At 44.6% G+C, this 72,089-nt stretch overlaps 1 protein-coding gene and 1 long non-coding RNA gene across 5 annotated transcripts; both read right to left on the bottom strand.

The window, feature by feature from the left end:
* Positions 1-14,650: 14,650 nt before the first annotated feature.
* LOC139078666 (uncharacterized) lies at positions 14,651-24,763 on the bottom strand. Its single transcript, XR_011531687.1, has 2 exons — positions 24,673-24,763; positions 14,651-19,053 (listed from the first exon to the last, which is right to left on the bottom strand). It is a non-coding gene; the product is annotated as an uncharacterized lncRNA (long non-coding RNA).
* Positions 24,764-31,549: 6,786 nt separating this feature from the next.
* DIRAS2 (DIRAS family GTPase 2) lies at positions 31,550-62,898 on the bottom strand. 4 transcript variants are annotated; one of them, XM_070590376.1, is made up of 3 exons: positions 62,228-62,390; positions 59,591-59,737; positions 31,550-35,529 (listed from the first exon to the last, which is right to left on the bottom strand). In XM_070590376.1, exon 3 carries the CDS (start codon positions 35,491-35,493, stop codon positions 34,894-34,896), a length of 600 nt encoding a protein of 199 aa, XP_070446477.1. In that variant the 5' UTR covers positions 35,494-35,529; positions 59,591-59,737; positions 62,228-62,390; the 3' UTR covers positions 31,550-34,893. The 4 variants fall into 4 exon arrangements, with proteins under 4 accessions (XP_070446477.1, XP_070446478.1, XP_008506100.1 ...); XM_070590377.1 differs by lacking the exons at positions 59,591-59,737; positions 62,228-62,390 and adding an exon at positions 62,792-62,898; XM_008507878.2 differs by lacking the exons at positions 59,591-59,737; positions 62,228-62,390 and adding an exon at positions 62,435-62,605.
* Positions 62,899-72,089: the final 9,191 nt, after the last annotated feature.

The following is a 72,089-nucleotide window of genomic DNA, read 5'->3' as shown; positions in this document are numbered from 1 at the left end:
AGATGGCAGAGTAACTGAGTTCCTTCCTTCCGGATCCACTCAATGCTCCAAGTTTCTCACTCTAAGGTTTTAGCCAACTTTGTTTAGTGTAGCTAAAACTCCTATTTCTTCCCGACTAATTTCAGATTGAGGAACAGCCTAATCAGCCTCCAAGAGACAGATCGGGGCAACGAAGATGAAACTTCAGGCTCTCAACCACTTTGGTGGTGTTCAGGGAAAACTAGAGAAGATGAGCGTTAGGGACTGAGAGTTTGGGTCCCTTCAAATTTGTGTGTTGAAGTCCTACTCCCTGATGTGATGGGATTTAGAGGTGCGGCCTTTGGGAGGTTATTAGGTCATGAGGGTGGAGCCCCCAAGATGGGATTCTTACCATCAGGAGAAGAGGCCAGAGAGCTCCCTTGCCCCTTCCACCACCTGCGGATACAGCAAGAAGGTGGCCATCTACGTGCCAGGAGCAGTGAGGAGGGTGGCTGCCAGGGAGGGATCAGGGAAGGATACCTGCCCGAACAAGACCGGCCGGGGCCAGGAATATCAGCTCATTGCGTGGGAAACATCAGCCGGGGGAGTCTCCCATCCGGGGTCTCAGGTTAGCCATGTTCTCAGCCATCTCAGGACCAGATGCCAGTGGTGGTGTTGGCAGCACAGGGATCTCCCACAACCTGTCCTGGAGCCCTCTCAGCTCCTCCAGCCTCTCCAGTTCAGTGCTGGGCCACCAGGGACTCTCCTGGTGCACATCGAGAAGGAAAGGAGCATGTCGTCAGAGCCCCCCAGGGGAAGGATGGTTGGAACTGTCTATTGGGCCATGCCCAGAGGATCTCCTTCCTGCATCTGTTTCCTATCGCAACTATGACAAATTACCACAAACTTCATGATTAAAACCACACGCATTTATTATCTGATGGTTTGTAGGTGAGAAGCCCAATAGGGTCTGAAACCAAAGTGTCAACAGGCCTGTGCCCCCTCAGGGGCTCTAGGCGAGAATCCCTTGCCCTGGGCTTTCCCACCGCTGGAGGTCATCGCATGCCCTGGCTTACGGGCCTTCCTACGTCTTCAAAGCCAGCAAGGGTGCAACTCCCTGATCATTTTTCTGCAGTCACATCTCCCTGGGACCACAACCAGGAAGCAAATGTGCTCTTCTGAGGTTCCTCGTGATCAAGCTTAGGGCCCACTCAGGTGATCCAGGATGGTCCCCTTCTCAAGGCCCTTAACTTCATCAGGTCCGCAAATCCCTGTGGCCGTAGAAGGCAACACACTCACAGGTGCCAGGGACTAGGATGTGGACACCTTTGGGCGCCGTCTGTCGCCTACCACACTCCCCAAATGAATAAGACTTCCCATCGTCAGGACTGTCATTTCAATGAGAAGCTAAAGGAGGATGCATCCAAAGTCTCCTCCTGCAAAGGGACAGTGGGAGAGACTCAGCGTGTCCTCAGAAAGGAGACAGGGCTGCCTGCGCCCAGACCTCGACCCTGCAGGGGACGGTCAGGGCTTCCTCTCTGTGTCCTTCACAGTGTTGACCTTCTTGCTCATTGAGAAGAGATGACATGTGCACTTGGACAGCAGGCACATTTTCCACTGGGAAAGAGAAAAAAGAGGCTGCAAGTTGTCACAGAGAGCTCTGTCTTGGCAAGAGAAACGTCCTCCCCTTTCCTCTGGTTGCCCAGACTCCTTGGTGTTGGTGGCGGAAAATACCAGCAACTAGGAACACAGTCTCAGAGGTCATGAGTTCTCACACCCATTTCCCTCCATTCTGAAGCCAAATGCAGGCTTTAGGAAAACATTTTATATAATGTGATCTGTTTCACCTGAATGTCAGGTTTCCTTTTCGACAGCTGGCATTTGTGGCAACAATGATTTATTGATTTCCTCATACTCTCCAGCCGGAATGCCAGGGATTTTATGGGTTTATTTAGGTTTTCGTGTAGCATTTTCTACAGGTTTGGCAAACATTTCATTGGGTCCTTTCGACCTGTTGAGAGAGAGCTAACAAGTGCAAATATCAGCTCTATTTTACAGATGAGGCATCAGAAGCTAGTAGAAGTTAAGTGTCACTTGAGGAAATGAAGTAATAAGTGAAGCCAGTCACCAAACTCTATCTTGTCATGTTGAATCCCAAACGTCCCCCATGGTGGCAGAATACTGGGCCCCAAATGTGTCCTAATCTGTGGGACCTGTGAATCTGTTGGTTTACATGGTAAAAGGGACTTTGTAGACGTGATTAAGCTAAGATCTTGAGAGGGGGAGATGGTCCTGCACCATCAGGTAGACCCAACGTAATCACGAAGGTCCTTGTAAGAGAGAGGCAGGAGGGTCAGAGTCGTTGGAGAAGGAGATGCGCCAATGGAAGTGAAGATCCCAGTGATGTGGGGCCAAGGGCCGGGGAAGGTGGGTGCCCTCTAGAAGCTGGAAAAGGGACGGAACTAGATTCTCCCTGAGGGCCTCCAGAATGAGCGCTAACTTGCTAACATGTTGATTTTAGCCCAGTGACACCCATTTTAGACTTCCGATCTCTGGAACTGTAAGAGAATAAATGTATATTGTCTTAAGTCACTACATTTGTGCTAATTTGTTACAGCAGCAATAGGAAATAATACACCCACTGTCCCTTTAGTAATCCCAAATCCTTAATGTGCCTCTAGGTCAGACCTTGCCTCTAAGGCCAGGTCCACAGAACAAACTGCCATGTCCATTTTGGCTGACCTCAAGAATATCATACTCGACATATCTCTAAGTTCTTCTAACTTTTCCCTGCCCCCAAGAAATCTGCTACATTTCCTATGACCCCCATTTCCATGAAGGCTACATCTGTTCATCAAGCAAGACAAACGAGCGCATCCCAGATTCTCTCCTTTCACTCACCCTCACATGTTTGTATGAGTGTGTGTGTGTATATATATACTACTTCTTTAACATCCTCTCAGTTTTGTTCTCATATCCTAAAGTCAGGGCCTTACAACTTCCCCATTCATACAAGTCCTTGTTGCTGTATTGTCTTCAGGTTTAGGATGCTACAGCCAGCTGGACATCCTCGGTGGTGTTTGCAAAATGATATTCAGGTGCATTACTTTCAAATAAAGATCTAAAAGGCTCCTTTGTTCAACACATGGATGCAGTATATTAAGGTCCTGTCGATGGCTTCCCTAACTCTCTCTGGAACTGCTCTTGGGTTTGCCACGTCTAGTTAAAGCATTCCTAGCCGAAGCTCATTCTTACTCAGACTGGATTTGCCAGATGAGCCGTTCTTCGTCTAACAAATATCTCCGCAAATATCTCCTTTCCACAAGGAAACTTCACATGTAGACATGCCAGTCAATGGTCCCAACACACATCAGAGTGAAGAGGCTTTTTACTGGCCCCAGCCCCCAGACATTTTGGCCACCACCAGCTGTTAGAGTGAGCCCGGGAAATCTCAGAGCAGAGACAAACCGCACCCACTATGCCCTGTGTGAGTTCCTGACCCACAGGTGCACACACATAACAAAATGGTTGCTGTGCTACATTACTGAAGATTTGGGGTGGTTTATGATGCAACTAGTCTAAATGCATGGATTTTCCCCTCTCAAATCCGTTCTCTACATTGCTGTCAGAGTGGAGTTTTTGAAATGCAAATCTGGCCAAGGTCAGCTTCTGCTCCAAACTCTGCAATGGATTCAAGAATTCTTCACATAAACCGTAACCCTTAGCATGAGCTCCAAGACCTGGCCTAGAGGGCTGCCCTTCCCCACTTCTCAGTCTCGCTTCATATAATTTATCATTTTCTTCTCTGTTACTGTTACATACTGCAGTAGTTTGCTGGGGCTGCCACAACAAAATATCACAGACTGGCTGGCTTAAACAGCAGAAATCTATTTTCTCACGGTTCTGGAGGCTGAGTCCCAGATCAAAGTGTAGGCAGGTTTGGTTTCTTCTGAGGCCCAAGATTCTTAACCCATTCCAGCGTCCAGTCTAAGTCCCAAATCTCATAAAATATCATCTAAATCAAGTGTGGGTGAGACTCAAGGTATGATTCATCCTGAGACAAAACTCCTCTCCAGCTTTGAACCTGCGAATCCAGACAAGTTGTCTGCTTCCAAAGTACAACGGTGAGACAGGCATAGCAAGGACATTCCCATTCCAAAAGAGAGAAATTGGAAAGAAGAGAGGGGTCCTATGTCCCAAGCACGTCAAATTCTATTTGATTTTAAGGCTCAAGAATAATTCTTTGGCTTAATGCAATGTTCTCCTGGCACACTGGGGTGTTGGCGCCACCTTCCAGGCCCACTGAGGCAGCAACATAGCCCTTGCAGTCCTGGGCAGCAGCCCCACCCCCGGGGACCTACAGGACCCTGTCTTCAGTCCCTTACCAGATGCCTTGGTGCTGGAGGTGGTCATGCCTCCCCCAGACCCCTTGGGATTAACTGCATAAACAGCAATGGGAGTTCATAGACTGTAAAATGGTACTGTCACCATCAGAAAAATAACGGAATTCACTGGAATGTTGCTGCTTTCCATTCCTCTGCTAGGATGTCCTTCACAAAGGGCGGGACCCAAGGGTCAACACACTTGGCCAAACCTCAGGCATCATCTTTCACATTTATTATGAACTGTTGAAACATTGCCTAAGAGTTGTCCCCTTTAGGTACAGAACTCTGGGAATCTATTGCCTCACAGATACCCCAAATATAAATAAATATAAATCAAAATCACATTCATCTGTATAATTACTGTGGAAAACATGGCCTTGCCAAGACATTAATTATCCCCTTTGGACTTATAGCATTACTGGCAGTAAGCAGGGCACAGATTTCACTTCTCAAGATAGACTATGCTGGGCCCTTGGAGAAGGGCATTCAATAGCACTCTCTCGTCTCATGTAGCACACAGATAGGTGGTTTAATTGAGAGACATAATGGTCTCCTCAGACCACTGAAACTCTTATTCAAATTCCCCTCCAGAAAATGGATCCCAATTGCTCACTCATTGGACCCAAAGACCTCACCAGCTTGCTCATCACCAACCAAACCACCAGCTGAGACAAAAGTTCATAGTAAATGACCAAATTAGAGGGCCTGCCTCCAGGCTATGGTAGATCCCCAACCTCAGTCTTATAACACCATAAAACCATGAAAACAAGACCATGCCAACCCAAGTCAACACCCGAGTGGGAAGCATACCCTAGTCCCACATCCCAAATGGCATCACCTCAGCCCAAGACATCTGCCAGAGACAGCTTCACCCCAACACTAAGCCTCTGCCCCAGAAACATGCATGGACAACCTCTGATAAGCATGAACTGGACACAGCACATTTATTGGTTTTCTTCTTTTGACATTAGGGATTCTTCTGTTTTGTTTCCTGAGCTCAGTCTGCTTAGCCCATAATCCTGGTAAGTTACTTACTCTCAGCAAAAGTACAGCCCTATGCTCCCGTGCCTATGGAAAATCGGGTAGAGGTGAATCCCCTGGGGAGAGGACCACCCACTCCCCAGCACCTTCTCCTACCCGCTCCTCCAGCTTTCCACCGTGACCTCTCGCCCTGCCTCTCCCACCATGACCACAACTCACCACAGCCACTCCCTCCCTTTGGTTACCCTCATCTTTACATGTGCCTTACTAATTCATCTGTTCACATCTGCCAACAATGTAACTGCTGCACCTGTCACCTTGACCTGAGAAATACACCAAGATATATATAATATTTTTAACACACAACTCCACCAAGATATTGTTAGAGACACTGGAAATTTCAGATGTGTTTTCCTGGTTGATGCCACATAAATGGAAAACTTAGTTATGGTCTGTCCTACAAAGGACTCCTCATATTGTTTGCGTTCCTTCTTTCCACTCTCATAATAAAATATTTTCTATGTGATTTAAGGCAACTTATGTCTTATTCACTAAAAGTCCCCACTTTCATCAATGCAAAGTTCCCTTAATACGACGTCAAACCATCACAGGCCAGTTGTACGAGGCATGTCTTTTTATTTTGATGCACTGACATCTTGGGAATTTGCTGACGCTGGAATGGACTGCTCCTTCAAGGACTAGCTAACTACTGGCGAGAGCAAACATCTCAGCTGGGAGGGTCCCTTTCACATGAGAACCAACCCATCTGGAGCCCAGTCCCTCCTCTCTCAGGCTCCCTCAGGGCTCTCACACTCACGCCACTCTGCCCCTGGCCCAGCCACCCCAGGGCCAGGTACCAGACAAGGAAGGACGGCCCCCATGCCCCAGCGATCACTGAAATTATTCCAACCGGCCAATCCTAAACCTACTTACCCTGACTTGCCTGCAAAAAAAAAAAAACACAATAAAGGCTCTTGCCCACGTTTTCTCCTCAGCCTCCTGAGCCACTCTGATGCTTCCCTGTGTGCCCCTGCTTGGTGTGCCCTGTCTCCTGTTTCTAGGGATTCCCGAGGGTAAAAACTTCTTCCTGTGTGACAGTCTTTTCTGTGTCTGTGTGTCTTACCCTATCTGACTAAAACAAATCCCAGACACACCTTAAAACCCTGCAATAAAAGGTCTTATAGAGTAAATCTACTCCTGCCCATTTAGTTTTCACAGGAGAGAGATGAGCAGAAACAGCCATTTCCTGAAGGGGCCATGCTGAGTGAAGGCCGAGGACCAGGGCTTCAGAGAGATTCCTCCTGCTCCTCAGATCTTTCCCATATAAAATCACCATAGGCTGAGTAATGCCCCTCCCCCAAAGATTTCTACATTATAATTTCTGGATCAAGTGAATGGAACCTTAGATGGAAGAAGGGACTTTGCAGATGCGATTAAGTTAAGGAGCTTGAGATTCTCCTTCTTTTTTTCTTCAACATCTTTGGAGAGTTTCTCAACATCTTCCAGGTCATTGATTCCATCTTTGTCTGTTTCCTTTTAATCATTCAGCTCTTTCACTAACATTTTCAGTCCAGCGATATTTTAATTTCCCAAAATACTATTTTCCTATTGTTCCCTTTTCATGGCAGCCTTTTCTTAGTTTATTTTAGTAATAATACCAGACACCTTAGATCTCTCTGACGATGTTCAAATTAGTTAAATGTTCTTTCTTTTTTTCTTGGATTATTTATTTCCTCCAGCAAAAGTTCATTTTGTTTTGTTTTTGGTTTGCTTTTTAAATTCACCATGGTCTTTTTCTTTCCTTAAATTTTTGGTGACTCTTGGTTCATGCTTATGAATGTGAAGCGACTTTGATTGTTACAGATCTCTTTTCCATTTCTGAGCCTCTTTTTCTAATATGAACATTTTTGTAATATTTCCTGTTATAAACCTAAAAAATGAAACAGTATCTATTGAACGTCACTCCTGGTTATCTTTTATAGTACATGCCCACCATTCTTGATTTCTCTATTAGCATCATTTTTTGTTGGCCAGCAGAGTACTAACTAGAGAAGATTAGCGAGTGATGTAATTAATGGAACTTACATGATTTAGGTGTCGTCTCACACTCATTGTTTTCTCATCCTATTTCTGTATAATCTGTTTTATTTTCTTGTACAGTACTTTTATAGACTAAAAGTCCAAAACAAACTTGATTTTTGTTTCTTTACAGAAATCTTTTTCTTAAGTATTTTTTCTCTATTCTTGAAAAAAATTCACAAATCCCTACCTGGTGGTACGTTCTTTCCTTAATTGTCATCAAAATCATGCAAGGTCTATCCTCTACTCTCCAGAGAGTTCCTTGTCAGAGGGTCGCTGCCTCTGTTTCCTGCTGGGCCTCTGCTGCCTGACCCAGAGGAAGAGCTCAGAAACGTGATGGAAGGAGCAGGGGTGCGCCCTGGCGGCATTTCTTCCTCTGGTTTGGATTCATTCTTCTCTTCCTTGTTTGTATCCTCATTGGAGTCAATCAACCTCTGACTAGTTGACTCTGTGGCTCGCTGCCATCTTTGAAAATATGCAACCTTACTCTTCTCCAAAATGTAGCCACTGGAGGATATTCCAAGGGGATAGCCTATGTTCTGTTACGTTGTAAAACTCCTGAACAGAAGAGAGGAACAGGAATAAAAGAATTTGGGCTTAGTCTCTGGCAGTGTAGACTGTTTCTTGGCATGGCAACCAAGGCGAGACATGAGTGAAATAGCAGAAGTCTTCGTGGATGATGCGCTCTCACTGGGACATTCGAAGGCACGACAGCGGCCATTTGGATTTTCATGCTTCCCAGGCAGACACAGGTCCTGTGGGAAACCTGTCCATTTTGCAGGCATTTTCTTTCCCATATAATTATGGCCTGTTTTTTGAGACTTTAACATTCATGGAATTGGTGGTAATTATCACCTCTTTCAAAAATTAATTATAAGATAAGCATAGACCCAACACATAGACCTAACCAATGAAAATATAACCATGCACAGAAGTTTTCTTGGGCACTGGCTGCACGACTAAGTGATGACATCTCATCACATTCCTGATTCCAAAAATTCTCTGTGTGTGGATCTCAATTCACCTGTTCATTCAATACCAAACACCAACTGAAAACATAGAAGGAAAAAATGGAGTAAACCATAAAGACACAACTCCACGAGATAAAAATAAGGACACATCAAAGAATACTAAGATTATGTATGAAACGGGGAAATGGAGCAAGGCCCAGAGACTGCAAGAGCTCTGAGAGTTGCTCAGAGTAGCTAACAATACTTTGGACACAAGAAGACCGAAAGGTAGAAACCAAACCTGTGTGTTTTGGTCATAAGCTCTGGATGTTAATGACTGCATTACACCGACCGAGGGAATGTACTTGAAGCAGAACACTGTAAACTTAAAAAGCAGGCATTCCAGTGAAAAATGCAAATGTTTTGAAGTCAATGTAAACCTCACCCTGTTTCAACCACTCTACTTCTTTTGAGATTTAATTGTCTTTAACTTGAAATAAAAGTGTTTGGTAAAAGCCTACATTTCAAAAGAAATACCACGTGTCCTGTGGGATTCCCCGCATGGGTGTCGAAAGTGAAGCATCTTCCCATCCTTTCAGCTATGAGGAGGCACAGAAGTAAAATGGTTCCTGCCCTCCTGGCCTTGATGTATTATTATACTTTAATTAGAACATAGTTTTTTGTATCCCTGAAGAAACGTAAGCTCTGTAGGAACCACACTGAATGATAGGTAATAAAGTTGTAATTAAGTTGATAGTTGGTGGTTTCCCACTGCAGGCATTGAACCCAAGGCTTAGGCTGTTTACATTATTTGCTCTGGAGCCCTCGCGGGGTCCAGAGGATATTATGCAGAATACAAGGCAGTTATTATCATGAAGAGTAACTCATTTAAGCTTTTCAGAACATTCTCAAATGCTGCAGCCTTTTGTTGGTAATTGGATTTTTGCTGTAGGAAGCAACGGGATGTTTCCAGGGGGCAGGCTCATCTGGCTGTGCTAACATGATTACAGAAGTCAGTCGTAAACACTTGGGTTCAAGATCCCAGGACAAATTGAAAAGTCATCCTATTTTTAAAGCCAGTCGGTAGACGGCCTTTCCTGCCACCCTCGTAGGAACACAGTGTAGAATTTAACTATGTCAGCCTGGACTGGGGCAGCAAGATAAAGCTTCTCAGAAGTATAGAAGGAAATCATACGCTGAGTTTTTCAAGGCTAATAACTGTATACTCCACAATGATGGCAGTAAAGTACAAAGAGATATTTTTGGATTTATTCTATTTTCCACATATTAAAAATACTGTTGTACCCAAATAAGCCTTTCCTTTTGAAATAGGGGAAAAAAAACTATATTATTTGGAGAAAACACACATGAACTAAAGACTTATCTACACATTGTAAAATATGTGATCAATTAACAATTAGCTAGTATTAGTCATCTGTAGCTGCATAACAAATTACTCCAAAACTTAGTAGATTGAAACAACAACGTTTATCACCTTATCATCACTTGTCAACGCTTATCAACACATCATCTCCAAGTTTCTGTAGGTCAGAACCCAGCTACGGCCCAGCTCTGGCTCCAAGTTCCCCTTAAAGCTGCAGTGAAGGTGTTGGTTGGGGCTACAGTCATCTCAAGGCTTAACTGGGGAAAGTTCTGTTCCCAACCCCATTTGTATGGTTGTCGGCTGGAAGCATCTCTCAGTTCCTTGCAATGAGGGTCTGTCCTTAGGACAGTCAGTGTGGGTTCATCATGTGAGCAAGTGAAAAGAGCCACAGAGAGAGAGTGTGAGCAAGAGGGAGGTGTACGTCTCCATACCCATTCTCAGAAGCGACATCCCGCCACTTTGCCATGTTCTCTTGCTTAGAAGTAAGTCAGGCAGTCCAGTGACTCAGAGAAGGATCACACAGGGATGTGAGCACCAGAAGGCAGGTCATGGGAGCCGTTCTAGAAGCTGCCAACTATGGCTTAGCATATAGGAAAACAGGCCATTGGGAATAAATAGAATGCCCAAATTGAGTAAACACTTCTCTGAGGTCCCTTATATCAATGTCCTCTTTATAGAGCATCATTATCCTCAGATTCAGTTAAACACAGCAAAATTAACTTTTCGTTTCTATTCCTGATTGGTGATAACATTAATGTGCTGTTCAAAAGAAGTCATTCAATGACAAAGAGCAATCACAATGACAAAAAACTTAATATTATGACACAAAATAATAAAATATGATTGATTAAAACCCTTAAATTTTCAGAACTATAACTATATCATAAAATGAAATATAGCAGCTAATCAAATATCTCTACTAAATTAAAGAAAGGTAAATTAAGATATTAATATACTACTATTTTTCTCCTGTCACACTGGGAAAAAATAAAGATCACAAATGTATACGCATATTTCCAAGTCTAAAAGAATATACACCAAAGTGAAATGGATTGAAGTGTGGGTGAAGTCATATGTACAGTTACAATTTGTAATGGGAGCATGTATTACTTTTACAAACGTGAAACTTCTTTAATTAATAGGCAATCAATGAGAGGAAATTCTACAAACGTAACCTGTCTGCTTCTTTATTCATGTGTGGTTGTTCAACAATGAGTTCCAGGAGCCCTGTTGAGTACCCGTTATGTGGCATGGTGCTGGGTTCAAGGTCAGGTTACACACTAAGTGAAGACGTGCCTTCCGCCCTCAGGGGCCATCCCTACAGATTATTTTAGTCTAAGGGGACTGGCTTTGGTTTGGAATAGGTTGTATTTCCAAAGATTGTACCTCATAGACATCAGTGAAGTCAAATGGCTTTGGATGCTGAAAACTTGATTATGGGATGTCAAAATTATTCACAATTCCTCAAATGTTGTCATGAAAATCTTTTCTCAGAACCACATCCATCCCTTTCACTTCAGTGTCTTTCTGGTTGACAGTAAAGATGGTTTTGCGTAACTTCCTCAATCAGTACGGCCCATCGTTTAAATAAATGAACTTATAGAGGATGATAGTACCTGTCAAATGTAAAAAGTGTCTGATGGTCAAATGCATTTGAGCATCAACAACTTGAGTGAAATTCCCCAGTGGCTCTACAGGAGGTCCTTTATAAGGAGGGTGCTGAGAAGCACCTAGAACCTCTACAGGAACGTGCATACTATTTCTCTCCAGACCTCTAGTCCACAGAAGTTCTTTCTCTTAGAGAATGGATCTAGTGCTCCATGGAACTAAAAAGGGGAAATGCAGCTGTAGTCAATACTCACAGTGATTTATGTAAAAGGTTGTCTCAATTCATATATTTTATCTTCACAGAATATTTTCTTCTCTCCCTAGTCTGAGTGGTAAGTCTCCACTGTGACGTGCTGCTCCCTTCAGACCTTTGCAAAGGCATGGAAACAGCCCCACAAAATAACAAAGAAAAGGCACAGATGGGAAAGGATTGAGGCAGGCCTTGAGTTGGACACCCCTGCTTGGCCCAGCGCCCGCATGTTCCTGAGAGATGCACGTGTTTACATCTTGGCAGGAAAGCACAACATCAGTAATGTCCGGTCACACTCATATCTTAGATGCCCACAGAGGTCCAAGACTGCCCCACAGTGATCCATGATCCAAGGGGTCACTTGCTAATACTGAAACTAACAACTTTCCTGTTCTTGTGTAAATATTTATTAGACAAGGACACTTACCCATTTCTGTGCTAATTAATACTGGAACCAGAGAAAAATAACATAGCTACTTGCTCCAGGAAATACTTACTTGGAAGATTAGAATGTGAATCAACTATTGAAATAGCTTATTATCAAAACTGACATATCATCAATATCTTCTTCTCAACCTTCCCTCTCTGTGCACAGCAACCCAAGCCATAACCTGTATCCAGACCAACCAGTTCCCTCTTTGAAAGATTGCCTCAAAATCACCCACCCACATCCCTAAAATCCTACAGATTTCTTCCATGACTACCCCCCGAGACACTGTGACTATCAAGGTGGGGTTCTTTCATACTGCAATAAATCTAACAAAATTAGCTTTGCGTGATCAACAGGAATTTGGGTAGTGGTCTCTTTGGGGGAATGACAACTGACATTTGGAGACCATGAACCTATAAGAGATCCCTACAGGTAATACAACATCACACAATTATGTGAGTACTCACTTTGATTTGATGGATTGACATATTAAAATCATCTTGAAACTGGCCATTAACATGACATTAGGGTGACTATGTGTCCTACATTCCCTAGGTTTTTCAAGATCCCCCCAAGACTTGGAGGTCTTAGCCTCTAACTGAGTAAAATTTGGAAAGAGTTGAACCTTTCAAGTACGCTGGGCTCTAGACGGATAGTCCAGGACTAGCGACATGAACCTCTGCCCACCCCAGCCCAGCTTACCCTTTGCAGGCTGCTTTGCACTGTCTTCCTCATATCAGCTACAGGACGAGTGATGACCGACAGGGGACCCAGAAGATACCACTCAGTCTCCTCGGATTTAGCAGAATGGTCTCCTCAGTAGAAGGATCAATTGGGGAATTAGTTTTCATAGCAGCATCTCCAATAAGGAAAAGCAAAAAGCTATCTCTAGTAACCTTAGTTAACAAGTGGATTTGCATGTGTGCATGGGTTTGTGTATCTTTGTGCACAAACACACGTACGCAGAGGGCAGGTGTCAATAATCTCAACTCATGAAAGTTTCCTGAAGTTACTAAGTGGAGAGGCGACGGTTCAACGACCACTGCAGGGATCCAGTAACAGGGTTACAGCAACACCAGGTCTTCCTTTGACCAGGGTGTAATTTGCTTTATTGAAACTATAAATCAGTTGATCTTTCTGAAATAATGAAACAGAAATGTATGCACTTGGAAAATCTGCTAATAATGAAAGAGATACAAATTTAAGACAGCCATGACTTATGAATGGGCTGCTATGTGCCAAGAAACTTGCCAACATTATCTTAGGTTCCCTAAACCAGTGCTTCCCAAACTTTAATGTCCCCGAGGAGCTTGTTAAAATGTCTGATTCAGTGGGACTGGGGTGGGGTCCAGGAGTCTTTTGTGGGGATGGAACTATTTGTATTTTGATTGTTATGGGAATTACACGAACCTGTATATGTTTTCAAATTCATAGAACTTACATGCAAAAATGAGTCACTTTTATTGTTGATACTTTTTAAATATAAAATTTAAAGTCAGACATGCACACAAAAATACATCATTGCCTCCTGATGTGAGGCCCTAGAAAGTTTATACCATCACTATGGAATGCTCCTTCTGAAATGTTTATCCTGAAATCTGGCCATGAAGAAATAATCCATTGTTCCAAACTGAGAGACATTCTATAAAACAGCTGGCTCAGGTTCTGCAAAGTTATCAATATCATGAGAGGGAAAAATGAAAAGGCTAGAAACTGCTCAGATTTCATATAAAGACATGACAACCAGATTCAGCATGGGATTCTTGATCAGGTCTTGTGTTAGGAGAAAAAAGCACAGAAATAAATGATATCGTTGGGATAACTGAAGACATTTGAATATGAACTCATCATTTAGTGAAAGTACTGCATCCATGTTAAAGTACCCGAGTATGACAATACTATTGTTTACCTTGTTCTTCAATTAGCACTGAAATATCTAGAGGCAATGTGCCATGATGTCTACACTCATGGTCAAATGGTTCAGCAAAATGCATGTGTGTATAGGAGAAAATCAAGGGTAGCAGAACATTCAGCCAGGTGAAGAGCACGTAGGTGTGCCTCGTGCTACTCTTGCAACTACTCAGAAGGCTTAAAATTTTTCAGAATAAAAAGTTGGTGTATCTAATTTGCTGACTGCTATAACGAATTACCACAAACTTAGTGGTTTAAAACAACACATATTTATTACCTTACAGTTCTGGAGGTCAGAAGTTTGGAATGGGTCTGATGGGCTAAAGTCAAGGTGTGGGCAGGGCTGGTTCCTGCTGGAGGCTCCAGGGGAGAATGTTCCATGCCTTCCACAGCCTCCCGCATTCCTTGGCTCCTGGTCCTTTCCTCCACCTTCAATGCACATCACCCCAGTCTCTGCTACCCTCACCACCTCTCCATTCTTCTTGTGACCGTCCCGCCTCTCTCTTATAAGGACTTTGCGATTTCACTGGGCCCACTTGGATAATCCAGGATTGTTTCCCATCTCAAGATCCTTCACCTAATCACATCTGCGAAGCCCCTTTTACCATGTGAAATAACATTCACGCACTCTGGGAATTAGGATGTGGACATTAGGCAGTGAGGGGGAGCATCATTTAGCCTACCATAGTTGGTAAATGACTTTTTCAATCCTTGTGAAATTTTTAAAAGCATAAATAATATATTTTGAACAGAACGAAAACCACAATACAACATATCAAAATCTGTGGGATGCAGCAAGAGCAGTGCTTAGCAGAAAATGAGTAGCGTTAAACACTTACATGAGAAAAGAAACAGATCAACAACACATCACATTACATTCTGAACTATTTGTAATTATTTGGATTATAGGTATCCTTTTTTTTTTTTAAAGACTGGCACCTGAGCTAACATCTGCTGCCAATCCCTTTTTTTTTCCCCCTTCTTCTTCTTCTCCCCAAAGCCCCAGGTACACAGTTGCATATTCTAGTGGTGAGTGCCTCTGGTTGTGCCGTGTGGGATGCCACCTCAGCACGGATTGACGAGCAGTGCCATGTCTGTGCCCAAGACCCGAACCTGTGAAACCCTGGGCGGCTGAAGCAGAGCATGGGAACTAAACCACTCGGCCATGGCCATGCGGCGGGGCCCTGGTATTCTTATTTTAATGTACACTTGGTACTAGCAGGAGCCGTTTTTATTCCATTTTGAACCTGAGCCTATCGGAGGAGAGTGAGTAGATCCCCAATAATTTCACTAACAGTGATTGGTTGACATTAGATACCTATTAAATTTTCTATCATAGCTTTTTAATGTTACATACAGATGAGATATGCATTCAAGAGTGCATTCTAAAATATTGCCCCTTTTACAGTTTAAAAAGCTGTTGAATACAGCACCAAATAAGCAGCAGCAATTGGGTTATTTAGCTACCTATTGCTTTTGCTTTAACTTTTTTATTTTGAAGAAATCATAAATTCACAGGAAGTTACAAAGAAACCCTTGGGGTGTCCTTTACACTCTTCACCCAGGCTGCCTCATCCTTCACAGCTATAGCACAATACCAAAACCAAAACCAAGGATGTTAGCATTGGCACAGTCCACACAACTTACTCAGGTTTCAGGAGTTGTATGTACACTCATGTGTGTGTATGTGGCTTTACGTCATGTTATCCCCTGTGTAGAGTCATGGGATCACCACAACAATAAAGATGCACAAATGAACCACCTGCACAGGACTCCCTCATGCCATCCCTTTATAGCCACAACTATCCCTCCACCCCATTCCTAACACCCGGAAACCACCAATCTGTCCTCCACCTCCATAATTATGTTAGTTCATGAATGCAGCAAAACAGCAATCATCCAGTATATATCCTTTGAGATTGGCTTTCTTCACTCAGCATAATTTTCCCAAGGTCCACCCAAGCTGTTGTGCATATCAATAGTCTGTTTATTTTCACCAGTGCACAGTATGCCCTGGCATAGAGCTACCATACCTCTCCCCCATCGAAGGACATTTGGGTAATTTCCAGTTTTGAGCTATTACAAATAAAGCTGCTATGAACCTTCATGTACAAATTTCTGCATGAAAATAAATTTTCATTTCTCTGGAGAAATGCCCAAGAGTGCAATTGATGGTTCATTGGGCAAGTTCACTTCATATTCTTTCGTATGTTAAAAAACATATATGCTCCCTGTAAGGTATTGGCACCAACTCTTCTCAAAGGAATTTCTGTATGGCTGTGTAAACCCCAAGACATGTGAACGAAGAGATATCTGTTTAGCGTGCAAGTTGACGCCTATGCCTGAAGCATAGCGTTATCATCTGTGTCCATAGTCTCTCCTGACAGGGTTCTCCCCTCCCTTCTAACAAGGTCTCTAGTACTGGAGCAGAGATGGGAAAGACACAAAGAGAGAAAAGACTTTCCTCCTTCTGAAATAAGGATTGTTGAGGACACCCTTTCAGAAATGAGGCTGAGAAGCCCATCAGACAGGACAGTTTAGCATGAATAAAATCTCCTTGGATTTTGTGACCGGGCTACCCTTTCCTCCTGCAGGTGGCCAGAGGTCTGGGGAGGGCCCACTACTCAGCAGATCCTAGCTCCAAGACAGGACCAACTTGGGGGTGGAAGGTGCTCTCAAAAAATGAAAGAAAATCATTGTTCCTATGAGAAAACAAGATTAGATGGTAGCCATCTTTGTAAGCTGGGCCTCATCAGTGCTCACGTTGTCCAGACCTGCAGGCCACTTGTAAGTCTTCAGTCCCTGGTTATACCTCAGGGCCACAGTCACCCTACGCCGTCCGCTGTCCTCCCTGGTCGCAGAAGCCTGGACTAAGACCCCTTCCTCTCCTCTGTAACCCTTACGTCATCTGCTTTAACCCTTGGGTTCCTCCACCCAAACCGAGTATAGAATGGGACAGAAGCCATTGGCTGCCTGTTTCTTAGCTCAATCCACAGAATTTGGTGAAGATTCAAAGCTCACAAACAACTCCTCCATTTTCTGGAGGTTCCTATGTTGCTGACATGTTGCTGTTCCTTTACTATTTTCTATTTACTATTAACTTTTGGAAATAGAAAGCATAGCTATTCATTCTGAGTAATGTAAACAAAAGCCCATAAAGCCACAAGGTGTTTTTCACTTGCCATGGAAACTTCCCAACTACCATAGCTCAAGCTGGCTTTCCACCTTCCAGGCTTGTGTTACGGATGGGAATACAAATGTATGACTAGCCATTTTTATTGCATATATTATATTTCTCAAGGGACTAATCAATTTCTATCACATTCAATGCCACACAATTCATAGGAACGATAAGAATTTTCAGTCAAGTTCATGCTGATATCAGTTCATCCTGTCATTTTCCAAAGTGGGCAGATTATTTTGGTATCTTGGTGCATCCATTTATTTGTCCTTTCCATGTAGGTGGAGCTTACGTGTGCAAAGAGTGTGAACACTATTTCCACGCTTCATTGTGTTTGGAGGCTTGTAGAGAAAGACTCTACACAAACGTAACATGCCATCAGTACAATTCTCTTTTTTAAATAAAAATTTCCATTTCTCTGTAGGTTATATCTGATCAGTTTCCAGTTTCCATTTTTCACTTTATTTTTGTTGTTGTTGTGGGGGAGGAAGAGGCAGAAGTGCAAGTATTGTTTTCTTTTGCCAGGGTTTCCATGGCTGCAACGACATTCATGTTTTTCTCTCGATAGTGCATAATAAAGCAGATGTTATGTAAATAACTTCAAATGCCATCTAAAATTATGTTTCCCTGCAGAATTAAACAACTTGGAGGCTGCAAATGTCTCTTTCCCTTCAGACGATCTAGAGACCCTCTTCTTAAAGATGGTCCCACCTTCCTCCAACAAATTGCCATGGCAACAACCTCCAATATCTGGAATCCACTCTCCACTAGTACTAACAGTCCTTGGATGCCGCTCCAGCATTGGCTGCTCCCTTGGGCCTCATTAAAATCACCTACCTCACTTTTCCCACCTTTGCTGGTGCTTTCATTCACAGGGAATTCAGATACCTGTCCTCTGTCTACCTCATGGGGTACTCCAGCCTCCAGAACCTCGCTCAGCAGGACAACCTTCAACAAGCTTCTCTGATGAAAGCATGACTCTATGCCTCTGTCTAAATCCACAGCCAGGTGGATGGTGAGCAAAATTAAAGACAACTTGAACAAAATGACCAATCAATCTAGAGCAAAATGGTAAGTGAGATAGGCTAGGAAGACACCATCCTCTCCAGGGGGTCCGTGGTCTCATTTCCCACCACAGTAGAGAGGGTTTTGCATCCTCCTTTGTAAGTGCACATTCTCAGTAAAGACTGAATCTACCAAGAGAAGGAGCGATTCCAGTTTCCCAGCGTGGTTTCACTGCTTTTTTAGAGGAGATCCTCACCCCGGCTAGAATGCTGGACTGGCGGGTGGTCGTTAGCGCTCTTTGCCAGCTCTTTCCTCCCTCTCTGGCTTCTTCCTTCTAGGAACATGGAAGAACTATATTTACTCGCTCCCTTAAGGTTGGGTGGCAACATGTGACTAATTCTGGCCAATGAGTTGTGGGTGGAGATACGTGTGTCACCTTTATTCCAGAGCTCCTACATGCCTGTCTCAAACCCTCCAGAGCTCTCTTTGCCTCTGTCACAGAATTCACAGCATTTAAGTCATGGCCACATTAACATCCTAGATCCTGCCAGAAGCAATGTCCAGGCTAAGGGACAGGATAAGACATAAACCTTTGTTGTTTTAAGGCACAGAGATGCTGGGGCTGTTTGTCATCACCATGCAACACTGACTAATACAGTTGAGATGTTCAATTTTCAGAACTAACTTCAGACTTATTTCCAGGATCTTTTGCTGACACTGGGCAAAGAGCTGGTTTAGTCCAATGGGCAGAGGAGCGGCCAGAAGAGGAAATTCATTCAAGTCACGTTCAATGGTGAGAGCAGCTCTAAATCGTAGGTACATAAGGTGGGCTGTCAGGGCAGAGCAACAATGCCTTGTGGCCTAGGGGCATCCATGGGTCCAGTGGCCTCAGCAAGGGCCCATTTCTTCGAGGGGGAAGAGATGGAATGTCCTGTCAGGATCAGAAAGAGAACAATATAATGTGACCAAAAAAAAAAAATACAAGTGATTCTGAAATACCACCTGCCTTTCCCCTGCCTCCCCGATTTCTTTTTAGTGGAGACCCCCAACCCAGACAGAATGCTGGGATGGCATGTGGTCATTAGTTTCTTAAGGAATGGAGTCGGGAAATTCTGATGTTAAATTCTACAGCAGAATCATAAAACCGTACTTCCACCGAGAGGCTGGGGCACTCGTCTGCCTGACCCGGTGCTGGGTTTCCCAGGGTGCCCAGCCCTCCTAAGTCTTTGCTCCAGACGAGAGAACAGACGTCATCCTTTCCCCATCGCTCTCACTGCAGTGCTCTGCAAGCCTCCATACTCAACGACGACAAACTAAAGCCCAAGGGGACACCTGATTAAGCTGTTTTATCTCTTAAAAATATGAGAGACGTTTATATGCTACTGCAAGAACCCGCTCTCTCCCTTCGCTCACCTCACCTCCATTCTCGGTGGCCAATAGGACCTGCCTGAGATTCTAATCAAACCCTTACATGCAGAAGTTTTGCTTTCCCAAAGCTTGTTATGTTCTGAAGAAGTTTCTTATTTCAGATGGTACCTAGGGGCAAAATGTGATGGGAAAGTGGAGAGGGAAATAACAGGAGCTAATTGTTGTCACAGCCGGCAATAGTTGGAAGGTCCCCTGACAGGACATCCCACCTTGAAACCTCACTCATGTCTATGATCCCCTTGGCACCAAGGAAAATTAACTTTATTTCTCAACAGTGAGAAAGGAATGGAGGCCAAATGGCATCTGGCACACTCTAAAGTAATGATTTTTGCAATGACTCCAGGAGAGAAATGTGGTGGGAGACGGAAGCCGGGACACAGTGCAACCTGCCGTGGGCACCCTGCAGTGGCGGAATGGGAGCCATCGGTGCTGCCCTCATCTGAGAGCAGCCACTGAGGAAAAACCTGCTTCCCAGTAAGTTAATTACGCTAATTTGATTTTAATTGATTGCATAGTCTTGCTTAAAATTGCTGTGAAATTGTGTTTATGTTTTAAAGACGCACAAAAGCCATAAGCTGAAAGAATTCAACCAAGTTCTACATTTTACATATTAAGTAACATTAAAATACAGTGTAGACCTGCCCAGAGGCTCCCCAATCTGTTTGCTTTCAGTCCCCCACTATCCTCCGGTTAGAGAAGTGCTGTGTGGGAGGGAACCAGGGAGCTGCCGGGTGAGTGCTGAGGGTGAGAACGTATTGGGGTGAAGTTCACAGGCTGCTCCCTTAACGGGGGTCCTGAATTGTTGGTGGAGACATCTGACAACACCCGTAACAGAACTGGGCCAGGGATGGGGACACTGTCTATAGTGCAATCCCCTTTAGTTGCCCCAGCTGTTCATCTGATAGACACAGTTGTGCAGGGGAACAATGTGGATACAAAGGGACAAAGCCGGTGTGCCTCTCCTTTCCCGCCAGAATACCAACTTCACTGTGGGTGGCAATGTGCCCAGCTCTACCAGGCACCCTCTCACTTCCCCCATGAAGGGGTGGCCACAGAAGACATGAAACATAAGCCCAGGTTAGGAGGCAGGACTTCTGGAAAGCTCCTTTAAAGGGGAGCTGAGTCAGCACGCTCACCTTCCCTCACCTTTCCTCTTGCTTACTGCCTGGGATATGGGGCGGCTACGGTGCCACAGCAGCCTTCTTGTGAGTAACCAAGATGGAGACGCCTGGAGAACTCTGAGGTCCCTGCAATGCTTCCCTTCCGACTGCCTGATGACCCAGAGGAAGAGCCTGTTGAGGCAGCTGTCACTGGGGTTTCCGTTATACGAGACCAACCAGAGGCCTCAGGAGAGGACGCAGGACTGTCACAGCCCTCTCTGATGCTGTGTGGAGCCGGGAGGAACCTATCACAGAGACTTTGACCCACAGCAAGGGGCCACTGCCTCCACCGTCTCGGGTCGGCCTTGCAGCTGGAGGAGAAGGCAGAGACATCAGGGGGCGCCCCTGGGGTCTCCAGCAGGACAAGGGAGCAGGAGCCCCTGCAATCCATCCTCTGGAAGAACTCAGATGGAGGGGCCCTGTGGAGGGAGGATGAAACGATCCAACGGGCTCTTCCAGATGACCTATATTTAGCACTTCCTGAAAGCAGCTATTTCGAGTCGAGTGTGAATGAAAGCAACCGTGGATTTCAAAAGAGGGAAGAGTGTGGAAGGAGGCCATGAAAATGTAACGAGAAGCAAAGGCAGTGCCGATGACTGCATATCTGGGTTCAGTTCTGGCTGACTAGCAGCAGGCACGGCCTCACAATTCGAAAAGGAAAGAGAGGCAGAGGAGTAAGACTCAGGGCTGAAACCAGACACGGAGAGGCTGGCCCGGCGCCCTGCCTGCCGACACCCCTCGCTCATGGAGACAGTCACTACTGTGACGTTCTGAGTCCTTTTTTTTTTTTTAAGGATTGGGCTAAACTGATGCCAATCTTTTTTCTTTGTTTTTTCTGCTTTATCTCCCCAAACACCCCCCCACCCCCCGCCATGTACATAGTTGTATATCTTAGTTGCAGGTCCTTCTAGTTGTGGGATGAGGGACGCCGCCTCAGCGTAGCCTGACAAGCGGTGCCATGTCTGCGCCCAGGATCCGAACCCTGGGCCACTGCAGTGGAGCGCGTGAACTTAACCACTCGGCCACGGAGCCGGCCCCACGTTCTGAGTCTTTGCTGTGTGACAACGCTGGGCCAGGTCTTCTACCTCTGGGGTCTCATGTCATCTTTACAGATATTGCTCCCATTACAGCTGAGGACATCAGCATGTCTGTTTGTCCCCGGTCACCACCAAGGGCAGGAGGGCAGCCACCCTTCCAGAGCGGGGCCCTGACCTTGTTATTTTCTAGCCACACCAACCACCCCGAGAAACAGCCCTACTCCAGAGACACCACAAAGCTTCTTGTTTTAAACGTGATTGTAAAAAATCTCAATTAAGGGAGTCTTCAATTAATCGAGTGTTCTGGGTAATTTAATTTCCTGGCTTAATTGAGCACTAACCAGAAAAACTTTCCCATTAAAACACATTTTTCCAAAGTATATAAGGCACACTTCCTTGACTTAGTGAACTAGATTTTTTTTAAAGGAACTAATTTTCTTTTTCCTGTTTTGTTTTGCTTTTTTTTTTTTTTGAGGAAGATTGGCCCTGAGCTAACATCTGTTGCCAATCTTGCTCTTTTTTTTCTCCCCAAAGTCCCGGTACATAGTTGTATATTGTAGTTGTAGGTCCCTCCAGTTCCTCTATGTGGGATGCCACCCCATCATGGCCTGATGAGTGGTATATAGGTCCACGCCCAGGACCTCAACTGGTGGACCACAGGCCACCGAAGTGGAGTGCGTGACCTTAACCACTTGGCCATGGGGACGGCCCCGGTGAACTCAGTTTAAATGTTATGTTCTTTGATAATTAAGTCACTGACGGTGCCTCTGCCAACTGCTCCGAAAATCACTTCTCACCCCCAGCAGCTCACGCCTCGCGTGGGGTTGTATCTGACTTTCGGTTTTTTCCCATCTTCTACGATGTAAGTCTGGAAAGGACATCTCTGGGTGAAAGATTGTTTCTTTTACATTTCAAATTCATTTCAGGGGCTAGCCCGGTGGTGCAGCAGTTAAGTGCGCACGTTCCCATTTGGCGGCCCGCGGTTCACCGGTTTGGATCCCAGGTGCGGACATGGCACTGCTTGGCAAGCCGTGCTGTGGCAGGCATCCCACATATAAAGTACAGGAAGATGGGCATGGATGTTAGCTCAGGGCCAGTCTTCCTCAGCAAAAACGAGGAGGCTTGGCAGCAGATGTTAGCTCAGGGCTAATCTTCCTCAAAAAAACACTCGCTTCAGCAGTGCCTAAAGTGGAATGTTAGGTCAACTGGGTCATAACACATGTTATAGTTTTTTTAACAATTCCAAAAATGTTTCCAAAATGCCGCACCACTTCTCACCACACTGCTGCCGGCACTCAGTGTTATAATTTTTAAAAAATCTTAGAGGGCAATTGCTCATGATGAATTTAACCATAAACTGGGAACTGACGAGCTGGGAGACCAGTGACGCAGGTTCTGGGTGAAGGGAGGATGAAGGTGGATGACAACGAACCAGGAGAGGAGGAAGCGCTCGGAGAACAGTCTGAGAGAGAAAAGAAAGAAAACACTTCATCCATGCAAGCAGTGGTGTCCTGTAAATGCCTAACAACCAGCTCTCCAGGAAAGAAAAAAGAAAAGAAGGAAAGAAAGCCCTGATTTGTAGAGTTGGCAAGGAGTGCATGTTCCTGCCATGGCCCGTTTCAACTCATTTAACCCGGAGTCAGAAAGAAGTGGCCCAGTTGGCTCTGGTGGCTCAGTAAGAGGTGGCCCCAGCACACCACTGACTGCAAGGCACCAAGGGGACCATTAGAAGAGTCGTAAGGGTGAGGGTCCTTGGGTGTGGACATGCTACTACCATCCTCCACACCGTGCCATTTAAGACTTGCCACCCAATGGTTCTGGACACTTACAGGGATCCCTAAACAGAGGACTGGGGACCTGAATGCCCTGCGTGGTCAAGAGAAACACATGCCCCTTGACAACAGCACAACTGAACAGACCCCACAAGGAAAATCCCTATTTGTTGGGGAAGCAGCATCCCCAGGGGACCACCATGTCCCCTAATCTCTCCACATGGTTTGTTCAATCTGACCTGACAACAGACGCCTTGCTCAGGCAATGGATTTCATTGCATAGTCAGTATCCCTTATTGGTCATCTATTTCCCCCAAGTTAGAGAATCCTAACTCAACATAGTAATCGCTCACTATGGGTGAGGGAAAGCGGTTGATTACTCCGGTGGACAGTCCTAAGGCCTAAGTACTGAGGTTGAAAATGGACGCAGAAATGCGAGATGTTTCTCAGTGGCCTCCATTTTCAGCACTTTATCAGATTTTGGTGAAGGAGCACACAGAAGCCAGAGGTTACGGGTTCCAGTGGCAAGATGGTGGCAAATGGACTCTGAATCTAGTTGCTTACTTCATTTGGCTTTAGAAAGAGCTTCCTCATGGGTTTTTTTCAGCATTGGGATATGGTTTTAAATTATTCATACTAAGACATTTCTTTAACAAACTCAGAAAAACATAAAATATTGGGAAAATGTTGATGATTAAGCCATTTTACCTTCTCATGAAATCTTGATATCCTATGCGTGGCAGAGATCGCCAATGTGGGAACCTTGTCTTTTAATTTCTGTAATCTGAGCTTTGACATCTGGGGCCTTGTTGACCCTGGAGGGACTGCCCCCACACCCCCCCACCACCCCACCACCAACCCAGGGCTAGATAATCCCTAGAGAAAGAAGGGACTGGCCCAGGAGCAAGCCTTTCATGTGCAAACCAACCAGTGCAGAGCCTGGACCCCACCGCCTCCTCTATCGCTGTCACACTCAGGTCACCATCCCTCTGCCCTAATCCACCCAGGGCCAGATACCCGAAAAACAAGGACAGCCACAAGGACAGCCCCGAAGGCCCAGAGCTCACTGAAATCACTCACACCCCCCAATCCTAAATCTTCTCACCCTTCCTTGCCTATTCCTTCCCCAAGAAACCACAACAAAGGCTCTTACCATATTTCTCCTCTCTCCCTCTGCCTCCTGGTGCTTCCTCATGTGCCTGCCCGCCATGGCATGGCCCGGCATGCTCCCCTCTTAGGATCTGTAAGTATAACAAACCATCTTTTCAACAGCAGTCCTCTCCGGATCTGTGGGTCTCATCATGCCTGAATAACAATAAAACCTGCATTTTCAAAGAGTCTCTTGCCTCTCAATACCCCTTTTCCCCTTGTTAAGAACAGAGCCCCCACGTCTGTATAAGCACATTCCCTCCAAGATAAAAAGACAGGCTCTTCAAGTCTCCCTAGCATGTAGCAGCAGCTCTGTGAATAAGTTCTGCTCAATGAGGGTCCACAGAAGTGCTGTGGAGTACACATGCTTTCCTTTGCGCCCATCCTCTTATTGACAGCCTGCAGAGGACTTGATAGCTGGAGCTCCAGCAGCCAATGTGGGCCATTGGGATATGTCCCACAGCCTGGAGAAGGGGGATCCGAATCATCTAATGAATGTGGATCCCTTGTGAGTTCATGAAATCTGAATCCCTTTCATATGCAAAGAAAAAAGTCTATGTTGTTTAAATATTTGAGATCTTGCTGTTATATTCAGTCAGATAAGCTCACATAATGCACTACCCTTAATGCAAAAAAACCATAATTTCTTGGCCTGAAGTCATGGGTTCAAGCCCGTTGAGGTACTCAATGTGTTCTAAAAATATATCAGTTGGTCATGCTACTGACATTATCACTATCAAAAAGGAGATAGTATAACTCATCTTTAACGTCAAAAACTTGGTAAGCCAACATACTCAGGGCTGAAAAGCCGCTTGCTAAGTGCCTCGCCCCTCCACATTTCCTACACGTAGAAGACTGACGAGATGCTGGCGGCCCCGGTTGGATTATATTCACAATTTTCACCGTTTCTTTGAACCACAGATCAAGAGCCGGAGGCTTATTGTTAACCACCAACTTCTCTGGACAGTAAAGCATACACGACTTGGCATTCAAGTGAAACCGCCCCCTTTCCGTGGGGGTCACAGTTAGTCCCCACTGGGACCGACCCCCTTTACCTTCTGCAGAGCATATCACCTCTTACAAAACAGACACAAGTTGATGACGACAACAGAACATCTTCCCGTCGAGTGTGGACTCTGGTGACCCCTCCCATAGCCCACTGGTGTGTCGTGGACTGACTCAAGGCTGGAACAGCATCAGCAGGCCCTCTAATGTGCTGGTCCCCGCTCTTCCACAGGGCAGGCTGGTAACATTACATGACACCCAACAATAAATAAAGGAATTTGAACCGAAAAGCAGTTGCGCTTTCTCTCTGAGAACATCTGTGATAAACTTCGAGTCTGGCTTTACACACTTTTCTGTGATCGTATGACTTGTGTCTCTTTCTGCTGCAAAAAAAGCAATTTTTGGTTTATTCCATTTCTTTAACAATGATTCGTTAACTTTACACTTAAAACCATTATTTTTGCGTTTGTTCTGTTAAAAAAAAACCGGGATCATGATTGTTTTACTAATGATGGTGAGAGTTTGATGAATGAATAAACTTTCTGAAAAAACAACTCATTGGCCTGAGGAGTTCAACTCATAATATTGATCGAATCATCAGATATTTTGTCTTATTTCCTAAACACATTTCTTTTGGTTGGAAGAGAGATTCTTTTCCTAGAAAATTTTCATACTGACAGATTCGTGCCTAACGACACTCTGAGTTTAGTATTTTGCTACTATTTTCTCTCTACTTTTATGCTTCATTAAATCATGAGTTAGACATACAAAGGAAAAAATGCAATTTAACAAACACAAGAAAGTATATCCCACAAGCTTGAAACTACGCTAGCCAAGATGAAGTGCACAACGTTAATAGAGCACCAGCCCGGATGACATGACTAAAGGCCCGGGGCCTCCGGAACGGCTGCTGAGAACTCAGCTGGTGAGAACCCAATGGGATCTCTGTGAAAGTCAATTAGTTTTATTTTTCACATTTGTAAAATTTATAGGATTAAAAAAAAACTCTTTCACTGTCTTTTCCTTGAAAACTATGAACCTGCCTACAGGCTACTCAAGGGGCCACAACTTGAACCATACTGACTTACGGGACAAAAGCAAGATGCTCCTGAACATGCCTGAAGAGCTGCCATCCGACTCACCGACTTTGTGGCACCATTTCTGTAGTCGAATTCATTTTTATTGACGCTAACCAACCTAAATTTGAGAGTTTTTTTTTAATAATCTATCAAAGAGGATATAAAAACCACTTTACAAGTCCGATTCTGGCATGTTCTAAGAATTTCATCCTTCCTAGTACTGTGTTTATTTGTATTGTGTATATTTTATTTACTTATTTGCTATTTTAAGAGGAAAAGTTTGACAAAAAGGAAATGCTAATCTTTGAGATTACAAACGAGTCAGGGTAGGGGGGTTACACTGCCGTAACAAACAAAGACTCCGAACATCTCAACGGCTTAATCCATCTCTAGAGAGCTATACATCCACAGGGGCCTCTGCCCCCCTCTCACCCTTGTCCTCACTCTGAGACGCAGGTCGTCGGAGCAACCCCTGTCGGGACAGTGTTGCTCCTGCGGGAGACGGGAAGGAGAAATGTTGGGGGAGGGCCTTTTGTCGGCAATGAAACGCTCCAGTCTGGAAACGACAGGCGTATCTTCCACACACAGTGCCTTAGCCAGAAATGGTCAGATCCCACTCGACCGCTAAGGGACCCGAGGTGCAACCCTACTTGTGCCCAGACGGGGCAGAATGGAGACGTTTGCAGAACTGCACAGAATCCCACCTTGAACATTAAGGTGGGGTTGCTGCTCATTCTACAAGTGCTTATGGGGCACTTATGGGTCCAAAGGACAGTTCAGGTTGCCAAAGAGCCTTCAGCACTGACTTCAGGTTAATGGGGACGGAACAAATCAGGACACACGCAAAAGTCACGTCAGCATAATGAAACGTCATCAGAGCCGAAAAGCACAGAAGAACAGGAATCAGGAGGAATTCCGAAGAATGAGAGAATTGTTTTGATTTGAATGACTGGGGAATGCTTCATAGAGGAGGTTATCGGATGGCAGCCTTAATATAGGAAGTTTTTTTTTCTATTTTACTTATTGAGATTATGATAGTTTACAACGTTGTGAAATTTCAGTTGTACATTATTATTTTTCAGTCGTATTGTAGGTGCACCACTTCACCCTTTGTGCCCACTCCCTGCACCCCTTTCCCCTGGTAACCACTAACCTGTTCCCTTTGTCCACATGTTTAACTTCCACATATAAGTGGAGTCATACAGGGATTGTCTTTCTCTGTCTGGCTTATTTCACTTAACATAATACCCTCAAGGTCCATCCATGTTGTTGTGAACGGGATGATTTTATCCTTTTTTTATGGCTGAGTAGTATTCCACTGCAAAACAGGAAAATGTTTTAATATCCAAGGATGGACCAGGGAGACAGAAGGAAGGATTTCTGAGCAGAGGAACAGCACATCCAAGTCAGTGCATTTTAACACACCCACGTTATAATTGTGTTGTCAGTTTCACAGTGACAAGGACATCTGGAAGCCCATTTCCTCGTCCTCCTCTGAGTTCCTAATACCCTGCGGCTGTCACATGGGGGTATTGGGGATACGGTGCAGTATCTAACTCTGAGGGCTGTTGTATTACCATGGTTGAGTGTGTGCACATGCTGAGTGCTAGTGAGCACTTGGCACTTCGTACTTTCAAGAGGTACTTCTTGAAAGCTAATACGTCTTTGCGATCAGACAGACTGCGAAGAGGATAATCTTAACTTTGACAAGAAGGCAACACACATGTCACATCTACTTTACACCTACATCTGCTTTGTTGCCCCAATAAAGAAGCTGCACGGCCTCCATCTTGCATTCCTTGTGAGAGGCCTGTCTCCACTTGGTTTTTCTCGCACCCCAGATCTCCCTCCTTAGAGAAGTTCAGCTGGAAGTTGGTGGTTTCCTTAGTTTTCCTACACCTAGGCCCCCCCCTCTTCATGTTGCTTGAGGCAAAGGGAGCTGTGGAGCTATAAGAGCAAACCAATAAAAACAACATCAATAGTGATAGCTGTTATCATTAAGACAATAGAGGTTATATGAAAATATCTGAGGCATTGCCTCTCTGGGCACACCAACGACTTGTGACATAATGCGATGGGCAAAGGCTTCTTTTAGTTGAGAAAGGGGAATGGAATGGGAACGTGACTGAGAGCAACCCAGAACTTTGAAAATAGGAAGGCGTACGAGGCCATGCCCCAGTCTGAAGCAGGAGCAAAGGAGTGACGTGGAAATTAATAACGGAAACCTTAACTAAATCGGAGTCAGAAAGCCTGTAGGAGGAGCTCTCACCCCATCCTACGTCATCACTTACTCCAAATAAGAAGAGACCTACGCTTGCAACTCCAACAGCAAGTGCAATTACTTTAATAAAGGAAGATTTCTCTCCCCACGTGGCAACAGCCCAGCCAATGAGAAGCATTGCCCACCCTAAACGGTTGCTTTCCTCCAATGGGCTTTCCTTTAGAACAGCCCCTCCCTACTCCCCCCTTTTCTCTACAAAAGCAGCTCCCCTCCTTTGTCTGCTCGATTTGTCTGTGGTTCAACATAGCATGCACACTCCGAATTGCAATTCTTTTGGCTCTTCCCAAATAAACTTGTTTTGAGAGTAAAATAACAGGCAAATTTGCTTTTTAAGTTGATGCTGTGGACACAGCTGTGGCAGTAGCTACTGCGTGCTGAATGTAGGAAGCTCTGACCACTGAGTCAATTCATGGTATCCAAGGCAAGAGCTAGTCAGAGCCAACGCATGACAGGTAAGGGGTCCATGGGTCTTTGGTATCAAGGGAACTTCAGGAGCTGTCAAGAACAGAGTGTGTGCCACGCCAGGATTGGGCCAGGCAAGGATGGGACACTCTGGATAGCCTGGCGCTCAGACCCAAGACCAGCGAGTTCGCCTCATGCTCAGAGCTGATGGAGCTCCTCTAGGTGGTGCCGCGGGGTGGGAGCCCTATGCCTAGATTCTACTGATGAATAAATGACAGACAATAGGATATAGTGGAGTATATGAGGAAGCCATTTGGGTTAAAACTAATTCCGCCTGACCTTGTTTTTCCAAGAGGGCCTGACGTGGCCTGTTGAGCATGCATTGTACATCTGTTTTAAACATTTACTGTGTCCCAAAGACAAGAATGATGCCCCTAAAGACAGGGACGTAGCCTCCCCCGTTATCGGCATTTCCTTAAGGATAAGCATCTCTTCCTGGAAACTAAAGATTAATTACCGACCTGCTGTGCCCGCTAAGCATCTCGTGACAGTAGTATAAGAGACATTCCTGTCATACGTGATGTATGCTCTTTGTTCCAAGATGGTATATAACCACTCTGTACACCCCACTTCTTTGGTGCCCTTCCTTGGAGAAGGAAATCCCCCAGTTAGTCCTCAGACCTGGCTTATAATAAACTCACCCCAATTTTGACTTACATATTATGGATTATTTGCTTCGACAACACTTTGCCCTCCTTGCCAATCTTGAAGATGCTCTGCAGAGGAGCCAGGACCCCCCACCAATTTCACCAATTTGCAGCCTGGAAATATTCATTAAAGGGCAACTCAATTCAGCAAGCAACCTCCCCCCGGGAGATTTAGGGAGCTGGCAGGCATTCCCCATTAAACTTGGTGAACAGCGGTGGCTCTCAAACTTCATTCCACGTTTCAAATACCTGGCAACTTTTACACATCCCCAAGCCAAAGCCACATTTCAGACCTACTAAATCATGATTTCTGGGGTAGGGCCCAGGTGTTATTAGGTTTTAAAACTCCTCTAGGTGATTCCATTGTGCAGCCAAATTGGAGTACAAGTAGATTACAGCCTCGCTATGCAAAGTGTGGTCCGTGGACCAGTAGCAACAACATCACCTGGGAGCTTACTGGAAATGCAGGTTCCCAGGCCCCACCCAGCCCTACTGACCTTTATTCACTCATTAAAGCTTGGTAAGTGCCTGATGGGATGTCCTTTATGGGGCCTAATGGGGCCTGCTGATTGTGATTATCTCCATAAACGGAGAAGCTCCTGAATAAGGAAGGGCCTGCTGAGATCAAGATCAGAAGCTGTTGAAGAGGCCTAAAGAAATGGAAAGTTTCTGGTTGGTGGTTGCATCTGCACAGAGTAATTTTCACACTGCCTCAGACCTTCCAGAGACCTACAAGTTGGAGGGTTTTTGTTTCCATTGCAAGCTCGATATGGGACCAGACAGCTGAGTGCTTTGTGCTCATCATTAACTTAGTCCTCAGGGCCACCCACGCAGCACGTTACTTCCCACTTTGCAGCAGCACAGCGAGGTTAGGAACCTGCCCACGGTCACCTAGCTATTCAGTGGTAGAGGAAGGACTTTATCTTGTTTATAGTTATTGAGTTGTTTTCCCTGTGTTACCAAAAGTCAGCTTTCTATTGTAGCTAGTGCCAGAAGGAGTATGGCCCGAGGGCATCAGGCAGAGACTGTGCCCAAGGACACCGACTGGGGCTGCTCGATCGGCCACTTCATAGCCGGGCCCTGGTGAGGAGGCGAGCGGAGAGGGGGAGATGGATGAGGAAGTTGTTTTTCGTCACTTCACTCCTATTCTGAGCCAAGGAGGGCCTCACCGCTGCTCCTTCCCTTTCGCCTTACCCCGCCGGGAGCATCCTCAGCCCAGTGACGGGGACCAGATGGGATGACTTCCTTGGAACACCCCAGGGCAGCTGCTGTCGCCCATCCCAGACCACGCCAAGCCTGGAAGGTGCCTCTGCGGTGGATAGCACAGGGAAGCAGCTGCAGGAGAACCAGGTCAAGCCCATCACACACGCTCCACACCCTGAAGAATAAGGACCACCACCTTCCAGCCAGGGGGTCAGAACTGAAGCTTTATTTGAATATGTTTCGTTATATTCAGAACATCACCACTAACTAGAAACTTGTATGCAAGGGTGACTTTTATAACTGTCGAGTAGATAAAATATGATAATAGAGTTATAACAATAAATACACCTTAAATATAAATATACACATTGATATCCCACACGTATAAAAGTCATGCTCTGTAAATACTCTATGCACACGTCTTTGTGGGGTGCTGGGTTCCAGGACGGGGCTTCAAGGGTTTACACGTGTCCCATTAGCTACGGATATTTCCAGACAGCTTATGTAGGAGCAACGCATTACAAATTTTGAAAAAAATTAAGTATCACAGAGCAATTATTTTTAATATTTATTACATTTTTTGTTCTATAAAGAATGAGCATTTCTTAAATATTACAAATGGTGAAACAAATATACTAGCTTACAGATATGTACAATGTACTACTTTATACTTCAAAAATGCAGGAATATAAATGATATATATAATATATATAATTTTAGATCTAATGAACAATTCAATATTGCTCTTGTGTTGGTCTTACTGTATTGCATGCATGCCCAGGGCACGCCCATGGCTTGTCACCAGATGGAGGAGGGACTGGCGGGACAGACGGAGCTCATGGAGCCCCATGCTCATCCCCAGAGAGCCATCATCAAAGCAATATTTTGAGTCTTGTGACTTACTGTGGCTGGGTCCAGAACTGCGCCCATATGCAAGGTGGGACATGTCCTCAAGAACCACAACTACATATTCAGGGATGGGGTCACATGGATACTCAAAACACGGATTCGGGGGAGGTAACTCCTCAAGCCCTGAGACGACTGGGGAGCTCCTACAAGCTGATGTTGACATAATCATCAATACCCTCAGTACAGTTCATAGAAAATGACAGCAGAACAAAGACCCAGGATTGGTGTGTCAAGAGCCTTCTGACAAACTCGGCAAGAAACAAAGGAACAGAATCTGTCCTGAATGAGATCCGACCTTCAATAGCTACAAGCTTCTCATGTGGACGAAGTTCTAAACACTTAAAATCACAGACAGGACTTGAGCGGGCTGCAAGAAGCCTGACTTGTGCCAGTAGGACTGGTCAGCAGAGAGACTCCTCTTAGGAGCCCTACGGACAGTACAGCCCACAGCAGGCATCACATCTTACTACTAGCAAAGAACTCACCCCAAACCTCGAAACCCCACTTTGGCCATGAAGTCCTGTTTCTTCTTTCACTTAACCCACGTCCAAATTACAAATCATAAAATCTCTCTGCGAATAGAAATAGAAAAAAAATAGAGACAAGTTGAAAGACAAATGTTCTAGAAAATTTGCCAATTAGATCTTGTTGTGAAGGCTGTGGAACAGCCACTTGGAACAAAGGAGCTTGCTGGAGGGTGGGTCCCTTAGGGCTCGAGACGGCTTCAGGTCTGGCCCAGGCGTTCTGGGCTCCCTCTGCTGTGCCCAGGCCACCTGCACACCCTTCCTTCTCAGGTTTAGTTCTAGGAGGCCAAGGTGGTGGGAGACGGTGGGGCTGTTGGTTCTCCAAGGTGCCTCCCACACGCTAAATACATCACCAGGGCAAGTTACTACTAGAGCTGAGAGGATGAGACAAAAGCAAGGAAATTTCACCAGAAACGGTTAATCTAGGATATGTTGAGAGTATGGAGCTGGGCAGCAAAGACACAGGAGGTGCAGGAGAGAGGAGAAGACCCAAACGGGAGTGTGGTGTGCAAACGTCCCCAACTTGACAACTCTGCCCAGGCTGGCACCGCTGCCCAGCAGCCAGGAAGGTCCCCTGTGCCAGCCCGGGGGGCGGCACTGCAGCATCCTCCGCCTGCCAGGCAGGCGACAGCAAGGATCGCAGAAAGGCGGATTCCGGAGTCAGAGCCAGCATGGGCCACGCCGACTGGAACAAACAGGAGAGTCACAGGCTCCGTCAGTGGGACTTTTCGGGAAGCGATGGCAGAGCAATTAAGCCGATGCCTGTCTCCAGCCACCGTCCCGTCTCCATGCCAGCATGCAGGAACCAGCGGCGGCCGTAATTTGGTTTCAAGGATTAAGAACGCACGCAAGGTCATTAGGAGGAAAAGATAATTGTTTCCAGAGTGAACACTGCACTGAACAGCTCTTAAAAGACATTCATAATGGAACATTGATAATGGAGTCCAATATAAAATGTTGCATTTATAATGGAACATGCAAGTTAATCTAATATGGCCTGATCACATTTCCAGGAATATGCTCTGTCAGAGTCAGGTCATCAAAAACACCATGGACCACTTCTGTCTCAAAGTATTTCATTAAGGTGCAAAGTATGGCAGAGACAAGTTCATGTCACTTAGAAAAATGGATGTGCTTCTGGTCTTCAGATGGCCTTAGTTGGCTGTTACCCAACTGGATACAGATCGAGTTATTTAAAAGAAGAAAACCATCTTGGAGGGGAAAAGAAATTGTCTAAAAACAGCTACTTTAATTGCTTTTCTTTAAAATCTGAGGGCTGGAGGAAGTTATACCCCCTCATGGGTCAATGGGAGGAAACTTCACATTTCTAAAACTCTCGACGTATGACACAGGGAGCGTTATTGCGATGCTTTCGTCATGTCACAATATCCTCAGTCAAACACTGAAGAACTTCTGACAGGAGCACACTCTTCGCGAACTCATCACTGTACGTGGAAATACATACTCTAAAAGCTTAAAACGACGCCTGCTAAGTAGGTCTGGCAGGTGAGGACACCCCTCAGGGTAGCAAGGCTCACGTCAGCTTGGAATAGACAGTGGACATCCGCTGGGGGAGGCGGTGCTCTTTTATTCTTAATTCAGTTAAAGAACCATAGAGTCGACCAACTTTGGCCTGGCCTTCTCACCTCCTCCCACCCCTCCCCTCCCCCAAGGATGTCAGTGGCTCTGACCCAGGGAAACACCTGGTCTGGGGGTGGGGCCTGCAGCTCCAGGTGAACATGCTCTCACATGCATGCAGACAACAGTTACTCCTCTCAGCACACGCTACTGCTGTGGGTACGAGCCCCACTGCCTTCTGATGGCAAACGAGGCCTTCAGAAGTTGCTGGCGCCTCTCTCGGCTCCCTGTGATGCCGATGCCAAGCATGTTGGTTTTCATTTTAACCGTCTGGGAGGTTCCCTGATTCTGGAGAGGGGGTGCTTATTGTTGGTGGTGTGAAATACCCTCTTAAGGACAATAGGGCACGTCTTGGTCAAAATGCAATATTTAACACGTGGGCATCTTACATGCTACCCTGACGACTGTGGGTGTCACGCGGGAGGGGGAAAGTGAGGCGACAGGGACAGGCGAGTGCTCCTCCCGCGGGAAGGGCCTTCACATGATCACACATTTGCCCTTGAGCTTTTCTTTCCTCTTCTGCTGCTTGCTCTTTTTCCCGTCGATCTGTAGGCTCACGGTCCTGCGCTTCTCCAGGTTGAGCAGCTCCTGGAAGAGCTCCTTCACGTTATGGTTGAGCTTGGCCGAGGTCTCCATGAAGGCGCACTTCCACTTGCGGGCCAGGGCCTCGGCCTCACTGCTCTCCACCTCGCGGCTCGGGCTCTCGTCACACTTGTTGCCCACCAGCATGATAGGGATGCTCTCCACGTCCCCTTTGATCTCGCAGATTTGTTCGTAGATGGGTTTGAGCTCCTCCAGGGACTGCCGGCTGGTGATAGAGTAGACCAGGATGAAGGCGTGCCCTTTGGAGATGGACAGCCGCTGCATGGCGGGGAACTGGTGGCTGCCCGTGGTGTCAGTGATCTGCAGCGTGCAGATGCTCTTGTCGCAGCTGATGACCTGCCGGTAGGTGTCTTCCACAGTCGGGATGTAGCTCTCCCGAAACGTGCCCTTCACAAACCTCAACACCAAGGAGCTCTTGCCGACGCCACCTGCCCCGAACACGGCCACCCGGTAATCATTGCTCTGTTCCGGCATGTTGCTTCACGGCTCCAACTATCAACCAGGAAGCACCTAGCAGAGGAACCAGATGTTTGAGAGAATTAGTAAAAAAGAAAAAAAACATCTGGGAAAGGATGGCTTTCCTCTGTTTTAACGGCACACACACATACAAAAAAAAGTTGAAATGATAAAGTTCACTTTCACCCTCCCAACATAACAACAATCAAATTTCACTTAAAAATTATTTAATTCTAAATCCAATCATTATAGTCAATACTGGGTTTTTAATGGGGCAGTGGATCTACTCAGTGGCTAACCGGAACCATTCTGTTTCTCCTTACTGGACCACGACTCTGAGCATCTTCGCTCACACATCACCCTATGCCCAGGGGAAAGATGCCGAGGCAGCCCAAGGGAGGCAGAATCAAGGGAAGATGATGGGGAGATGGAAATTAACACCCCCCCAACACACACACACACACAGTCACAGCATATCTTTATTGTTTTAACTGAAGTACTGCCAACACCTAATATACTGGTCATAATAATATGTGATTTCTTTTATAAGTACCGAGAGGGAGAAGAGAGGAGGAGAACGCTATTAACATTTATTCAGTGTCTGCATTAACTCACGAAATCCTCACCACCTTGCAGAACTGGTGTCATTATTCCTGTGTCTCAATGAAGAAACTGGAGACAGAAGGAATCAGGGAACAACGTAATGTCCACCACTTCACACAGCAGTAAGGTGAGGCTGGGACACAAGCCCCAGGCTGGCTGCCACCTGGCCCGCCAGGACAGAGGGCTGCTCCCAGAGGCTTGCATGCCACTCAGGCCCTGGTGCGCATGGTCTCACGAAGCAGCAAGAGCTGACAGTAACTAGGAAACTTGGAGGGTCCTTTCACCCATCAAAGTTAAAACGATTATAGATTCTTTATTTCAAGAAGCATAGGAATCCTGTTACCAAGATAGTAGTTTAAATAACTATTAATGGTCATTACAATGGAGTATAATGGGGTCTCCTTTCATCAGAGACATCACACCCACCCCAAGGGGTGAGGGTACTTTCTTCACTATAGGTGATCAAATGTCTTTCATCCTGTTCCTTCTTTGCTAAGGAAGGACACAGAACACACAAAAAAGTGGAGAAATAAGCAACATCCAATTATTTTCATAACCAAAGTAGACAAATAATATGGTAAAGTGAAGCATGGGATCCATTTTCTCCAGGCAACCGTTGTGCTGACTCCCATTTTTCTAATCTTAGAGTGACCGAGGGAGGGTAATAAAGGCCCTGTACCACAAAGGCATCATCAGAGGCCAGTGACGATTATTAAGCATAATGAGCCATGGAAGGAAATGGGTGTGCAGTGAATATGTCTACTGGCAGACAGAACTTCAAGTCAAAGCCCAGGACAGCGACAGCCCACGTTCTGATTTCTCTCTGGGTTCACCAGGTACATGTGCCTCCAAACCGGCTCGATTAAATACTCAGCTATTCTTGTGTGTGCTTTGGAATCCCAAACCTACTGAGGAACTGAAGAGGCATCAATGCTAACAGAGAACATAGAAAGATGTCAGGAAGTTCATTAACAGCAATGACCGTGGGAAAGCCTGCCCGGGAGTTTGATCAGTCTATTAAATGCTCATGAGATCATGTGATCAGTTCAAGGGTGCAGCATCGTGATAGACCGTTCTACATTTATAAAATGCAATGGTACATGGAGTCTGGTTTGAAACTTATCCCTGCATCCCCAGAATGAGCCTCTCTTTGTGCTCGGAAGGCAGGGTCCTCACTCAGCCTTGCTTGTGTTACGTTATTTAGCTGCAGACTGGAGTGTGAGCCTCTAGCCGGAAGAGAACGTGTCTTAACAAGCTCTGTATCCCAAAGTCTCCAAAAAAGCTGTTGGTCTTCAGCTCACACTCTTTCCATGTTTAGTGAACATGTTGTCAGCCGTGCTAAGGTGTCTTCATCACCAAACTGGCCACCGAAAGATGGAGAGCAAGCGTTAAACATCAAAAAGGAGGAACACATAACTACTGTTATTCATTGGTCCAAGAAATAGCTATTGGGCTTCCTCTAAAGGACAGTTCTGGGTGAGGAGCCAGCAAACAACTGTGCAGAGGAGCGACCAGAGGCAGGGGCTCTGTTGTCGTGGAACCTAGGATCAAGTGGAGCGACAGACATGACAAGATAACTTCACAAATATTTAATCAATTACTTCACAGCAGTGCTGCAAAAGAGAGGTCTGCAGGAACTTGATCACTCCTGGGATCAGGAACAACTTCCCTAAGGAGGTGGTGTGGGAGCAGGAACCTGAAAGATGCACAGGAGACAGGCAGGTGGAAGAGCATAAAGTTCAGTGTGAAGGTATGGGATAGGCCTGGGGCAATGACTCCACACTGATCCTCAGGTCTCGAATGGTTTTCCCCAAACTGCGAACTATATTCTTCCACCTCAGAATCATTCATACTTTACAAGCATTTATAAACATCCTCTAGAGACTATGCAAAGTCAGTGCTTACCCAATAGAAGCTCCCACATTGGAGGACAGACACGCAGGGGAAAGGATGCATTACATCCCACCTGGTAAGTGCTGTGGTAACGCCATAAACCAGTCAGGAGAAGAACTGGTGGGGCATCTAGGTCCATCTGGGGCCTTCAGGAAAGATTTCACAGAGGGCTGGGATTGGCCAGATGGTGAAGTGATAGAAGGCATGTCAGTAAGAAGAAAGGACCACATGGAGAGGAACCAGGGCAGGAACAGAGCAAATTTTCAAGCTATGGTAGAAAGGTGGTGAGAACTGGCATCTGGGGGCAGAGCTGAGAGAGCAGTGAGTGGTGGCACCATTAATCAAGGTAAAAGGTAGAAGAGAGAAGTAGGTTTGGAGAAAAGGTGGTGGACAGTGAGGAGGACGGAGCTGTGATTGGGTCAGGTTTTTAAGACAAATAGGTGGAGATATCTAGTAGGTGACTGAGTTTCAGTTTGGAAGCTCAGCAGAGAGGTCTAGTCTAGTGATAAATATTTGGGTATCATCCATACATAAATAGCACTATGATAAATAAAAATCACCCATGGAGAAAGCATACAGCATGAGAAAAGACCAAACGTCAGAACTGATGTATACTAGCAAGAGAACTTGGCAAATTGCTTCAGCTTTCTGCACTTGAGTTGCTTGAGGTAGAAAATGGAGATGATGACACCACTTGCCCCACAGAGCTGCTGTGGGGTTTAGTGAGATGAAACAAGGGCAGGCACTTAGTATAGGTGCTATAGCAAAGTTCTCTGGATATTTTCAGACAGGACCAGGCAGAAAAGGGGGTCACAAAGGAGCATTAAAGACAGGGGGAAAACTGGAGAGAAAGTGACAAAATCCCAAGGGAGCAAAAAATGTCAAGAAGACATTGAGAAGATACAACTAAAGCAGTGCTTAGAGGGAAAGCATAGCTATAAACACTTATATTAAATGAGAACAGAGATCTCACATCAGAAACCTAATCTTCCACCTTAATAGGGAACAAGAGCAAACTAAGCCCAAAGGAAGAAAACTGAAGGAAAGATGAAATTACAGCAGAAATTACTAAAATTAAAAATAGAAAAACAATAGAGAAAAATCAATAAAACCAAAAGCTCTTTGGAAATATCAACAAAATTAACAAACTTTTATGCTAGACTAACCAAACAAAAAAGTGAGAAGACTCAAATTATTAAAATCAGGAATGAAAGCGGAGACATTACTACTGACCTTACAGAAATAAAAATGATTATAAGGGACTCCTATGACCAATTATATGCCAACAAGGTAGATAACCTAGATGAAATGGACAAACTACCAAAGCTGACTCAAGAAGAAATAAAAAATCTGAATAAACCTATGACAGGATAGTAACCAAAAACCTATCCACAAAAAAAGCCCAAGTCTAGTTGGCTTCACTGGTGAATTCCAGCAAACACTTAAAGAAGAATTAATACCAATCCTTCACAAGCTCTTCCAAAAAACTGAATAGAAGAGAACATTTCTCACTTTTTCTGAGACCAATATTACCCTGATATCAACACCAGACAGAGATATCACAAGAAAACTACAGACCAGCATCTCTTATAAATACAGATACAAAAGTTCTTAACAAAATACTAGGAAATTGAATCCATCAGTACGTAAACAGTATTATACATCATAACCAAGTGGGATTTATCCTGGGAAGGCAAAGTTGGTGTAACATCCAAAAATTAATATAACACAATATATCAATGAAATAAAAGACAACATGATCTCCGTAGATACAAAAAGAAAAAAAATGACAAAATTCAGCACCCGATCATGATAAAAAAAAATAATAAACTTAAACCAGCAATAAAAGGAAACTTCTTCAACCAGAAAAAGGGCACGTAATGAAAAACCTGCAGCCAACATAACACTTAACAGTGAAAGACTGAATGTTTTCTCCCTAAGATCAGGAAAAAGACAAGACTGTCCACTCTTGCAGCTTCTATTCAACATTTTACTGGAGGTTTTAATCAGGAGATTTAGGCAAGGGAATGATATAAAAGGCATCTACCTCTATAAAAGGAAAAGAAGAAATAAAACTATCTCCATTGCAGATGACACCACCTTGTAGATAGAATATCCTAAGGAATCCGCTAAAAAACTATTAGAACTAATAAACTAGCTCGGCAAGTTTTCAGAATACAACATCCATATAAAAAATCAGTTGTATCGTATCTCTACACACTTCCAGTGAACAATCTGAAAGTCAAATTAAGAAACCAATTCCATTTACAATATCATCAAAAAGATTAAGATACTTAGGAATAATTTAACAAAGAAGTACAAAACGTACACTCTGAAAAATCACAAAATATTGTTGAAATAAACTGAAGACATGAAAAAATGGAAAGACACCCATGTTTATGTATCAGAGGACTTAATATTGTTAAAATGGCAATATTCCCCAAGTCAACTACAGGCTCAATGCAATCCCAAGAAAAATACCAACTGACTACTTTACAAAAATTGACAAGCTGATCCCAAAATTTATACGAAAATTCACAAGGCCCAGAATAGTCAAAACAATGTTGAATTAAAAAAAGAACGAAGTTGGAGGACACATACTATCTGATTTCAAACTCACTACAAAGACATCATCACCAAGATAGTGTGGTACTGGACCAGGACAGACATAGATGAATGGAAAAATCCAGAGCCCAGAAGTAAACTCTCACATTTAGTCAATTTTTTGGACAAGGGTGCCAAGAAAATTCCATAGAGAAAGAAAAGTTATTTCAACAAATGATGCTGGGACAACTGGATATCCACACACAAAAGAATTAAGTTGAACCCCTCCCTTATATCATATACAAAAATTAACTCAAAATGGATCAAAGACCTAACAATAAAACCAAAAATTATCAAACTCTTAGAAGAAAATAACAGGCCTAAATTTTTATGACCTTCGATTTGGCAATAGTTTCTTAAATGTGATACCAAAAGCATGAGCAACAAGATTAAAATTGGAAAATCTGACTTCATCCAAATTAAATACTTTTGTGTATCAAAGGATACTATTAAGAAAGTAAAAAGACAACTCACAGAATGGGAAGAAATTTCTTCAAATCATATATCTGATAAGGAATTAATTCCAGAATATATAAGAAACTCTTACAATTCAACAACAAAACTAAAAAAAAATGGGTGAAGGAGTTGAATATACAGTTCCCCAAAGAAGCTATACAAATGGCCACTAAGTACATGAAAAGACACTTAGTATTAGTAGTTATTAGGAAAATACAAATCAAAATCACAAGCAAACACCACTTCACACCCACTCAGATGGCTATAACAAAAAACAAACAAAATCCAGAAAATAACAAATGTTGGCAAGGATGTGGAAAAATGGAACCCTTGTGCATTGCTGGGCTAAATATGAAAGGGTGCAGCTGGTTTGGAGAACATGGTATCACTTCCTAAGGGGGTTAAACCTAGAATTACCATATGACCCAGCAATTTCCTCTCCAAAGTATATACTCATGAGAAATGAAAACATAGCCACACACAAAAATCATATATGAATGTTCCCAGAAACATTATTCACAATGGCCAAAAAGTAGAAACCACCCCAATGTCTGCCAACTAATGAATGAATAAGTAAAACGTGGTATAGCCATACAAGGAGATATTACTCAGCAATAAAAAGATATGAAGTACATATACGGGCTACAGTACAGATGAACCTCAAAAATATACGCTAAGTGAAAGAATTCAATGACAAAAGACCACACATATTGTATGATTCCATTTACATGAGATGTGCAGAACTGCAAATCTATAGGGACAGAAAGCACGTTTGTGGGTGCCTAGGGATGGAGTGGGGTGGGCATCGAGGAGAAATGGGAAGCGACTGGACTGGTAAAGTGCACGGGGTTTCCTTTGAGCAATGAAAATGTTCTACAACTGATTGTGGTGATGACTGCACAACCCAGTGAATATACTAAAAACTATTACATTGTATACTTTAATTGAGTGAATTACATCGCAATAAAACTGTTAACGTAAAAAAAGAGAGACACTGGGGGGAGTGGTAATCCACTGCATATGATGTCACTGTCTATGGATTCTGAAACTGCCTCACAGACAGAGGAACAAGTCCACAGACCCCAGTGTCAGGAACAATGGCCTAAAGGTAACAGGCTCAGCTTTGTTCCTTGCACAATATATGCAACATCCTGGTTGAAGCTGACAGTTGTGATGTACAAGGCAGCCTGGTGGGTGCTGGAAATGCATATCTTCTTGTGGGTGGTGGTTACAAAGGTGTGAACACTGCATTGTTGTAGGGGAGAAAGGAATATTCCTCTACCTTTCTAGGTCCTTCTGGCTGGGCTAAGAATTAAATTGACGTGAAAAACAATAACAGAAGAAAATCAAACAAATTTAATAACATGTATAGATGGGAGAAACCCAGGAAAATTGAGTAACTCCCCAAAATGGCCAAAGCTACCACCTTAAATAGCATCATCAGCTAAAAACAAAGGAGGATGCTGGGGGTAGTGATTCAAGACTTCAAAGGGGAAGAAGGCAGTTGACATGGAGATGGAAAAGCAAATGTTTGGTAAACAAATGTTTGCCATGCCTTGCAAAGACAATGATGCATGGGGAGGACTTTGATCAAATGGGCCTTGCTAGGTTCCCCCCTAACTACTACACCTAGTTCATATTATACTATAGTTGTCTACGGTGAGAGTTCCTCCCTGGGACAGGCCTTCCATCTTAATTCCTTTAGGCAGTTCAGGGGAAGGTCAAAGTTTCTTCCAGAGTCTTTTTTCTTAAAAATAATCAAGTCAAAGAGACACATTTTGGGGTGACAAATTCTGATCCCCCACACTGTTACTGTTATAAGGTGGCTGTCCAAATTATTCTGAATGAATTTACTCTTTTAAAATTGTCATGGAAATGAAATCTCAAATTTTACAAAAATCATAAAAAACTGGGAAATGCAATAGGATTTGTTCTCAGACCCCAATTAAAGGAATACTATTGTTAGAGATCAAGTATGATAGAAATAGAAAGTAAGGCTTTGATTTTGGGGAGTAGGAGATAGACAAACACTGGCAAAGTTTCCGCTGGGTGGTACGTGGGGGGACATGAAGAGAGTCGAAGTCGTTTTGCAGTGGATTTGAGAGTGAGAGGAATTGATAAGATGGCTGGAGAGACAAGAAGCGTAGATTTCTCTTTAAGGAAACCTGGGGATTAAGGAAGAAGGAAGGAACAATTGGTACAAAGGGGGTTGGTTTGAGGACAGGGAAGATCATGTGCACAGGTCTGGAGATGAACTCTGACGGAGCAAATCTGGGAGAAAGCAGGAGCCGCTGGCATCCACAAGGCGCATGGCAGGTTGGTCTCTGAGGAGACATAAGTGTCAGTGGAGGCACAGGAAGCCCCCGATGAGAGCTGCGCAGACCAACCCCAACCACTCTTGTGGTCTCAGCTTAAAAACTTTCCAACAAATGAAAAATGACACAATGCACGTACTTGATTAAAAAAAAATAAAGGAGATTATAAAACATTCTTTATCCACAGCCAGGCCCTTGCTTCAGCAGAATTAACCACTGTTAGAAAAGAGTAGAAACTCAACTGTGTTTCCCAGCGTGCGCCATTGCAATTTTAACCCATGTGCTACCTGCTTGCATAATAGATCCTAATGCCTTGACTTGTTGACTTTGAACCATATGCATGAAATTAGCACAACTACCTTCTTCCACTGCCTAATTTTTGTTATACTCTATTTTAAAGCACATACCAGTGTTGAACTTTTCCAGACATAATATTTACAGTTTGTTCTAAAATTTAAATTAAGTCTTCTGTGCTTTGTCCGCAGGTTGTTTCTAAACCCTATCAATAAACAGCATTAAAAGGATTTCGTAAAGATTTTTCACTGCAGACGCACACAGTAGGGCTGGACACACTGAGAAAGAAAGGCCATTTTCATCAAACTTGGCTGAATGAAGCGTAATTTCCTGTATCCGCAGCACTTGGGTCTTACCATTTTTCCCCTATTTTTTTTAGCTTGTTTTTTACCTAAGTAATGCTCAGTTGCCAATTTTTGTATTTCAGTTTATCACCTTCACTGGATCCATTTTATGTTTTGGTATAAACATGACTGATAAACTCTTTCGATGGTGCTAACATTTCTCGGTTCATGCCCTCTCACTTGACTGATACAGTTCTGCAGCCAAACGAAGTTCAAATTCTTTTTCCTTCAGATTTTAAGGATTATTTAATCTTTAACTTTATCATCCAGGGTTGCTGATGTGAATTCCAAAGCCAGTATGATTCTCCTTCCTTCCTAAGAAAGTTGGCCTTTCCCCTTCTCTTTGGTAGAGACCCCGAGAACTGCTTTTTAATTGTGGGAGTTGGGGCGGGGGGAAGGGTTAGAAACCTGATGTTTTCTGCAGCTTGAGGAAATTTTCTTCTATTTTTAAAATTACATCATCCCAGCCCCTGTACCTTTTCTCTCATTCTGGAACCTCTATTAGATGATGGACAGATTGTACCCAGTCTTGATTTCTCGAGAACCTTTTCCCTTATATTTTCAATCTCCGTCCTTGTACTCTGGTTTTTCCTTTTTCGCAGAAGCACTTTCTCATCTTAGGTCAGGTGACACCGCGCTGAATTTCAACAAGAGGCCAACTGAGGTTCCTTGCCACTGTGCTCTCTTATCCGAGATATCTCTGGTTCTCTTTCACATTGTCAGTTTTACCAAAAGCCTGCTGGTCTCTGGCTGTCCACTGACGGGTGAAAGAATCATGATGTTGGCTCGCGGAGGCAGCTAGAGTGGCTTTTCTTGATGGTGCACAGATCTGTCCACCAGCCATCCAGCCCCTGAGTAGGAAGGCTGTCTGGAACGACTTTAAAGACACCCTTCTTCTTTCCTGTTCTTCAACTTGCTTGGACTAGACTATCTCTGCAGGCCCTTGCACTTCCAAAAAAGCTTATAGACAGACAGACAAATGAGGGGAAAAAATCAAAAAAGGGAGTAAACTACCCATCTTAAAGTGTCATAAAATGTAAAAATGTGTTCTATAATATAGAATTCAGAATAAGACATTTCAAATACTGAAAATGAGGTTAGAGATACAATATTGTGACTCACAAGATATATATATTTGGTCATTCAGATGACCAAAATATACTTCTCATGTCTATTTGGTCTTTGTCCACGGTTCCTGGCTCACAGTTCCCCAAACCCTTGGAAATTTCCTGAGCTAGAAGAGCAATGGGAGCATCTTTTGTTATATTTGGTCTTTTTTTTTTTAGCATTAGTGGGAAGTGCTCTGTGAGATTAGACGGTCTTGAGGGGATGGGACTCAGGGCCTGTCCCCTCTGCAGCACTTTATTTTTTTTAAGGTTTGCTTTTTGCTGAGGAAGTTTGGCCCTGAGCTAACATCTGTTGCCAATCTTCCTCTTTTTCTTTTCTCCCCAAAGCCCCAGTACAGAGTTGTATACCCTGGCTGTAGGTCCTTCTAGTTCTTCTGTGTGGGACGCCAGCACAGCATGGCCTGATGAGCAGTGTGTAGGTCCACACCCAGGATCCAAACCAGCGAACCCTGGGCCACAGAAGCAGAGAGCACAAACTTAACCACTTGGCCGCGGGGCCAGCCCCATATTTGGTCTTTTGTCCTCAGTTCCTGAAAATGCTTCAGAGCCATAAAGGTGAAATGGGTGTCTGTCACTCATAACAAGCCCTTTCCACCACCATGTTATGTTTTGATTATGTTGTTATATTATGATTTATGCTAATGAGGTGACTTTTGGAAAGCACCTAAGGATGAGAGGGTGGTTACCGTGGGACACAACCATGAATAGAGGGTTGGGATTTTCAGTCCCCACCAACCTCCTCAATGTCAAGGGAGGAGAGAGGGGCTGGAGGTTGAATGATTCACCAATGGCCAATGACTTAACCAACCACACCTATGTGATGAAGTCTACATAAAAACCCAAAAGGACAGGTTCACAGAGCTTCCAAGCTGGTGAACACATGGAGACTAGGGAGCTCAGAGAGGGCGTGGAAGCTCTGCACCCTTTCCCCATACCTTGCCCTACGCATCTCTTCATCTGGCTGTTCCTGAGCCATATTCTCTGATAACAAACCAGTAATCTAGTACATACCATGTTTCTCTCAGTTCTGTGAGGCACTCTAGCAAATTAATCAAACCCAAGGAGGGGCCCTGGGAACCTCTGATTCACAGCTGGTCAGCTGGAAGCACAGGTAACAACTGGGCTTGCCCCTGGCATCTGTAAAGGAGGGTAGTCTTGTGGGACTGAGTCTTACAGGCCTCAGCCTATGGGATCTGATGCCATCTCCAGGTAGTCAGGGTCAGAATTGGGTTGAAGTGTAGGACACCCAGCTGGCGTCGGAGAATTTTTGGACATGTGAGGGAACCCGCTCCGCATTGTAACTGTGTGCAGAATTATTAGAGGCTATCCCAGGCCTGGAGGCCTAGATTCTAGGGAAAATGGACTTTGATTTCCTGAGTCACAAAAATTGCCCAATCAAGTATCCTTTGGAAGAAACATTAGATTCATGCGAACAAGGTGAAAGAAACTCCTTGGGTAAAACCACATCTTTATCTGTAGACACCCTTTATCAAGCCCACTTCAAAAACAAATAGTTGAAACCAGAGGATAACCACTGATTGGAAGAATTCAGCTCGTTGAGAGCAAGCATTTAGAAAAGTCTGATAATTTAGTGCACTGTCCTGCCAAAATCACCCATCACAGCCTGAGCTCGGAGGAACACATGCTTCCTAAAGTTCAAACAAGCTGTCCCTGCTCAGTTACTGCCTTGGTTTTCCACAGTGCTGTCTCCTCAGACAGATTTGTCTTTATTATAACACCTAAACCTTATTAACTTTAAAGAAATTCCTTATTTAAAGTTGGTACTTAGAGCCTATATTTAAAACTACCACTAATAAAAGGTAAATGGTTCATTTAAGTAAAAATAAAGAGTATTACCAATATGACAATATAAATAAGGCTATCTTAAAAAGATATTAACAATTTTCAACAGAGCATAAGTTCTCTAGGTAAGAGAGTGTACTTTTATATCTAATTAGAAGCTCAATTTAATTAAAGATTTGTTTCATGTACCTTCTTAGCTGAACCAAAAAAATGAAAGATTCGTTAGTGGGAAGCGTTTGCTTGATGATAAACAAGAGTTAAACGCCCATGGCTCGTCTTTCCCCAAAGAAGCAGAATCCTTTTGCAGGAATCTTGTTTCGTGGTGTTATGGAGACACTCCCCCCCTGCAATGTCAGGGCAGGTGCTGAAGCAGGTGACACACCTCACCAGGTGACAGAGCCACCATCCCATATGGGGGTGGGGACAGAGTGGGGGGGGTCTCAGGTACTCTCTGCAGGACTCATAATATCTGCAAGAATAAATAAGTGGAGAGAAACTGGGGAATTTCTTGGAATGGAATGGGTAGAACAAATTATTCTCTAAGAGTTTCGTTACTGAGAGGCAAAAAAGCCCACAGCTTAAGCACAGAAATAAGACTAACTGATGTTTGTCTGAAACTACCTCATTTGGAGAAAGTTCGATGGCCAAGAATCCCAAAGAGCCAAATAAAATGCACTGATTGACACTTCAGAAGGCCAAGAGCCTGACTACATTTTGGCCATTATCTGCTTTATGCCTTTTCTTTCCATGCGGGTAAGGGAAATGAAAAGGCAAATCATGTGAATGAAAACAATACCATCGTCCTGGTCAAAAGGACCAGTTACCAAGTCTGACCCTAAATGCCCAATGCAGCATGCTGACCCTGCAGGCAAATACAGCCAGGCACCGCCTAACGACGGGGATGCATTCTGAGAAATGTGTTGTCAGGCAGTTTCATCACTGTGTGAACATCACAGAGTGCACTCACACAAACCTAGATGGTATCGCCTACTCCTATAGGCTATACGGTACTAACCTTATGGGCCCACCGTCGTCCATGTGGTCCATGATTGACTGAAACCTTGTTATGCGGCACATGGCTGTAAATATCAAAGGATGAAGGCAGATGGAGCACAGAAACTGCACATCACGTGTTCAGTGCCACGGGTGACAGCTTACCGTGCTGCCACACGCAGCCCAGGGTCCTTCCTTCAAGGTCAGCACAGGGAACACGATACTGTGTCTGCCTACTTGGTTAGGTGGATTTCTAGTTTTAGCTAATTAAAACTTTACAAAATTGGCAAGTGGCTAAAAACGATTCCTTCAGACAATCATGATCTATTTTGCTTTTGGTGTTATATCTAAGACTCCATCGGCAAAGCCAAGGTCATGAAGATTTACCCCTGTGTTTTCTTCTAAGAGTTTTACAGTTTTACTTCATATATTTAGGCCGTTGATCCACTTTGAGCTAATTTTTGTATATGGTGTGAGTGGAACCCAAACCCATTCTTTTACCTGTGGATATCCACTTGTCCCAGGACCATGTGTTAAAGAGACAATTCTTTCTCCATGAGTGGTCTTGACCCCCTTGTCAAAAATCAATTAACTGTAAATGTGAAGGTTGATTTCTGTCTCTCAATTCTTTGCAATGGTCGATATGCCTATTCTTACACGAGTACCACGCTGTTTCATCTACTGTAACTTTGTAGTAAGCTTTGAAATCTGTAAATGTGAAGCCTCCAGCTTTGTTCTTCTTTTTCAAAATTGCTTTGGGTATAGGAGGCCACTTGGTAATTTCATACAAATAGATAAACTGAACTTCCTCAAAATTAAAAACTTTGTGCAACAAAAGACATTATCAAGAAACTTAAAAGAGGATATACCAATGGGATAAATATTTCATATATCTGATAAGTATCTAATATCCAGAATATATAGAGAACTCTTACAACTGAACAACAAAAAGATCAACCAACCAACTAAAAAATGGACAGAGAACTTAAATAGATAGTTCTCCAAAGAAGATATACAAATGGCCAATAAGCACATAAAAGATGCTCAGCATCATTAATCATCAGGGAAATGCAGATCCAAACCACCATGCAGTGCCACTTCACACGTACTAGGATGGCTACTATCAAAATCACAACGAAAACCCAGAAAACAAATAGCAAGTGTTGGAGATATGGAGAAATTAGAACCCCATGCATGGCTGGTAGGAATCTAAAATGGTGCCACCACTATGGAAAAAATTAAATATAGAATTACCATAAGACTCAGAAATCTACTTCTGGGTATATAACCAAAATAAGTAAAATAGATATACAATTGACATGTAGATATACAATTGAAATAGTTGAAGAGATATTTGTACACCCACGTTCATAGCAGCATTATTCACAACAGCCAAAAAGTGGAAGCAAACCAAGTGTCCATGGACAGACGAACGGATACACAAAATGTGGCGTATACATACAGTAGAACATCATTCAGCCTTAAAAGAAAAGGAAATCCTGACACCTGCTACAACGTGAATGAACATTGAGAACATTATAGTAAGTGAAATCAGCCAGCCACAAAAGGACAAATACCATACGATTCCACTTATACGAGGTCCCTACAGTAGTCAGAGTCACAGAGACAGAAACTAGAATGGTGGCTGACAGGTGCTGGGGGGAGAAAAGAACAGGGAGTTCATTTTTAAGGGGTGCAGAGTTTCTGTTTCGCAAGATAAAGAGTTCTGAAGCTGGGTGGTGGTGGTGTTTGCACAGCAACGTCAATGCCCTCGATGCCACTAAACCTTAGACTTGGAAATTGTGAAAATGGTCAATGTCATGTCATGTATATTTTACAATAAAAACACGTGATTGTAAGTGAAAACACTGTTAGCAACAACTAACGCACAAATTAAAGCCCACACTCATCCGTGAGCACAATGAGCCCCAGCATCAGTAGCGCTGGCGGAGCAGACAGGCCCCTCTCCTTTGTCATCCACATGACACAGGAAGCAACGGGGTCTAATCTGATCTGACAAGGCCAAAAAATCTAATTTCCTGAGAAGACCAATTAAAATCTGCACCTACTTCCTGGCCCTAATTTCATCTTGTATTAATGGTCACGTGAAGCCATCACTATCAGCCATCACTATCAGCCATGGCATTTAAAACTAAGCCTGGAGACTGCGCTGTCCAGTACGGGGGCCACCAGCCACTGGAAAATCAGCCAAACCGAAGGCGACGTCCTGCATGGGCTTTTGAATGCCTCCCACAAAAAAGAATGTTAAATGTCACACTCAGAATTTTGATACCGATTACTAGTGGAAATGACATTTCATACACATTGGGTAAAATAAAATACATTATTTAAATTAACTCCACCTTTGTCTTTCTACTTTTTTAAAGATGGTCACTAGAAAATGCAAAATTACGCGTGCAGCTCATACTGCATATTTATTGGTCTGCACTGCTCTAGGACATGAAAACAAACCTGTATTTGCTTTTCTTTTTGGGCAAACTTTAACAACACGTCATACATAATCCAATATGTTACAAAATTTAACTAAACTTGATTTTTTAAAAAGTGCTTAGAATCCTCTTCTTATTAATATCGAAAGGGAAAAAGCCACAAGCCATTGGAAAAGTCTTATTTTCCCGCTGTGGTAAAATATTTAAAATAATACACCAACATGCATGGCAACAAACTAAAACACATACCTCTCTCAGAATCCTACAGGAAGAGAAATAGAAAATGACGCTGCAGACGCGAGGAAACCAGGGTGAGAAGTTACACAGGGGAGAGACTGGCGCAACAGTGGAGCAAAAGTATAAATATTCCAAACACACTTCAGAGCATCTATTTGCCAGAATGATTCTCTTTAGCTAAGAGGATTCTTTAGCACATATATTCTTCTCTCGGTATTTAACTATTATTCCTATTTTCTCTCTCTACCACCCCCCCGCTAATATCAGTGCCACGAAGGCAGCGTCCCTGTGCGAGACATTCACCAGCATGCCAAGGCCTCCATCCCAAGGCCAGACACACCGGAAATACTTAGCACATACTAACTGATTATCTGCTGTTGAAACACATTTTTGTGGGCCAACCAAGGAAATTGTACCAGAGAAGATAAAGGAACTCTTCAAAGAAACAAAATAAAGTTTTGAAAAATCTATGTAAGAGTAACCACTCGGAGGTTGGCAATATCGACTGACATAGAAAATTACCAAAGGAGAGGTGGTACCAGCACAGACACACAACCAGAGGGGAATGACTGCATCACGTCGTTCACCAGCAAGCTGTTGCAGCAAAGAAGCTGAAGCCAAAAGTCGGCGGGAACTACTGGACACGCATTTGGATATTTTATTTATTTTTTAATATATAAAAGAGACCTTTAAGATATAGTAGATTCTTTACAATATTTCACATGGAGATGAGAAGCAACCACAAAAATATTGTTGAACACACAATGGTTCACTAGTTATCTCGCAGCAAAGGAAATATAAGTGTTGCAGAATTAAAAGGCAAGTGATGTTTTTCTTTTCTACAGAAAGCAAATGAGGTAAATTCATTCCCATTTTCCGTGTGGCGGGTGGCTTTTAGCAGTCTGCCATAGAGCAGCTATTTCCCCAAAATAAGCACACTCCCTCCTTCCCAGTAATAGAAAGGTGACATTTTAAATACAAGGGAGGGACACAGTACCTGCTTGGAAAAACCATTGTCCTTTGGAGAGAGCATTTTGAAAAGAGATGTATAAAAATGCTTCCACCAATACAGGATTTTGCCAAAAGGAAAGGAAACGCATCCCTAAAAAGCTATGTGCGCAGTCAAAAACTCAAAAATCACATTTTTTATCATTTTAAAGGTCTCCCAAATGAAGGATTTCCATGGGTGTGGGCGCATTTGATAAAAACACATCAACGCAATATGTTTCAGTTCTATTTCGAGAATGTGTGGTGGACATCAGAGATGACATGAGGCCAGAGAAGGGCTCCCTGGAAAGCTGCCATCTGAGCAAAGATTTGAGAGGGGTGACAGTGCGAACTCCGCATACCTGCGGGAAGAGACCCTCGCAGGGAGAACAGCAGGTACCAACACAGATGCCAGTGTCACATGTTCTAGGAACTTGCAGGATTCCAGAAGGCAGGAAGGGAGAAAAGTAGATGAGGCCAGCAAAGCAGTGGGCACAGGTGGGCAGGGGCAGACGCAGCTTTTACCGTGAGAAGGACGGGAGGCCACGGAGGATTTTGCACAGAGAAGGGACAGACCTGAGCCCCGCTGTCCCAGGACCTCGGTGAGGACTGAGGGAAGGAGTGGACTCACGTGGCCCTCTCTCCCGGACATCTCCACCCACTGCCTTGGAGACATGTGCAAAATGGAACCATCACCCTCTACCACCCGAACCACTCCCGTAGACTGTGTTCATCTGGGTCCGTGGTGATGTTTTCCTTCCAGTCGTCCAGGCCTGACCCCGTGGAGTCCTCCTGAAGCCCCCGTGTCCTCTTGTACCTCACGTCCAATCCATCAGCAAAGTGTGTCAGTGACGTCTTCCAAACACGTCCAGACCTAACCACGAATCACCTTCCCCGTGGCCCCCACCCTCTCCAAGCGACCATCCCCTCTTACCTAGATCACTGCAGCAGCCTCCGCCAGTTTGCTTCAGACCTTGAGCCATTCCACTCATCTCCCCAGCCAGGTACCAGATCACGTCATTCCTGTGCTCAAAACCCTCCCTCGGCCATCCTGTCTCCCTGAGAGTAAGAGCTAAAGGACTCTGCCCCCACCGGCACCCTCTCCTCCCTCCTCCTATTTTACCCTCAGCTCATGCCATTCCAACCATATTAGTCTCCTTATTGCTGCTTGGACATATCTGCATGCTCCTGCCTCAGGGCCTTTGCACAGGCTCTTCCCTCTACCTGGAGCACTCTTCCCCCTACCCCTTCCACAGGCCTATGTTCATACACCACTTTCTCAATGAGACTTTCCCTCAGCACCCCAACTGAATTCACAATCCCAACCTCACCCTGGAGTCTGTAACCTCTTCCTGCTTCATTTCTCTCCACAGCACAGATCCATTTCTGACATACTATGAATTGACTCTAAGATCTGTGCTCACCTCCACTCTACTGTGAGCTCCACAAGAGCACTGTATCTGTTCTGTTCACTGCTGTCTCCCCAGGGCCTGAACACCACCGGCCCATAGGAAGTGTAGACTAAGAATCTGATTGGTGCGTGAAGGCATCTGTATTTTACTTTAATGAACAGCTCAGCAAGGCCAGGTTGAGCAACATGCCCCAGGTGACAGCAACATGGGCAGAGACTTGGGTGTCATCACTACCTGGCCATGCACCTGTGGTTGCCATATATGTTTCATTGGGCTAAGTGGGACCTCGACGTGGCTGCAGGCTGAAACAACAGAGGAGGAGTGTGGACCACACCTAGGCCGCTAGTTCCACGACAGGGTTGCAGGCAGGGCTGCTGCCAGTGATGTCTCCTAACAGCCAGACCAGGACCGTGTGCAGGCGCCACAGAGGGAGAGGCCTCCACAGACTGAGGCTCCATCCCCGGAGGCCTCTGATTGTCCGGAGGAGGGTGGTGTGACTGCCACAGTCAGCACGGGGTAAAGCAAGGTGAGGTGAGGCTGGAGGGTGAGGCACGGCCAAGACCCTACAGACCTTTGGAGGGCCACATGCAGCCACTGAAGGGGCCTGGCCTCAACAGAGAAAGTGCAAGAGAAGTCCAGCACTACAAATCAGGCCAAAAATGGGCAGCTTGGACTAGAGTGACAGCCAGGAGGGAGCTCAGCTGGTGATGGTTGGTGAGGGAAGGAGTTAAGATGTGGAGAGAGAACGCGTCAAGGAAAACTCCCAAGGTTTCCACTCGGTGGAACTGAAGAGATGGGATGAGATCATTTCCTGGGGGAAGGCCGGGCAAAGGTCAGCTGGGGGGAGGATGGTGAAAGGGTCTCTGGGACGGTCAAGGGCTCACGTCTAGCGGGCAGGTGGATGATGGTCCGGGGCCAGCTGTAGGATCCGGGCCCAGAATGCACAGTTGGGAGTCATCTGTGTTGAGGCAGGGATTGCAGGCCAGAGTGTGGATGAGATGGCTTGTGAGGACAAAGAGAAGGGAGCAGGGGACTCAGACATGCCACAGGAGACTCTAGAATTCAGCGTTTGGAAAGACGGTGGGTCTGCGAAGAATTAAAAGAAGGAATGGCCTCAGGGTAGAAGCCCCTGCAGTGACGGCGCCCGCTGTGGAAGCCAAGGGCAGTGAGGACTTCAAACCAGAGGCCCGACAGCCTGAACTGGGACTAAGAAGTGAAGCACAAGGGGAACTGGAGAGCACCCCCAGTGGGAAGCACTTGGAAGTCACTAGCAAGAGACACTGTGATGGCACCACGGGCGGAAGCTGGACGGCAGTAGGCGGAGGAGTGAGCACGCGATGCAGAAATTCACACAGGCAGCTCAGAAATCGTTCCCGAGACTTTGGCTGTGAATGGGAGGAAAGACTGTGAATTGGTGGCTGACGGATATCCAGTTTTGATTTTTAAAAGAGGGTGTTTTTTAAAATTCATTTTGAAATACAGGGACATAAGCATGTGTAAATGTTAATGGGAAGATAACAACTGAATATGCTGGCAAGATGAAATGTAAGTTCTGGGCGAGGGTTGAGGAGAGGTTGAACAAGCATGCTGTACAGACGGGATGCTGTGGTCAGGCAGGGATGCTCCACTGTCCCTCTGGATGTGGCAGAGGATCCGGGCTGACCAAATCCCCTCTCACTGTGACTGTGGGTGTGCCCCTTACAAGGACTGGAGGAAAAAGACTAAAGTCGCCCTGGATGGCATGTGAACATAGGCTGAGGAAGGACACGGAACTAGGGGCCAATGCCCCTGCAAAGCAAACGAGAACACCCAGGAGGTCAGAAGCTGATGGAGTGAGAAAGGCAAGGGCGTACAGTCAGGAGCTGTGAACCATTAATCAATGAGTATTTATTTGTGTCTGCTCTGTGGTTACTAGGAAACTCAGCACAATGCGCTATAAAAGGCTGTAGCTACTGATGTGTCTAGAACCCAAAGACACATAACATCAGATAGTCCTTAGCAACACCTGCCCTCAGCAGGCTCCCAGTCAAGCCCAGGACCCCTAGAGTCATGACACAGATGAACAGCTCCAGTCTAGAACAACAAAAATCTCAAGCAGGGGATACTCTTGCATATTGAAAACAGTGTGAATTCAGTTACAGAGTCGGACCTGCCTGTGGGGAGATGAGCAGGGGCAAGGAACAGAGGAAAAGAGCACTAGTGAAAGAAGGAATGCAGATTTAACCAGATACGAGATGGGGAGTCCCCGTGGGTCTGGCTCAAAGAGAAAGATGTAAAGAAAAAGAGTCAATATTTTAAGATTAATTGGAGAGTGCGCATACTAGGTAGATGAGGAAAGTTTGACGCTGGAGGCCAGGAATCCATCCAGAAGCAAAGAGCAACTATGAGCCGTTGGGCTTCACGCCAGGTTGTAAAGGAGAATAAATCTGAGACGGGGAGAGAGGGGAACCGTTGTGAGGCTGCTCAGATGGCAACCACCCTCACACCCCGGAATCCTGACCCTCTAGCAAGTGTTGAGACAAGCTTGATCTTCAAAACATCTTTGATTTAGGTATTAATAGCCCCATTTTACAGATGAGGGAGCTAGACTCTGGGTGGTTAAAGCCACAGTGCACTGTTGCAGAGCCGATAAGTGGCAGAACCTGCATTTCAACTCAGGTTTAGGAAGCCGGGAAAGGCATTCAGGCCAATCCAAGTTAGCAACCACTGAACAGGAGCTCTGACTCTGCAACACTGAGGAAGGAAGCACTTTATGCTGACCTGCAATATTGCCAAGCAACTTCCAGACCGGTATCATATTAATTTAAGAAGTGCAACAATGATGTTAGGCAGCTAATAATGAATGACTGTGTATGTTCTATGACTCATCAAAAAAATCTTAGATGCCTCATAAAAGGTCCACACCAAAAGCTGTACCCTCAGCAACCACACCAAGTGGTCAATATAACACCCGCTTGCAGAAAAACACGGGTCATACTCACGTCACAGGGTGTTTCCGTCATTATTTTAATGTAGCCCTAACACCACGGGCAAAGAGGCCTAACAAGGCTGACCAATAACCGCCCAGGCCACAGGAGACTGGAGTTGGAGTAGGAGCTCTGATTTTGCTGGTCTTTGCAGGTCTTAGGAGAAGGAAAGGTGGTGACATGAAAATGCTTAGGATTCACGCACCTTTCAATGCTGGGGTAAAATAAAGACTCACGATTCCCAATTAGTACAGATTTCTAATTAGCACAGTTCCCAATTAGCACAAGGCCTACAGTTAGGGTTGGGTCGCACTGGCTGTCTCAGGGCTGTAGAGCCCCAGCATGGCTTGTGTTTCCATGTGGAACAGCTTCACTGGAATCTAGAATTGTCCTAAAGGACAGAGATGGATAATCTCAAGACAGAAAATTCTTAGAACGTCCATGGAAGAATGAAAATAGCACAAGAAAGTTACCAGTGCAAATATCAACAATATCTCATGTTTGGAAATGCAAAACAATAAAAGACAAAGTCATATGCTTTTCCAAGGTATTAACTTGGTTGGGCTCATCGTTCCACATTAATTCACAATGGCAACTTACTCAATATCATTTCTGTCTCAATCACCAGAAATAGCCTCTTTCCAAGAGCTAAATAGGATGGGAAGGAGGGTTGGTAATGAAACATTTACCATGTGAGTTACAAGTTGAGCGGTCAATGGTAAGGAAGCAGCATCACAGTCGGGTGTTAACAAAATGGTATCAAGTCAAAGAGAGACAGATATCAACCACTAGCTAATTAGTGAGAAAGCCAGAAAGACAAACGGGAGTGCAGTGTCCACAGCGTTTCACGTACATCTGTCCATGTCAGTACATACACCGCCATATTGTGCTTTTTAACAACTGCATAGGACTCCCCAGAGAGCTGGTTCATCATTTATCAACCAGTTTCTCACTAAGTGCTTTTTTTGATTAACAAACAGCCTTAAACATAAATACCTCATCACATTTTTGCGTCTATCTGTAGAATAAATTCCCATTAGTGGAACTGCTAGATCAAAGAGTATGTGCATTTTAAATTTCATAGGGATCACCAGGTGCCCTCCAAAATTACTTTTTTTACTTTTACTTTGTTAAATTTGGCTACATACGAGATTTTAAATTTCTGTTCAGAAAAAAACAAACAATAAACCACATCAAAGGACAAATGACAGCTAGAAACAAATATTTACAACCTATTTCAGATGAGTTCTAATTTCCTTAATACAGTGGGTCTCAAAGTTGGTGAGCATCCAGTCACCTGAGACTGCTGGGTTCAACCCCGGAGACACAGATTCAGTGGGGCCCAAGCGGATCCAGCCCTGTCCCGGGTGAGGGAATGGTGAGGTCTGCCGAGCACAGTGGAGACCCACAGCCTTACCCAGGATGAATACCATCCTTGTAAACTAAGGGGAAAGTGAGCAGAGGGCAGAACATGCAGATCCCAAAGATGCAAATTACTTTTAACATATGAGAAGATGCTCAATGTGACACAAATAAATGCAATTAAATGAGTAATGAGAAACAGACTTCTTGTTACCTTGGAGAGGATCAAAGCATTTGATAACGCACTGGACTATGTTAGGTGTGAGGAAATAGCCCTCATACACCGTTGGGAGCAGGTGAAAGAAATCATAATTCTCCTAGATTTACAACTTTATTCTTTATGTTTAAATATTTGCTCCAACAACCTGATTTATTTCTCCATCTGAAATCGTCAATATATTCAGAGGAATTTAAACTAACACTCAAAAGTATGGAAGAATGAAGAAGAGATGCACGGAGTGTCATCTGTAAATCTATCTGGGAAAATCAAAAATAAACAAACATTTGGTTGTCATGATATTCTGGGAAATTTAGGTTCTTTTCAAAATCTACGTCACCCAGTCATTTCTACCATTCAACAGTTGCAACCTCCTCTTGGCTTGTCAAGACTTACACGGATCTTACTAAAACAGGAATGCCACTCTGCACTCTGCGGTGCCCACCCATTCATTCTGTGGTCAAGAACCCAAAGAAGTTCAAAAAGGCATCAAAAGAGAAGCACAGTCCTCTGTAAGTGAGGGGACTAGTCCACAGGCCCCTTTCTTTAAATCTCAGGGGACTATTTCCTAGGCGAGCAGGCAATGATCCTAGGCATGTATGTGTAATTGGGGGCCCGGGGAGAGGCAGCTGGGTGGTAGAGTTGGGGAGATGAGTCCAAGTTTATACAAAAAGGAAAACGCCATCCAGCCAGATTCCTGTAGAGCTGAGTGACTCCTGGCTTTGCTCTGGATGCAGGGACCTGGACACTGATCACTTTCCCTTTTTGCTCAGTATCATCCAACAATAAACACCACACTCAAAAGTCACAGAAGTGCCCCAATAAAACGACGGGAGTGTAAAGATGACATAGGAAGGAAAGCCTCCCCGTGCAAGGGCTCCTGGCCGAGCTCTGGGGAGCATCCCTTCTGGAGCCCAGCTTCAGAAGGTAAGGGAGGAGAGAAAGAGACTATTATGGCAAGTCCTAATGGGAAGCTCCTGTGTTCTCCTATTTCCCCAGAAAAACAATCACTTTCCAGACACTAATTAGCTTCAGAAAAACACTGCACAAATTCCTTTCATACAAAACGCCGCTCTCTTTAAATCTCCCATTGTGATTTCCAGGATGAGAGCCCGTGTGATGGAAATGGTACCCACCCCTCCAGCACCCATTGATCACAGAGGCTATCTGGGGACTGGGTGGAGACACTGACACCTTTTCCCTAAGGTCCTGCATTTCTGCATTTCAAGGAGTCAGTATTCACGAGTCAGTCAATGATAAAGCACTACATTTCTCCAAACTTTATCCAACGGTGTTGAAATAGATAGAAACATCGAAAACACACATACCAGTGAAGGATAACGTGGAAAGATGTGTGAAGCATCTTCAATCACCCAGTAAATACTAGCTCACCAGCTGTTTATCGATTTTACAATATGTTTGCTGCTATTTGCCCAATAAAGCAATTGAAATATGGAAATGGAATGACTGCTAACGGGACCTGGGGGCTCACTTGCTGACGTCTGTAACTGGACGGGACTGAAGCAAACTTGATCCAAAGTGGTGACGCCCACCCCTAGAAGTGCCCCTTTGTTTCTGCCACAGGAGACCCTGTGCTAAGTCTCTTCACTCATTATACTTCATAGAATCAGGGACTTATTTGACCCCATCCTCTCATTTTACTGATAAAGACGTAAGTAACAGGTTCAAAATTGTACCACTAGTTAATGGCAGGGAAGGACGGGACACAGGTCTTACAGCAACTGAGGAGCATTCGTATATTTATTTTTGATAATGTTCAAGGGGTTTAATTTATTGACTCCTGACTTTTCAGCTCTTACACTGCTTTGCCGAAAGGTTAATCTATAGCCGTGCTGGCCAATACCCCAGCCACTCGCCACACAGGCTATCAAGCTCTTGAAACATGGCTAATCCAAACTGAGATGTTCTGTAAGTGCAAGACTTAACAAAAAATTGTAAAATATCTCAATAGTATTTTGTATTAGTTACATCTTTAAATGGTGATTTTTAATGTATTGGTTTAAAGCAAATGCTTATTAAAATTAATTTTACCTGTTTACTTTTATTTTTCTGATGTGACTATAGGACACTTTAAATGATGCGTGTGGCTCCCACGTTGTTTCTACTGGACAACACTGAGTGACAGGGAGGCTCTTACTGCATTGAAGAGAGAGCTACAGGAATCTTGCTTTCCGGAATCTGCCAGCAGCGAGAGCAAAGGAGAGGGAATGAGAGGACCTTTGTGCCAGTACTTTAAAGAATACTAACCTGGTCAAGGAAGAGAGACTTGCAACCACATAATGAACTAAAAACTAAAGCATTATTTGAAATCATTGAAATGATTTTAAGTTAATCCTTAAATGTGCATGCGTGTGTAAATTCAATTTGTAAGAGAACAATAGCAATTGTGTCATGACAACCATCACCTTCCCTTTGGATTAAGAAGAGCTATTTTCCTATAAAAATTATAACCACAAACAATCAATGGCACAGAAATCAGGTCTTCCTTTAAAGAGACATCTGTCCATTGTAAATACCCATACGAAATACATGATAGATAGAAAGATAGACGGTTGATGGGTAGATAGATGACAGACAGACAGATCCATCCAGTCCACCTTATTAGTGGGAATGGGGCACACTGGTTATCCGAATTGAAAGTTGCAGGGCAGCACCGAGCCCTTTTAACTTAAAACAGCTGGCAGGCAACCGCCTCACCCCAGACAACCAAATGCTTCTTTTTTGTAACAAAGAAATTTGCCTTACTGCAAAAATTTACTGCATTTATCTTGGGAGAAAATGAGGATTTTGTCTAAATCAATAGGCTAGTTTCTAATATACTAATATGTCAACTACGGCCACCAAATCAGCAGAATGAACAATATGTTTTTCTTATCACAGAGACACTCTTTGATAAAAGAACCCCCCTTATTTTTCAAAGGCTTTACTTTCCCAGTAAGATGTGCAGGCATCAGAGCAGAGCCAGGATTCACCCTGAAATAATACATTTCCCACAAAGTCATGTGCGGTTTATAGGATGTGTACAACATGCAATTAATACCAAGCCCTCTCTGCTCCTCTCACGGTGAAGCGGCACTGCTGATGGCTGAGGATGCTAGATTGTTAGACACACGCTCAAAGGGGACTTCCACAACTTGGAATTCAATTTGGGTGTTTTCTGAGTCTCCTCTTAGAAACAACTCTATTAAAGCTCTAACAAAAGATTCTGGAGGTTTCTGCAATAACCATGCATATATATCTGCCATCTGCAGAGAGAACTGAGGACCGAGCAGCAATGCCGTGTCGTGGTACAGCCGGCAATCACTTTTCTCTCTCCCCTCCTTTCCCTGTGTTCCCCAGGGACCATCATCCCTAATACCAAATGAAATGCCATGTGTTAAATGAGATGAAAATGTTTCCTTGCCTTCCATCTTCTGTTTCTATAAGATGAACTATGGGTCTTCCTGCGCCACACAGGACCTCCAGCATTTCCAGAAACAGAATTGTTGACAATTTGCAATTTCAGACAACTGAAAAACTAGTATGATTCCCCCACAAATTTGTTAAATTTATTCAGATTTTATCCTCCCCTTTTCTCTCCCTCCCACTCCACCTCTTCGAAGCCAAATGCCACTGGAGAAGCAGCACATTTGGACAGATCTGGAATGTAAAATGCTCCAGCCTTTTATTGTTACCTACAAAATCACCCTTAAAAAGAATATTTTTAAAGTTTTTAGTTCAAAGCAGAAAAGGTCCCTAAGCTAAGACTAGCTTCTCACATGGAAGGGGATTGTTCAAAAGATAAGAAGGCAAACACGTAGGATAAATTCCTAGGGAAGGTAAGTTGTGCCACCGCACAGTCCAAGACGCTGAATCCCAAACGTTGTATTTCACCGTTCATGGCTATAACACGATTCACAGAGCTGCTCCTGTAGAAGTCACCCAAATCCCCACAGAACGTGCATGCATTGGAGTTTTAAAGAGAAAAACAGCATTTTTCAGGACAGACAACTCAGGCAGGTCCCCACCACGCGAGAAGCCAGCAAAGCTTTGCAGGTGAGCCCGGGAGCTGTCAGCAGTCCTTGTCATCTATGGGAACCACATTCTTACAACTAAAGACGGGATGCTGTGCCTCTCCTGCATCCTGCTCTGACAACAAGGATACAGGAAGAAACACACGTAGATATCACGAAACGCAATCTTTTTTAAAAGAAGAATTAGAACATTCAGCCAAGTCTCGGCCAAGCCCATGAACGGCTGCGGTCTAGCAGGAAAACACGCTGAACAAGACAGCAGCGGCTAACGTGCTCCGCATCTTTCCTTCGGCCACGTCTTTTTATGACTTTCGTAAACCCATCAAATCAACTTCCACATTAACAGGAACACCTGCACCATAGAATTTTCTAAAACGCTAATTCCTGTTTTGGAAGGGATCCCAAACAATGTGTAAGATATAGGTTATTTTTTTAAAGAACATGTTTTAGACAAAGGTATCAAGATGCTCACACTCCCTGACAAAGATACAGAAATGCAGCTTTTTCCCCTTGCCAACTCCAATATTTATTTTGCTGACTCGCCCACCCAGATAGTGGCAATCCCTTTTCAGGGCTGGCGAACAAGAATGCCAGCGCCGTCAGTGCCCCACTGCGGACGCAGGGAAGCCACAGCAAAGGAGGGGGCATCGGTTACCTGAGGAAGAAGTCCGCTCCGCGCCTCTGCCAAGCTCGCCTCGCATAGGACAGGCCAGCGCAGGCTGTGCGGATGCGGGCTCCTCCCGGAGGCAGGCGGGGCGCGCGCTCCCTCGCGCCGCCGTGACGATGCTGTCAGCTGCTCGCCCGCCCGAGCGACCCGCGCCCCCGCGCCCCGCGCGCACCTGCGCCCCGCGCCCCCGCGCACCTGCGCCGCCCAGCCCGGGCGGGCCTGGCGCGGTCACAGCCGCCCCGCCGGCCCCCGGCCTTCCTCCTCCGCCGCCCCCTGCAATCTCTGACTTCTCATCTGTGCCAACGGCTGCAGCGGCGGCTGCTCCTGCTTAAATGGCGCCTGCTCGCCTCCAAAGAGCTTTTAGGTGCCACCTACTGCATGCTCCTGGAATAGATGGCCAGGACTGAAATTTTCTGAGAAGTCAATGAATTAAAATAATTTCATTGAAAGTGCACCAGATTCTTTTGTTTTAGATCGTGCACATTACCAACTGTAATTACTACTAACCGTAAGCCCTCCTTTCAGTGCCCAGATAGTAAATTGAAAACCTACTCATTTAGAAGGCGGAGGGAATCAGACCATGCCCAGCAGGCGACCATACTGTGCCGACAAGCACGTTCCACTTTAACGGGATCCTGGGACACACCAGCGTTGGCAGTCGGGGGCTAGAACTGCCTTTTCTCCGAGTAGTTTCACATCAGCGTTTCAAGGAAATAACCAGGTTTATTTTTTGACATTGATGAACCATTTTGTCAAAGAAGCGTTGATTACAAACGGGTGAATCAGCAAGAAATAAGATTTATGGCTAACAATTCTGTGCCGACATTTTTCAAGTGCTTGCCTATAACATTGATCCATAAATTGAAACTATGGGTTTAAGGAATATTTCTTCTCCTATTCTAATGCATTCTTTTTTAATACCAAATTTCCAAAGAGAGTTGGCAATATTTTTTTTGTCTGTAAATTTGATTTAGCTTATAGAACCCCACTTACCCGTTCTAAAGCTGTTGTGAAATTTCTGTATAATTTCAAACAGCATTCTCCTTCAATATTCATTGGCAAAGTAAATTTCGGCTCTGTTATTCACAGGAAATATGTGTTTTCAAAACCTTACTTAAGAATTATAATCAAGAAAATTTATTTTGCTGACCGGTTCGTCCTGATTCTGACCTTGAAACTATGGCCATTGGAACATGAAAAAAATTACACCATTTTTGTCCAAGTCATTTAAGGCTGCCAATGGCAAATCTACCCCGTTGCAATGAGGCCTGAAAGCAGGGTAGTCACTCCATCCCCCTCCCGGCCTCCTCTCCATTACAAACGAAGGGATGGCCATTGCGCAGCCATCCCAGAGGAGCCCCGACGCACTGAGGAAGACTCTGGGCACCGCCTGCCGCCTTTGCTGGAGCCCGAAAGGACCCTCCAGGCTAACAGAGCGGGATGTTGTTTTCTATGACAACCCAAAATGTGGGTTATCAGGTTAAATGATAAAATGGAAGTCCAGGACTAAACAGAGAAGGGTGAAAAGATTTAAAGAGGTGAAAATATTGAAGTCAAAAGGCCAGTTCTAGGCTGGAACTGGTCGGGAGCGAGAAGCTGGAGCCACCGGAGGGAGCCGCCTCGGGCCTGCCCGCTCCACACGGCGGAAGCAGCCTGCGTTTGCCACCTGTAATCGTTTTTGTTCCGAGAAAGGGAAGCAGGGGTCCCAGAGGCCCTGTTTAAACAAGGAATAACACACTTAAAATAATGTCCCTGGCCCCTCTCTCACTCCCCACAAGCCCTGGCTTTTCATCTGTTGGAGGTGAAAAGCTGTACGCCGGCGTCTGTCTCAGCCTCTGGCATGCATCAGCATCACCTGGGGTGGGGGGCTTGTTAAACACAGCCAGCTGGGTCACACGGCTGGGGCTGATCCTGCAGGGCTGTGGGGGCGGAGGGGGGCGCCCAAAATGTGCAATTGTAACAGGTTCCCTGGTCCTGCTCATGCTGCTAGGAGCGGGGACCCCCTGGGCTCAGCCACCCAGGTGACGCAGACACTGATAACAAGAGGTCATGTGCTCAGGTGCGAGAAACAGAACATGACTCTATTTTCTAAAGATAATTGAAACTGGCTCAGCCAGTCTGGTGTCCCTCATTTTGAGGAAGCCTCATCCTTCTCACAGACTCACACCTGCACCCCAGGAGCTTTTGGGGGCCATAAAAAGAGCCTCTTCAGCTGCATTCCCACTTTGCTTAGGATTCTACAAGCTTACACTTGGCCTCTATGCAAATTAGGAAAAGGACCCCTCTCTGGGTGGGCACAACACCCTCCCCTCTCCCTCCAAGACGGTGCATGGCTTGAGGGGCAGAGGCCCTTTTATGCAAAGGGCAGGTGCAGTCCACTCCAGGTGCCCAGCTGGGTGAGTGGGGCACCTGCTGAACTTCAGCCCCACTCTCACCCTCTGCTGGTCACCTTTGTGCATTTTACAAACTGCACAACCAAACTCAACAGCCTGGCTCCTCCCGGAGGACAGCATGGTTCCTGTGAGGGCTGGCAGCTCCACTGAGGACCTGCCTCCACGGGTCCACAGAGTGCCAGACACCATCCAGGGAGATGCAGAGCCAAAATCTTATACTAGGGGCACGAGCTGAGGGATAAAGGGGAGAGGCCCCAGCTGGCTGCTGAGCAAGCAAACATAGAATGAATACACAGCTTGGGACTGTGTTCCTATGTGTCTCGTTGTCTCACTTCCATCCTGTTTTCTCTAAGACACTGTTTCTGGGCACCAGCAGCATCAGCATCACGTGGGAAATTGTTAGAAATGCACGTTTCAGCCGGACCCCAGACCTACTGAATCAGAAACTGGAGGTGGAGCCCAGCAATCTGCCTTTTAGCAAACGGTCCGGGTGATTCTCATGATGCATAGTAGTTTGAAACCTATTGCACTAAAGTGTGTTTTTTAAATTATATTTTTAACAAATGCCATGTCAACATATCTCCTTAAAAATTGTTGAAAGTGGGGGCCAGCCCCGTGGCCAAGTGGTTAAGTTCGTGCACTCTGCTGCGGTGGCCCAGGGTTTTGCTGGTTTGGATCCTGGACACAGACATGGCACCGTCCATCAGGCCACACTGAGGTGGCATCCCACATGCCACAACTAGAAGGACCCACAACTAAGAATATACAACTATGTACTGGGAGACTTTGGGGAGATAAAGGAAATAAATAAGAAATCTTTAAAAAAAAATTGTTGAAAGGGTGCCATCTTGATAGAAGGTACTCAGGGGAGCAGTGCACCCCACGCCCAGAGGTTTCTGGTCCTGTAGATTCTCTCAGCATCACAACCCTTAGTACCTGTCCATGCAGCCCTCCCTTCTAAGGTTTCACCACGTGAGGGTAGGGTGCAGGCCTCCACTGCCCAGAGGACACCCCATTTCTCAGCATTCTTGTCCGCAGTCAGGATGTCCACCTCCAGGGCTGGCCCATGACCCTCTTCAACTCAGACTCCCACTGCACCTTCTCCCCCATGGAGGCACTCCAGTCTAATCCCCAGGTGGGCCAGACCCTCCAACCTAAGATCTCGACCCTGAAAGGCAAAAAGCTTTTCACATCTGTTTGGAGAAAGGGAAGCTCAGCCCCCGAAAATAAAGGCTTCTCCGAAAAGGGAAGAAGAAATGACGTTTCCCTTTGGTTTTTGTCCATGAGTTCACTGGCCCCGAAGTAAGAGCTCTGAAGTTGGATTGGCCCTTCAGAGATATCCCACACTGAGAGCCAGCCCGGATCAGCCACGGTACATGTGCTGTCCTCCCCCCAGGTCCTCTTGGAGTAAATTCCCAGGAAGGGGTCAGCTGAGAGCCTTCAGCAGCCGTGCTCCAGCCCCTGGGCAACCAGGCTTCAGTTTGAGTGGTGGGGGTGGTAGTGCCCCACAGCACCCACTTCAGTCACCGGAGACGATCTGTACAGAATGGTGTTAACTGTCAAGAATGGAGAATCTCAGAGACAGGTCTTTGTGCAGAGAATAAAGATTCTGTGTTATTCCGTTGGGTTTGATCCTGATTCTGTATTTTTACTCATCCCTTCAGCTGTATCCAACTGTATTGGGTGCTTGTAAGTCTAAGGAGGTTTTGCCTCTGGGCTTCCTCCCCTCCCTCGATGCCATGTGTACCCCATAAGGATGAGGGCCCACGCTTGCTATCTGTTCTTAATCTTTTCAGCTTACGCGGGCTACACAGATGCTAAAGCTGACATCTGTTCTCTGTAATCTCAGAGTCTCTCATCCCTGCCTTATCTAAGGTTGACCTAGTTCTCTTGGTCTACTGAAACATTAGCAAACACAGACAGATGATTACATCCATAAAATGCCGCTCCGTGCGCTCACACTGCTCTGCACGCCCCTGGATCCAGCCCCTCAAACCCCTGGCCTTCCATCCTTCCCAGACCTTCCACTGTAGCCTGTGGCACCCCTGTGCCTTATTTGTCAAGTTCCTCTAAATCCTAAACTGCTTGTGGAAGAGTCTGCCACCCTTTTGCCCTAATTGAAAGCTGACTACTCTAGGCCCTGCTTCTCCCTAGCATCTCAAGCAGAGGCTGGGCTTCCTCTCATGCTCCATTGTCTCCTTGATCTCAATGCATTGTCTCTTCTGAGCCATGTCTTCTTCTCTAGCTGCAAAATCCTGCCCACTGCTGGGCTGTACCACCCTCTTGCCTTTGTCTTGCCATCCTTTGGGTCTCTGCCATCTGCCGTCCTCTGGGTTTGGTGGTCTTGTTCCCCATCTGGATCTAGTGCCACCTGAAAGATTCACCTCACTCTCTGTTCCCTTATTTCCATGGTCTCCTTGTCCCCAGTGACTTTTTCCTCTGTCACATCCCAGCCATCCCCACCAATAGCCACATCCTGCTCCCTGACATCATGACAAATTGCAGGGCAACAGGATATTGGTTTCAAGCATCCGTCTTTCCAGCCGTCACACAGCCATGCCTCTTCCTTCGTAGGCCAGTCTCTCCCCTGTGCTCAGGATCACCTTCCTTCTAAGTATCTGTCTTCCGACATCATCACTTCTGCCTTTTCTATCTGAATAATATGTAGCAGAACCAGGTTTTCTGTCCCACTCACTCTTGGACTCTCTGAAGAATCAAAAAGATCGCAGGTGTCACGGAATGAGTCTGAGCTTCTAAGCTGTCTCCCCTCATCTATCCTTGTGGCCTCCAGTCTGTTCCCCAGGCAGCCAGGAGCAGAGCAGGGGCTCCCTAGAGTGGCGTCCAGGGCTTTTAGAATCAAGCGCAACCTTTATGTTGGCTCACAAGGCTCCCGTGATCCAGCAGTTTGCTGCGTCTCCAATTGCACCTCATGCCCTCTTCCCACGGCTCTCAGGTGCCAGCTGAACGGGACTTCTTCAATTCCCCAAATGCCCCAAGATCTTCCTCCCATCAAGGCCACTGTGCATGCTTTACCTCAGCTCTGTGAGCTCAGCTGGCCATGGCCATTCCACTCCATTCTTCACCTCAAATCTATTCCTAAATGCATTGTCCACAGAGAGGCCTTCTTTGACCACCCTGTTTAAACTTGTTTCACCTCCTGCTATGGGTTGAATTGTGTCCCCTCAAAAGATATGACGTACTCACCACTAGGAGCTCAAAATGTGACATTATTTGTAAATCGGTTTGTTGCAGAAATAATTGGTTAAGATGAGGTCCCCCTGGAGTGAGGGGGGCCCTTACTTTAATATGAACGATGTCCTTCTAAGAAGAGGAGAAGAGATGCACAGGGGGAGGTCGGCTACGTGACAATGGAGGCAGATTGGGGTGTTGCATATACAGGTCAAGTAACGCCAGGGATTACCAGCAAATATCAGAAGCTAGAGGAGGCAAGGAAGGAGTCTCCCCAAAGTTTCAGGGGGATCCTGGCCTTGACAGCAGCTTGAAGCCTCCAGAACTGTGAATTCTACCTTCTAGAATCCCAGCCTCAGAACGTGAAACAACAGATTTCTGTTTCTGTAAGTCCCTCAGTCAGCGGTACGTTGTTACGGCAGCCCCAGCAAACGACGACACCGGCCATCACCCAGCCCCTAGATTCTGCTTCCTTTGTCGTCTAGATCAGAATCAGACTCCATTTTCTGTTTATTAGTTGTTTATATACTTATTTATCTCATCTTCCCTTTTAGCCTGTAAGCCAAATGAAGGTAGGCACCATGAATGCCTCATTCCTCATTGTCCCCATATGTTGGCTCAAAAAAATTTGAGGAGGGAAGTGCATAAATGCCACCCCTCCCCACCCAAATTCTAAACCAATTAAGAAAATACAGGAGTCAAAAGACTCGAACAAGATGGTAACTGGGAAGCTCCAGACGCTCGTTCTCCCATGGAAACGTCAAGTAAACAACCAGAGAGATGAAATAGATCTAGGGAGCTCTGGTAGCCAGTCAAGGAACTGCAGCGACCGAGTGAATGCCCAGTCATGCAAGAGCCACACTCAAAACAGGAGGAAATTTCCGGATGTCTTTGCTCACTCTGGCCCCATCCCCTCCCCAGCACAGTATGGTCCAGAGGAAGCCACCCAACTCCTAGTACCTCTCTTGGGACAGAAGGAAAGGAGTGGAACTTGTTTGCAACATTCTAGCTGGTCCAGGGGCTGCCCAAGGGATGAGGTTTCTGTCTTTCCTGACTCAGAAGTCACATGGGAATGGTGGTGAAGGAGTTCAGAGCATGCCACCCCAAAATATCCCACTTTGGCATATGGATTATTTTGAGCAGAAGGCAATCGAGAAGGCAATCAAACCAGCAGACTCTGGAAAAACTCTTTAACTCCCCCTTACCTGCCTGAAATAAAGTCTAAATTTCACCCTTTTGTAAAGGGAATCTACATTTATAAAGGAAATTTCCCTTAGAAAAGGTACCTGAACCAGGAACAGAGCTGTCCCCAGAGACGTATGTTTTTCCTGAGAGTTTATTTGCATAACAAGGTAATATTTATTTACCATACATTTTCTTCTCTCACCTTCCCATAATTTGCCTCCCTCAGACCTAGAAGCTCCAAACCCAGACCCTTTCCTTATCTCAGGATGGTATACAAGTCTCAATCACCTGGCCTCCTTTTTGAGTCTCCTGTTTTTGTAAGACTCCCATGCATATGTCTATAAGTAAAATTAGTTTTTCTCTTGTTAATCTGTCTTACGTCAATTTAATTCTTAGACCAGCCACAGAACCTAGAAGGGTAGGAGGAAAAGTTTTTCTTCCCCTACAGTGGAACATTTGTACATCAGGTGCCAAAGCACTTGAAAACTGCAGGAAGATTGCGGGTGCCCATGGGTACCTAAGAGCAAGAGATCATAGGCAAAGGAACGCGAGAGAACATCTACACCCATGGGAAAGCAGAAGTGAGACTCTTAAGGAAATTAAGACAGTTAAAAGTAGTCATGTAGATGGAGGAATCAGAGAAAAAAGCACATGCAGAGTCCCAGGGAAGATGCATGCCCAGAAAAGGCCTGAGTAGGCATTAAACCTTCATGTCAGGCTGATTAGTGAAGGTCTTACCCTGCACAGAGCCAGTCTGCAAGGACAGGGAGACATGACTATTTTCTCAATGCCCAATTTTCAACAAAGTTCACAAAGCACACAAAGAAATGGAGAAACACGGCTCATTCAGAGGAATAAAATACATCTCCAGAAATGGACCCTAAAGAAATACAGGCTTCAAACTTACAAGACAAAGACTTTAAAACTACTGCCTTTTAACTCACAGAGCTATAGTACAACATGGACTGAGAACTAAAGGAAATCGGAAAGAGGATATATGAACAAAATAAGAATATCAACCAAGAGATCAAAATTATAAAAAAGAACCAAACAGAAATTCTGGAGCTGAAAAATACAATTACAGAATTGAAAAATTCATTTGAGAGCTTCAGTAGCACATTCAAACAAGCAAGAGAATTAGCAAACTTGAAGAGAGGTCATTTTAAGTTATCAAGTCTGAGGAGTAAAAGGTAAAAAGAATGACAAAAATGAGCAGAGCCTAAGGGACTTTGGGACACCATTGGGCAGATTAATATATGCATTCGAGGATTTCAGAAGTAGGAGAGAGAGAGATGGGCAGAAAGATTATTTGACGAAATAATGACCAAAATTTCCCAAATCTGGGAAAATACCTGAATACACAAATACAAGAAGTTTAAGAAATCCTATGTAAAATAAATCCAAAGAGCCCCACACTGAGACAAATTATAATCAAACTGTCAAAAATCAAAGACAAAAGAGACTCTTGAAAACAGCAAGAGAAAAACAACGTGTCAATATGAGTGATCCTCAATAAGATTATCAGCAGATTTCTCAGCAGAATCCATGCGGGCCAGGAGGCAGTGGAAAGTGCTGAAAGGACAACTGTCAACAAAGAAATTCTATATCCATCAAAACTGCCCTTCAGAAATGAGGGAGAAATTAAGACATCCCCAGATGACCAAAAGCTGAGTGAATCTATTACCATTTGACTTGCCTACAAGAAATCCTAAAGGCAGACCTTCAAGTTGAAAGCAAAGGACACTAGGCAGTAACACAAAGCCATATAAAAATATAAGTCTTCTCCAGTAAAGATAAAGACTTGGACAAATATAAAAACCAGTGTTATTGTTGTTGTTGTCATATTGGTTCTTAAATTCACTTTTTATTCTTTTATAGGATCTAAAAGACAAAAGCATAGAAAGTAATTATAACTCTACGTCAATGAGTACAACATGTATAAACATATAATTTATGACATCAATAACATAAAGTGGTGGGCCAAGCTGTAAGGGAGTAGAGTTTTGTATATGATTAAATTTGTTATAAATTTGAAATAAATTGTTATACCTCTAGGATGTTATATATAATTCCCATGGTAATCACAAAGAAACTATACACAAAAGGAAACGGGAAGAAAATGAAAATGTGCCACTACAAAAAATCATCTAAAAAGATAGAAGACAGTGGGGAGGACATAAAGAACCAAAAAGCTATAAGACACAGAACATAAATAATAAAATGGCAATAGTAAGTTCTATATTATCAGTAATTGCTTTACATGTAAATGAATTAAATTCCCCAACCTAAAAACCTAAAACATAGGTTGGCAAAATGGACAGAAAACAGGACTCAACTGTATGCTATCTATGAAAAACTCACTTGAGATATAAGGTCACACATAGGTTAAAAGTGAAAGAACGGGAAAAGATTTTCCAAAAGAAGAGCAGAAGTGGCTATACTGCTATCAGATAAAATTAGGCTTTAAGTCAAAAACTGTTGTAAGAGATGAAAAAAAGGATACTGTATAATGACAAAAGGGCCAATTCAAAATGAAAATAAGACAACTATAAACATATATGCACCAAACATCAGAGCTCCTAAATATATGAATCAAACATTGACAGAACTGAAGGGAGAAATAGAGCAGCTCACAATAATAGCAGGAGACTTTGGTATCCCAACACCATGACGGACGGAACAATGAGACAGAAAGATGAATCAGGAAAGAGAGGGTGTGAACAACATGGTAGACCAATTGGTCCTAAGACACATGTACAGACTACTCTACCCAACAAAACAGAATACACAAATTTCTAAAGTGCATGTGGAACATTCTTCAAGATGAACTATATGTTAGGTCACAAAATAAGTTTCAACCAAAATTTTAAAAGACTGAAAATATACAAAGTGTCTTTTCTGATCACAATAGAAAGAAATTAGAAATCAGCAGCAGAAGGAAAACAAAAAAATCCACAAGTATGTGGAAATTAAACAACACACTCTTAAACAAGCAATGGATCAAAAAAAAAAAAAATCACAAGGGAACTTAGAAAATATTTTGAGACAAATGAAAATGCAAACACAACACACCAGAACACATG

The sequence above is a fragment of the Equus przewalskii genome, chromosome 22 (genome assembly GCF_037783145.1).
Source record: "Equus przewalskii isolate Varuska chromosome 22, EquPr2, whole genome shotgun sequence".
In the NCBI taxonomy this organism is placed as follows: Eukaryota; Metazoa; Chordata; class Mammalia; order Perissodactyla; family Equidae; genus Equus; species Equus przewalskii.
Note: the sequence above shows the minus strand (reverse complement) of the source record. Positions and strands in the feature narration are given on the sequence as shown.

Bases quoted from the DNA above. Each gene is read 5' to 3' on its own strand.
- DIRAS2 (XM_070590377.1), bottom strand. From the start codon at position 35,493: ATGCCGGAACAGAGCAATGATTACCGGGTGGCCGTGTTCGGGGCAGGT.